Source organism: Vigna umbellata, chromosome 10, assembly GCF_029865625.1.
Source record: "Vigna umbellata cultivar VRB3 chromosome 10, Vumbellata_1.0, whole genome shotgun sequence".
Lineage (NCBI taxonomy): Eukaryota > Viridiplantae > Streptophyta > Magnoliopsida > Fabales > Fabaceae > Vigna > Vigna umbellata.
Window position 1 is genome coordinate 17,343,560 of NC_142174.1, and position 53,902 is coordinate 17,397,461.

Sequence of the window (53,902 nt, forward strand, 5' to 3'; positions counted from 1 at the left end):
CCGCTATATCAATGTACCTCCAGTTTACTTCTTCACTTGAATGAAATTCCTCTAAACAAATTAAAAATAAAATTATTTTGATTATAGTTACGTAACAAATTAAAAAAAACACTAAATTTAAATACTATCTATATATTAATTTAAAATACAATACATTAATAAACTAAAAACTACTAAAAAGACACTCAAACCTCAACGAATGTCCCATATCCATTTGGCCTTGAACGGATGTGGATATCTATTGACGAATATCAACATCCGTTCAAGATCGAACAGATGTGTCACATCCGTTGAGGCTTGGGCGGTTATCTTCTTCCTTTGAAGACACAGAAAACATAGCTATCAGAGACCAAACAAAATCAAACATGCAGCACACAAAATATATTCAAATCCATTCAAATAAAATAATACTACCAAATTTAATTTGAATCAACTTCTCGTAGACCAAACTGTACAATAGACACACCACAAATGAAGCATCACCAAAGCACCACTACCGACCACCACACCACCACCTCACCAACACTGCACTACGAACACACAATCAATGGACCAAAATGGAGAAGATGAAATTAAAGAAGTGGAAACGGATATGAAGAATGAGTTGGAAAAATCGGATCTGGAAAGAAAGAGAGAAAGTGAGAGTTTGAGTTGGGGGGTGGGGTTAAACAGATTTGGAAAGAAAGAGAAAAAGTGAGAGTTGGAAGGGTGGACGACTGAGAGTGAAAATAAGAGGTAAAGATTTAGGATTTTCATAAAAAGAATAAAAATGTTAAAGTAAAAAAAAAAGGTAGTTTTGTAATTAAAAAATTTTAGGTAGGTGTAGAAAATTACTGGAGGTGGTAGAGGGAGCAACACTCCGTTGAGCTTCGTCTCATCCTAAGACCCATGTTCATTCGCCAACCTAACCCAATATATTTCCTTCAGCTCAGTTTCAAGCGTGTCAATTCAAAAAGTTGTTCTCGCAGCAATTTTGCAATACATATCATAACCTTTCTTTTCTCCACTTCCCTCAATTGTATCACGCATGACAAATTTATCATCCATTTTCTTTTTCTTTAATACAAAACATCCTATGAAATTGCTAAATATCTAACATTTCTCAACTGTTAATATGCTGGCGAAATCTGCTCTATATAAACACGTTTGAAACAATGCAAAATTCAATTAATGCATATAGACATACACATTAATCAGTTCTTCATGACTTTACCCATAATTTATGAGTATACTTCTTAACACCTCATCCTCTTCATCGCTTTCTCCAGTTCCTCTACTTGGCCAGCAACTGTTTTCTCTAAAGTATGAAAATTGGAGTCGAATATATTGGAATGTAGATTTTTTTAACCACATCGACGTGTCAATTGCTCAATGAAGAGGGGGAAAATGAAGAGGCGGCGTGACGGTAATGATCAAATAAAGTTCGAAATCCATGCAAGTTCATATCATAAATCTAAACAGGAATATATTATACAGCTGTAACCTGTATAATTAAAGTCTTAAATGACCCCACAGGGACCACTTGCGGGTTCGGAATTTTCGCGAGTTTTAACAGACAAAAAATATAAATACCAATGTCATAGCAGATATGATGTAATGGTAGATATTATGGCAAGTGACATGAAGCAATCACACTTTAAAGTGGTGGTAGTAGCAGCTCCAGCGGCAGAAAGCTATATTTGCTCTTCCATCAGCGGCGGCAGGTAGCTATCAAAAACATTCAACACCCGTGTCATGAGTGAACTTGATAAAACACATGCTCCCAAAACTGGTGGTGGTGGCAAAGCTGACCCCAGAGATTTTAAAAAGCAGCTGAGGGGGCAGTCGGGAACACAGACAAAAATTCCCCATATTGAAGCAAATATTTCCCCCGTAAGAGTGACAACATTATACCCATAAAGAAATTTAGTATTCACAAGAGTCGTGCAACTAGCTCTCCACAAACAAAAATAAACATTAAATAAAATGAAAAAGTCTTTTCTGTACTTTTGCTGAGAGGGGAGAGGGAGCTGTTACCGTTTTGTGTTTTATACGATGTATTTTTCTTCCGTTTCTCAATCATATTTATCCTAAATATGTCTCGAGCAATCATTTCCCATTGTGCCATAAGTAAAGACTTAGACCATTCTTAGAATCCTGCTTCACGTGTCCCTCTTAACAAGAGCTCTTCAAAAACACACAAAGTGCGAATGCACATCTAAAACTCTAATTTCTTGCTGGAATGGAGTGATGTGAACCTTGAATTCCAACTTGACCAGTACCCTCACCAATGGAGAGCTTCAATGGACTACTCAAATCCCCAAATGTAGATCTATGTTGTGAAGTATCAGGTAGAACCTCTACTCCTCCTGGACCATCATAGTTACTAGTCTCCAAAGCAATATTGTGTACTTGTTCTGCCAGCATGTCCGGATTCGACTCTTCAGGGGTTGGAACATTAGAAAACTGAACAGGAGGCATGAGCCATCTCCTCCAATCATTTCGTCTCCTTATTTTGTCACCCTATAATAAAATGACAGTGAGAAATTTTAAAACAGCTTTAATAAAGGATAGAATAAAGCAAAAAAATAAAAATAACTTTTTACTAAATACTACCAATGAAATCATGTCTACACTCAAACTCAAATCTCGAGACGATATTCAAAGAAATACCTGCACCTCAACAGCAGATGAATTTCGAACAGCCTCTAATATAATCTGGATATTGTCAGTCAAATACATAACCTGACAGATAAAAATATTCATCACTGGGTAAACAATATGCCACAACTTAATGCTACAAATAACTCAGCGTTATGGGAAAATATTCATCATTGAGTGGTGACTATCAAATTAATTCCGTAATTGGATAAAGAAATAATGCTACAACTCAAGTAGGAGAAACAATTAAATCAATGCATCACTAGAACTACAATATTACAAATTTTGTATGATAATTGAAGAACTGCAACACTAAAACAGTGACCATTACAAAGTACTAAAATTGGAGTTCAAACAGCATCTAACATAATCTGCATATTGTAAGTCAAATGCATAAACCAGAGAGGAAAAACAAATTCATCATTGGTAACAAATAAGGCCACAACGCACATCCAAATAGAAGAGATTTAAATAAATGCATAACTTGAACTGAAGCATTACGAAATTAATTTGATATTCAACACTAAACTAGTCACCGATACAAACTTCGAAAACTATACAATAAAAGTCATTATACTCTAAACAATCACGCATTCACTACCCATTGCCATTTCACCTGTCAGTCATAATTAAGATTCTAGATGTTTAGTGAGATCAACATCTGCATACACCAAAGAATAAAATGTTTCAAGTTTTGGCCAAACGGGAAAAAATTCTAGACCAAATATACATTGAAAGTAATTATATCGATTAAAATACAACCATTGTAAGGTAACAGTGTCTCCAAGTCAACATACATTTCCCACCACTAGACATATATCATTAAAGATGAAAAATAATGATGAACAAAAGTTTGAATATTTTAATTTTCACCTCTTTTCTGTTCTATTGGATTTAAAAATCAATACTCTTTCGATGTATTATGCATAACTTCAATTTGACTATCATACTCACGCTTTCATTTCCACTATCCTTTTTATTTGAGAATCAACACAGGCAAACAATTTATGTGTCAACACATGATATAAATGGCTGTTAAAAAAATGATATAAAGGGTTAAGAAAAAAGACTTGGATTACGGAGAGAATAAGGCTTTAGTAAACTAATTGAGCAACAATAAGCTTTTATTTATTTAACCAGAACCTAGCTTAACCTTTAAAACAGATCCTATCCATATGTTTAAAAATTTCCGTAAAGTGACTTCTTTTTTTCCAAGTTAATTTTTTAATACACAACATAATTGATTAAAACATGATACATATCCCTTAAACAGAACATCATTACTACATAAGGGAAAAAATTAGTGTAGGACTGGCCTTGAAAAAAAAATAAAAGACCAAAACTTGAATCCCCAAAACTATAAGAATTACCAGAAAAATCAAACTAGTACAGTGTAGGGTGCTAAAATCGTAGCACTTACAATGTACACATTGTTACTTCAATAATTTTAATGCAAAAACTTGATTTAGAGTCATGTTTTTCCTTAGTCGTTGAACATACTTTCTACAGAAATGGTGCAAACTGTGAAACCATGTACATGCTACCAATATTTGTCATCCCATGAATGTATGGAATGGGCAACTAAGCTAAGACGTAACTTGATCAAATTGAGAGCACTCCAGCTATCTTTTACAGGATTGAAAGATCGTATAATAGCCAAGAAACATGCCAATCATTCAATCCAGTAGAAGACATGTGGTCATTAGATAGAATTTAATCCATCTACACTAAAGTAGGTTAATCATTATACGTTTTCCAAAAGCATATATTTTATGAGTCAGTGAAACAACAAAGCAATCTATCTATTTCTCCTTCATAACTCACTTTGTTGAAGCCTGCAATTAATTTAATGGGAACCCAGCCCTGGTCATCCATGTTCTGCCGCAAGAACGTATCTTTAATTAAATTCTCATTACTGCGATAGACAAGTTGTGGTACAACTACAGTCAGCTTTCGGAATCCGATTAAAGACAACAAACTAACAAAAGCAAAACACCGAAAGACCAAAGTAAAAACAGTACCTAAAATAGTAGTCAATCTGGGTGACTATCTTATTCTGCAACTGAGGGTCAGGACCTGTAAAGAACATGGGATGATGTGGCATGGGAGGCACAAAGGGAACACTTCTCAGTGAATCTGGGGGTGGAGGTGGAGCTGCAACAAACACCACCGGAGGTGACAGTTCTGGAAATGAATACAGTCATCAGAGCATGTTCTGTGTTGAAAGAAATCACCATTAGATTAATACACCATACCATGGAATCCAATATGGCCACCAAAAGGCCGCATTGGTGATGGATGAAAAAACTGAGTAGAGTTAGGAGGCGGAGGTGGCCGTATAAATCTTGGAACAACTCTTGGAGGCACATTGGTATCTCTACTGCCGAAACTTCTATTATTATTCCATTCTTGGCGCCTGTTCCCATAGTTATGATGGTGAGAACCATCTCCGCGCTGATGTGGGCCACCATTACGATTTCTAAAGGAATTACGCTGCTGCTGATGATCATTGGACACAAATCCACTTCTCTGTGTGTGGTCCTTTGGAGAGGAGTTATGGGACCCAGTTGCAGCTACCGAAGCCTGGGGCACAGACAGTTGTGGGTGGCCACCATTAGAAGAAGCATTTGAACTGTGATTTTTCACTGATTTCTGCCGAGTTGACGCCACGCTGTTGGTACTCTCGGTGCTTGTATTATCACTGACTTCCCTCTGTAGAGAGGAGGAAGAAGACGCACTTCCCAAAACCTGCAATCAGCACTTAACAATAGCAATGTCGATGCACATACACACTAACGATATAAGCCAACAAAATTCACAGTACATCTAGTTGTTAATACACATAAACTAATCCAGTACCGGTTTCCACACACTTCAAGCAGGCACACACATACATGCATTTTCCAAATTGTACCACAAAACTACCTCTGTATATTAGTGTAATCAAACAACTTAACACCATCAGAACACACGAAAAATCAACTCAATAACGCTACAGAAAAACTAGCTCCAACTGTATGGAACACTAAAAATAGCAGCAATTTTTTAATCATTAAAATGATTATTAAAATAACAGAAACAATAGATTGAATGGCGTAAGAACAAAACCTGCAACTGTGGCACAGAAGATCCATCCAACAAACCCTTCGCCGATTCCGATTTCATTGCAGCTCTTGTTGACACCGACAACGACGGCCACGAAAGCGCGTCAATCACCGGCTGAGCCTCGGAAGCCGCCGCGCCATTAGTAGAAGGCTTGTTCCAAACAGGCCTCTTTGCTGCGCCGCCATTGTCTGAACTCTCCGCGGCGGAGCTAAAATCGTCCGCCTCCGAGACAGTGGAATGGAAAGCCTCCGTCACCTGATACGGCGCGGCGGGAGATGACGACGGAGGCACCGCAACAGGCTCCGATTCACCGCGCACAACTTGGCTCCACGGCGAAGAAGCACTCAGGCGCCCGGTGCGGCGCGATTGGTGGTTATCGGAGGAATGGCTAGGGGAATGGTTACCGGTCATAGCCATAAAAAAACGTTTAGGGTTAATATCTCAGTGGAGAAGTTGATCGACGTGACGAAGAGGATTCGATTGACGGAGAGTGTTGGCTGCGATTTACACGAACGTCCAGAACGAAATGCAGTAGATTAGGGTTCCAAAAATCGTGCGATCTGATCGCAAGGTAGAAGAACTTTGGTTCGTTTTGTGTGCGTGGAAGAAAAGAATGCGTTTCAGACGAAAGATTGTTGCGCAACGCTTAGGATGCCAGGTTTTCTTCTTCTGCAGCGCGCGAGATTACGGAAATGCCCCCGCGTTATTTCCATTCTCTTTCCGTTACGACTTTCGCTTTTGGCGTCCTAGCTCAGTTACTGTGACTGCCGTTAAATTTCCCACTCTCTCTGCGTCTTTTTCTGTCACAAACCCAATTAGAGCTGCGCGCCTTAATTAAAAAAAATTAGTATCACAGCTACCACTTGCTTGCATAACCATTAAATCAATTAATTAATCACACAGCTAATATTGTTACTTTTTTTCAACTATGGGTTTTCCTTGGGCCAGAAAAAGGTGTTCGCATTTTCCACGTAGCTTTAGTCCGAAGAAAAAGCTAAGCCTAATAACATGGTACTGCACTCATAATTTCCCAGTAACGTGCAACTAAATTAAATAATTCATTTTTTTTATTTTAATTCATTCTACGAACATAATTAACTGGTAACTTGTCATCATTCTTTGTCATGTTATGCAAGTATAATTAACTTTTTTTTTTTGTTTTTCGTGGTCATTGGTCATTGTATAAAAAGTGAATGATTTTTTTTAAGGAGATCGTAGTAAATTTACACGTGTTTTCAACGTGACTTTTGTGTTTTATTTTACTTTGCTATGACTTTTGAAGTATTTATGACACAACGTGGTCCTATGAAAACACCAAAAAAACTGTTAACTTTATAGACTGAAATATGGGCACACTAACCTAACAAAACCACCTTGCGAATGTGTCACTAAAAGAAAAAAATAATAATTTGACATTATTTGATAAGTTTTTCATACTGTAAAGGTGAAATGATGATAAAAAATAATTGGTTGTATTTGTAAAAAAAAAAAGAGAAAGTGAAAAATAATGAAGAATAATATTAAATGTAAAAAAATTTGAATGTCAAAATAACAACATTATCCGTCGCTAAAATCTTCATGTGTCAATGATTTTTAGGAAATTGCTTCAAACGAAATTGCCGATCTTTAAAATACTCAACATCCGCTTTCCATAAGGCTACTTCAATAGCAAGGAGAATGAGTAAAGTACGTGTGAGACACGAGTATTTATTTTTATGAAGTGTTAAAATGGTTCAAAATTATTTTAAAGTCCACGTCATTTAATTGTATTTAAAAAGACATAAAATTTAACAAATAGATTCCGTATTTTATTTTACTATGAATAAATCGTGTGTATATTTTCTTAATAAATCAGAAATCATAGGTAATCTTTATTTAAGAATTATTTCTATCTACAATTTGGTTGATCTCTCCTGTAATTTCTAATTTTATTTTTCATGTATAAATCTTGAATCCAAAACTTCATGACAAAAACGAGTTCAGTCAAATTTGAATCTAAAATCAATGTTAGAAACACTCTCACAGAATGATGGACCAGAATTTAATAAAACATATAAAACAAACCACTTAATTAACAAGCGACAGTGTTAGATAGATGAAAACTTCTTCTAGCACCCCATATTTTCTTCCTACACTCTCCTATTTTTAAAAATCCAATTATACTCCTGTTGTAATTATCCTTTCAAAAATAATATTTTTACAAGAAGTTCCCTTGATGCATTTTTTTTCTTCTCAACTTTGTTTTTGGGGTGTTGCTCCCTACACCACCCCACTTTGCTCTCTGTACCACCACATTTTTCTAAAATTCCAAAACTATCCTTTATATTTTAAAATATCCTACACCCCACTTCTTTTCTTCAACGGATGTCAACATCCGTTAAAGAAAAAATTCTTCAACGGATGTGCCACATCCGTTGAGTTTTTTTTTTTTTTAATTTTTACTTTTTCAATTTATTGTATTTTAAATTAATATATAAATATTATTTAATTCTTTTTAAATTATTACTTAATTATTTATAAATTAATTTTATTTTATTTAATAAAATAATTATTATTAATTTTAATTTATGTATTATTATTTAAATAATAATTAAAAAATTTGTTATAAATATATTAAAACGGATGTGTGTGACATCCGTTACATTTTTTTTTTGGTTTTTAGTTTTTTTTATTTTTTTATTTTAAATTAATGTATAAATATTATTTAATTATTTTAAAATTATTACTTAATTATTTATAAATTAATTTTATTTTATTTTAATAAAATAATTATTATTAAATTTAATTTATGTATTATTATTTAAATAATAATTAAAAAATTTGTTATAAATATATTAAAACGGATGTTGCCACATCCGTCCGTTGTCTTTTTTTTGTTTTTTTTTTTAATTTTTTATATTTTAAATTAATATATAAATATTATTTAATTTTTTAAAAATTATTATTTAATTATTTATAAATTAATTTTATTTTATTTAATAAAATAATTATTATTAATATAATGTATATATTATTATTTAAATAATAAATAAAATAATTTTTAAAAATTTATTAAACGGATGTGGCACATCCGTTGAAGGTGAAACGGATATTGACATCCGTTTATAGAAGGACAAATTAGGTATGGAGAGGTGCAGAGAGTGGTTGGTGGTGGTGGAGAGAGCAACTCCCTTGTTTTTGTTCTTTTAAAAGGAATTCGATCTGGCCAGTGCAAAATAGAGGTAAGTTTTTTTTTTTTTTTCTATTGTCCAATTGCTTCAGGCAGCCCAATGGACTGGCGCAAAAATAAATTATACTTTTTTAGAAAAAATATTTAAGCCTAATAGCCTCCAATATTATGATTTATTTTTTATTACGTTAAATATGTTTTCCTCGTTTAGTGAAAATTAAAACTAATTCATTTTCAAAATTTTAATCTAATTTAGCCAACAATTTAATAAGTAAATATAATCGTTTTAATCAAAATTTTATTAAATTAGGCTAAAGTTTAGAAAAAAATAATTCTAATTTTCACTAAAAATTAAAAAACTCAAAAACATATTTAACTTATTTTTTATATAATCTTATCAGAATATTAATAAATTCAATTTTTCCTCTAATTTTATCTGATCCCTTAATTTTTTAAGTAAATTATTTTTTTTTCTTTTAGTTTGAATTAACTGTTTGGAGAAACTTCTCCAGAAACATATGAAAAAATAAAATTATTTTCTTATCAGTTAATTTATACATAAATTTTAAAAATTTAAAATAATGTATATAGGAATTTCTAGGATTATTATATTAAAAGATAATAAAATTTAAGTTTAATCTAACTCCATAAATTTGATTCAATAGTTAATATTTACTTATCAACTACTTTTTTTGTTTATGATATATTTTTACTAAGAATCTATCAACTTCTAAAAATATGGATTCACATCCAACAAACCTTATTTGACAAGTTCCATTATATGTAATTACATACTCTCTATTTTTACTATGATTAGAGAAAATAATTATTTTACTCATGTGTTTATATGTTTAGTTCTTATGATAAAAATATCACATTTTAGTAATGTTAAAAAATAAAGAAAATACAAGAGAAAAATGTCACATTTTACTTCAATTAGGTTATTGAGTTCATCTCTCATCTACCTACAGTGTATTTTTGTAGTTGTAATAAACCATTAGCACTGTTTTTTTAGGCTTAACAATTCTTTATAAATTTAAGTATTTTAAATTGAGTTTCTATTGTTTTTTCTTATTTATTTATTTACTGAGTACTTCTTAAAACTTTTATGATTTTCAATTGAATACTTGGAACTTTAATTTTTTTAATTGAGTGATGTAATTATTATCATCTATCACTTATTTTGTTTCTTTTATATAAGATGTGAAATTTTATAATTAAAACGACAAAAATCACTATAATGTTTTTCTTTACATTAATCATTGTTTTATCATAAATCTCATATGTAATATGTCAACCCATTTAAAATCCACTAAAAATCCCATTTGAGTGGAAGCCAAATGTCAAGGAAGAGAACTGGAAATCAGAGGGTGGAAAACAGGTGGCAGCAGGAGGTTGGCCGTTCGCTAATGACGGTAGGAGTAAAATTCTGGGTTTTCAAAAGTTCACACCACTTCTGCATGGACCCTTCTTTCCCAAAGTTCTGAACTTTCATTTTCTCCTCCTTCTCTCTAAGATTTCTTCATCCTCCCTCTACAAAATCTTATTTTTTTCTTCCTCCGATCATCAAACAAACCACACTTGAGTACTCCCGGTGTCGAGGGCGTTCGTTTGAACCGATCAGTTTTTGATTCCAAGTTGGTAAGTTCATATCTCCCTCAGCCGTGTGTTTTTTGTCCCATGCAAACCCAAATTTTTGGTTGCATGAGTTGATCCACTCATTCTGAGTATTTCTGGTCTTGTGTTTGATTTAGTTTCTTAAGGCGTGACTGTAGAACGCTAAGGTCTCTAGTAGATGCGAACCATATGCTGCATTTGTGAACGTTCGGTTACGCTTAGAGGTAAGGGAATCTTATATAATTTGATTTAGTTTCTTGCTTTGAATGGATGCATGTTCGTTGATTGCTGAATGAATATGAAAAATGGTTGTTAATGCATTGTTGACTGTATGAGTATATGAATATAAGAGATGAGAAACTGGAATGAGATTGTGTTTGATGATTTGGTTGATGATGAAATATGGCATGTTGTTTAAAAGTATTGATGATTAATGAAAAACATGAAATGGGTAGGGATGTTGTCGAGAGTCAGTATTGACCATTCAATTATACAAGCGTTCATTTCAGTAGCGTTCGTTCTTCACAAGTGTTTGGTATTAGACCAACGCTCGTTTGATATAGTGTTCGGTTTTCTTGTGGACTCGGTTGGAACTGTATTCTTTCATTTGGAGAGAATTCTAGTTGAGGACGAGCGTCTTCGTTTTGTAATATTCGTACATGAGTGTTCGACCAAGGGTAGTCGTTCCTTGGTATTTGGTTATAAACTTCAGTATATCTATATGCATTTGTATATTTCGTTCGATCTTGAACACTAGTTAAATGATATCTTATATGTATTAAGCATTTATTCTATAAGTTTAGTAGTGCTCGGTCTTACTCCAAGTGCTCGTACTAAGTAGTGCTCGGTCTTACACTAAGCGCTCGTACTAAGTAGTGCTCGGTCTTATACCAAGCGCTCGTACTAAGTAGTGTTTGGTCTTACACCAAGTACTCGCACTAAGTGGTGTTTGATCTTAAACCAAGCGCTCGACCTTAATTCAGTAATATGATTTTTAAAATAAGAGCATTCGGCCAAACTCAATAGCGTTCGGTCTCTACAGTGCTCGGTCTTCAACTAGCACTCTTCTCCTTGATGTTAAACTCATTAATAAAGCTAAGTATTTATATCGTTCGGTTTCTTCATATAATTACGTCCGTTATTATTATTTGATGTCCTACAATATCAGTTTCTAATGGTGTTCGGCCTAGAGTGTTAGTACTCGGCCTAGGCTTTACGGTGTTCGGTTTGAACTATCAAGAGTCAGTTCATTAAATTAGCTCACTTGGTAAATAACGTTCGATTGTATTAGCCTCCGAGAACTATTATTGTATTCGGTCCCTTTCACAATAAGTGAGTAACTCTCTCGATTTGATCTGTTTTGAGTTGGAGACATCTCGGTCTCACTTCAAGTGTTCGATCTTGTTCTGGATTAAAAAACTAACGTTCGGTATTTGGTATCCTACGGGATCTTTATTCAAATTGGTTCAGTTGAGGTTTTAATAATGAAAGATGATGGAATATGATATGGATGAAATGACTTTGGTTATGAAAGAGTGTTCCGGGGAGGAATATCTCATGATTTGATATTGGAATGGTAAAGTATGAATGTGGTCAGACTAAGCTGTCGTTCATCCTAACATTCTAATGGTCACCGAGTCTCAAGTAGAGAATGGTGGCGCATGCGGTGAGAATAGCAGGAGGCCTGGTTGCGTATAGCTTGGGGTTCCAGCTATCAGACTAAACTTACGTGTAGACTTGGGTTTCCATCTATGGTAATTCTGATGGTTTTCCAGATTACCTTTCCACGAGTGCACGAACGTAGTAGCTACACAGAATTCATACAGTCAGGACAATCAGAGTAAAAAGAACATTCTTTGCATGCATTGTTATATGATTATGGTTGGGAAAAGTATGATTTTTGTAAATGATGGTTGTTATTAGACTTGTGTGAAATATATATTGATGTTTGAATTAAATTACATAAGCTTACCCTATTTCCTGTCATGTCATGTATTCCCGTTCGTTCGTCCTTGTCATTGCGATGATCACCCTGTGGGTGGGAGCAGAAGGAGAAGAGATTGCTGGAAAAAGCATTGGAAGAGACGGACGTGAAGGTCGAAACTTAGGACGCTTGGTCAGTTATTGGCCTACTCTTTTGTAGGAGCGTTCGATCATTCATTTACTTTATCTTTTGATTTGACTGTTCAGCATAGGAAGGATTATAAGTCGTTCGTTCTATATTTGTAGTTATTTGTACAGTTTAACTCTCTGCTATTTTTGTAAGACTGTTCGGTCATAACCGTACGTCCTATCTTTTGTATAAACTGAGCTGTAATATTATTATATGTGATCTTTCTATTATATGATTTTACATTGTATTTTTGAAATGTTACATTGATAACTAAATAAAAGGAAGTAATGTAACAAAATATCATTCACATCACTAAATTAATTAAAAAATTTAAACTACATATGCTCATTTAAAATATATAAAGCTTTTGAATAAATTATTTAAATGATACATACCTCATTTAAAAAAATATTAAACTTTCGAGTAAATAAAAAAGAGAGTAAAGAGTCCATTAATACTTTCGAAATATTTAAAATTTAATTAAAGATTTTTGTTGTTTATTTATAATCTATGCTTTCGATTTTCTTTTACTTTTGTGAATATTTGACCTAAATAAACATCACATTTACGTAAGACAGGTTTGGAAGCCCCAAATTCCCCCCTGAAATTTGGAGGTTTCAAGCTAACTCCTTTTCGGACATGGAAGAGAAAGATTGGGACGATGAAGAGTGCGACGACACTCCGACCATGACCACCGTTTCGCGCCACTGTTTCGGCGACGATTCTGAAACTCCAAGCTTCTCCATCTCCATCATCGAGGTTCTTCACTTCCCAACATCTCTAGGCAGACCCGAATTTCCCAACCAACTAACGATTACTCTTCTTCTGTTATTTCCGTGGCTTCAACGCAGAACATGAAGGAAGATTATGGCCTATTCGTCTGGCCCTGCAGTGTAGTTCTTGCCGAGTACGTGTGGCAGCAGAAGCATCGGTTTTCAGGAGCCACCGTTGTTGAGGTACGTCTTATTATAACAAAAATTCGTGATAATTTGTCCTTTATCATCGTTTTTTCTTATTATATTCATGCAGCTGGGTGCTGGAACTTCCTTGCCTGGCTTGGTTGCTGCAAAACTCGGTGCTCGTGTCACTCTTACCGATAACTCCACCAGATTAGAGGTGTTACATCAATGCTGTCCAGTTATTGTTCTCGAAAAAGAAACGTATTTTTGTTCCCTTTACTTCTGGTAAATATTGATTTTGAATCCTAGAGTTTCAAATCAATGAATTTAATCTCTTTAACTTGGGAAAATATGGGAATTTGGTCATTTTTTTAACTTTTTAATGATAAAAAAAATGCCACTGAATGTTTAAGTTTAGTTTAAGCATGCAAATGAATGAACTAAAGTCTCGTATTTCTAATGTAAGGATTAAATTTTTCAAGTTGAAAGTACGGGTCTAAAGCCCAGTCGATTAAAAGTGTTTGACTTTGAGTCTGGTTGGATATGCAGATGCGATGTTGATAAAACTTGGAAGAAGAACTTTGTTGTTCGTTGGATTCTTATCCAGTTTGAATAAATTGTCCTTCATTTGAGGATATATGTGATCTTTAAAATAAATAAAGTAATTGCCAACATGACTCTGTTCTTCATCAACAGTATTGTTATATGATTATTATAAGCAAATGGTTAAACTGTTGGCCGGATCCCGAAATTTAGTAGATAAACTATTCGTTGACTGCATCATGTTATGTTTTGGACTTGCAGGTGCTTGACAACATGAGAAGAGTTTGTGAGTTGAACAAGCTTGAGTGCAATGTAAGCTATCATTACAGTGATTGTTTCAACATATTCCAAATAACGAAGCCTGTGGTGAAAATGTGCGTTGTTGAATGTGTTAATGTTTCAGTAAAATATTATGGAAGTCTGTGTGTGACATGGAATTTCCAAAAGTTGGTGAACGAGTGGAAGCTTAATGCTTATTTGTGGATGTTCATGAAGTAGAAATTTTATTATATTGTTAATTATTTATGTTTTCTGAATGTTTTGGCTTCTATTTGTAGGTGTTAGGATTGACATGGGGTGTTTGGGATGCACCCTTATTCAGTTTACAACCCACACTTATTCTAGGGGCCGATGTGTTGTACGATTCAAATGGTGAGATGAAAAAGGAGTGCATTACTTATTACCTTATGGGTCACCTTCCTCTGTGAATTGGACTAATGTCTGTTTTTTGCTCATTATTTAGCCTTTGATGACCTCTTTGCTACTGTGACATTCTTTCTCCGAAATTCTCCGGGGTCGATTTTTATAACGTCATACCATAATCGAAGGTACCTTTCAGTCTATATGATCCTCTGAGCTAGTGAGGAAATTTCGTTGTTACTTCACAAGCAGAATATTTAATTTAGCTAATTAATTATTTGCAGTGGGCATCACCTTATTGAGTTTTTGATGGGAAAATGGGGCTTAAAGTGTTTGAAACTTCTTGACGGGTTTTCCTTTCTTCCATCTGATAAAGCATCACTACTAAGTGGTAACATTCAATTGGCAGAGATAGCTCCTATCTCAAAAGATAATGCTTGAGGTAGCTCAAAACTGTGAAAAAATTTAGCAGTTTTTTTGGTCGGGCGGCTGTTGTTATACAAATTCTTGTTGCTTTCTTGCATCTCATATCTATAGGATCAAGAAACTGTTTAGGACATGATCACGCTACAGAAATGCCTCCTAAAATGGAAATCATACTTCTCTGCTATACATTAGGTGAAGAAAAAACTATTTCTTTTTATTTTGTGGTTCCTTAATCTTGAGAAATGGTATAAGGCAACAATCTTTGTGGATGGGGAACTGGGATGGCAATTGTTGATGAAAACTTTAGTGTTATTTAGTTCAACATGTTTTTGAGGTATATTTAGTTTAATTTTCCTCTAAGATCACTTGGTGTTTTGTTACTCATTTGTAAAAGGATGTTTACAGGTTGGTATTTGCAGTGCTGTTAAGTGGCTAGAGCCTGAAAACCACATATAATTGTTGAGTTGATAATTTAAGAAAAATTTCTTTTGCAATGAAGGTAGTCACATTCTTCGCAACATTTCATCCTATATATCAGAAACAACATCTTCGAACCGATAACAGTTTTGGGAGGAAAATGGGAAAGTGAACGCTCAGACATGAACTATGCCTAAAATTACCATATGCGCCAATAATGTTCTTTGAGGCTGCATTGGATATATTAATGATAAGACTTCGTAGCATTATTATTATAGAAGAAAATCATATCTGCCAATTTCCAAATCATAGTCGTTTGTGAGTTAAGTTTGTTTGGCTCGATTCTCACAAAAGTTGAGTTCTTAATCGTTACCTTGACTCTCATCCTTTGATTAAGCTGGGATACTTTCATTTGTCCGAGCTGAACCTTGCTTGACTCATTACTCAAGACTACCAAACTGATATTTATAACTACTAAATTAATTTCCCAAGACATGCTTAATATTTTATTAACTTGAGATAAACATACCAATTTCTTTTTTGTGGAGGAAAAAGATGCAATATTCTTGCCCTTCTGGGAACTTTTTTCCACCAACTTCGTACTGAATAACTTGTATGGAACATCAACTATCAAATTGATTTAATTTTTTAATTGATCACTCTGCAGTCCTTCCTAACCTCTTGGCCCCCGTTGATGTTACTCATTTTGATCATGGACTTTGCGAAAGCCTGATAAAATGCCTTTTGTGAGGTGGCAAACTTCGTAACCAGATTCTTGGTATCTGGGTTATCGAGCAAAGCTTGATCAGAAGAAAACAAGCCTTTATGTTGGAGGATCAACCTGTAATATGTATTGTCGAAAGTTACTGAAGAAGGATCCATAGTGGTGCCTGCATTTTTTGCCTGATTTTTTAGTGGACAAATTGATTTCAGTTTTTCTACAAATGACGGATTTAATGAAGGATCAACATCATGTGTAGCATTAAAGCTGTGAAGTCTGCTCTTGAAAGATGAGCAATGAGAGAAACCCAAAGTATGCCCCCCTACACGAGTTAAAAGATATTTTAATCTAAACTCTATTTAGATATAAATTGGAATAAATGAAAAATGTTAAGTTTTGGTAGTTTTGACTTTAGGGATGACTTGCCTGACAGAGCTACCAAGTCTTCCCCAGACAGTCCTCTTCGAGAGAAGCTCTGCCGCAATTGTGATAAGTTGAAGGTTGGAGCTGGTAACTGTATGGTTTCACTGGCCTTAGATGTTCTTCCATCCTTTCTTCCTTTAGGAACATCCCATGTAGGTCCTCCAGACTGTAGAATATATTTATATCATTAGTCAAGACTTGCAAATACAAGTTACCATAGCTGCATTTATCAATTCTCAAAGACATAACAGTTGTTTAGAATTTAAATGATGAGAAATTTGGTACTTTAAGTAGATTACTTACCAGAAAAACTGCGTCCCTTGCTGCTAGAGATAGGATATCAGCACAAGAGACGACACCAGGGCATGCAGCTTCTAGTGCTTTCTTTGCTGCATCAATGACATAGAATGCATGCAAAGAAACGTTTGGTGGCCCATCTTTTTCTGCTTTGCTGTTTCCTTTTGAATTTAGCAGCACGGAGGCATCACACCCCTTCAAGAAAACAGGGGAACAAATAAGAAAAAATGATTTGCTTAATGACACATCAAATGAAGCCGAAACAGACAGTCAAGAGGAAAGGAGAGAGTCAAAATTCTGTTACCCTAATGAAACAATCATGGAAGTGCATTCGAAGAAGTGCTGCTGGAACAGTTTTGTCCTTAGCAGTGGCATCCTTCACTGCCTTGGCAACAATGCACTCCACTTTAGGGCATGTATTTTCATAGTAGTTTAAGCTCAGTGACTTTCCGGTAGAGACTACTGAAAGTATGATGATCAAGTTCAAGAAAGCAACCATGGTAGCCATGCCAATTTGAGTACTTTGATGATTTTTAGCTGTTAGCTGTGGAAATTAACGATGGGGGAAATGGTTTTTTATAGAGATAACAAGAGGTTAATCATTGTATAAGATATCGTGGCCCAAGAAATCAATTCGTTAAGAAGTACTGTCAATGAAGAGTAGTAATGTTGAAGCATTCTCGTTACAAAAAGACAATCCACTTTATGCTCCGTGGACTAAATGAAGGTTATTAAACTTTTCTAGTTGCTTTCTGTGGCGTATGATATGTGATGGTCCTCTTTTATTACTTTTTTCACGTTACTCTGAATCAGAATAATGTAATTACATATTCATGCTAAATCCAGGCTTAAGCTATAGTTTCATGGTCTCCTCTCATCAAGGGTACGGTTGGTAAGATCACAATTTCACCCCCTACTCCATAATACACCATTATGATTCATCGATTATGACAATTACACTTGGTCTTCTCATATTGCCCTAGTGTCGAATGTGAACTATTTGATTTTCCCCCAGCAACTTTTTGTGATAGAGCACTTGAGATATCAAGTTCGGACTTTTTAACGGAAATTGAGGACAACAGCCACATGCCCCAATTGTCCCTGTGCTATTCTATTTCACTGTAATGTTTGCATTTTCATTTTTTTTTGTGAAACCCATTTATGATTATCTAAAACTATTATTCATAATTTGTGAGAAAAGCACTTAATGTTTCTTTCTTCTGGGTTTTAACTTTTTCTTTAGAAATTAATTATCTGAATTCTTTATAGAGAATTAATTGAAAATAAATCTATGTTTTTCTTTAAATGGCAGGACCCAGGAATAATAAGCAAAGGAAACTGCGCCTCAGATATAGGAATGTATGCGGTAGTTAAGGTTGAGCCATCGCAATTTTTGTTTTTTTTTTTCTGTGCCAAAGCTTGCATTGCAAGTCTTTGTTAGTTACAATGGTAGCCAGGTCTTATCAAAACTACAATTATTATTGTAGGAGCTTTCCTGCTTATGTGAATCATAGTTCAGAGGAATCTAATTATTAACAGTACTAATTTGAGTCCAGAGAGTCCGGTAGCATTTGTAAAAAGCAAATAGTAAAATGAGATTTTTTATATATTTAAGATGAAAAAAAGTAGCTTATTCAATCAGTGGTGCTATATTTACGTAATGAAGTGTCTGTAGTGCACTCTTGGCCTAAAAAAGTGCAAGTAAATCAGCTAATTGTTTGTCCAAAGATGAATAGATGATACATAGAGTTGAGTTGCTGTGGTGTTGCTGGTAATGCGTGTTGTGCAGTTCCTATGTCTACTGAAACTGTGTAAAAATCTAAGAAATTGTACTCTTAATCTTTTACTAGAATACCATTATACTCAAATCACTATTAACACTAAATATGAAAATTTATTTAAAGATTTAATTAGTAATTTGGTCTTATATATATATATATATATATATATATATATATATATATATATATATATATAAGTCTTTGATTTTTTTTTTCTGTTTCTATATTTTTACACTTGAGTCTTTATTTTTTTAAAAAAATAATTGAGTATAAGTTTTTGTAAAAAAATTCTATGTAATCATCTATCATCTTTGGACAAACAATCAGCTGATTTACTTGCAGTTTTTTTAGGCCAAGAGTGCACTACAGACACTTCATTACGTAAATATGTAATCACTTTCGTTAAATTGATATTAATATAGTTTGAAATAATGATAAATTTGAATTCTTTTCGTATTATGTGTCAAAATAAGAGATACTAAGATAAAGGATAACTTAATTGCTGGTATGTGATATAGCTTTATATTTTGATATGTAACATTTTTAAACTGTGTTAACATCAATTTTGACAAAAAAAAAAATACCTTAAGTTGTTTTACCAAAATAAAAATTCAATTAAAAAATAAAAATATAAAAACCGAAAATAATCAAACATTTGAATTAGAATTCAAATTATTAATAGTTAAAATATATTTTTACTATTTTATTGAAACTAATTCTTTTGGTTAGATTAAACTTCTAAAAATGATGAATGTCTTTAATTTTATATATTGTTTCTAAATTATATTGGCATTTGTTTATTCCGAACCAAGAACAATGATTACATAGGAACCCTAACTATTGTGTTATTACTTTATTTGAATTGTTTGTAAGAAAAAGATGACAACTAATAGGATAAAGAATGTAGTAAGACTTTTCATAAAGGTAAAGTTGTAAAGCTTTATTTTCCAAAGATATAAAGAGGATAGTAAAATTTAAGATGATTATTTTGTGATCTTGGCTTATATTGGTGATTAGTCCTAAACAACTGTCCCTAATTGACGTGCTGCTTATGTCAAATCATATTTTTGGTCAAGGGATTTTGCTTAATTTAAATCATACTGAGATTGTTATTATTTCAATATTACTACTTTGCACATCTTCACTCAGAATAAATTTTTTTACTAATCTAAATAGAACTTTTTCTTTTACTTATTTTTATCCATTTAAATAACACATTTTTTATATATTTTTTTTATTTCTTCTTTTTCACAAAAAAAAAAAAACACAAATGTAATTGACAAGTAACCAATAGTTGAGACCAAACAAGTTTTCATTAAGTTTAAAATGACTAAAAACATATTAAACAAAAACCATTTTATCTTAATTACAAGAAGTCAAAACTAAAATTTTGTATGTTTAATTATTCTAATCCAAAGTAGTTAGAATGAAGAGTAATATTTAAGGAAAACTAGACTGGTAGAGTTATATTCCCTATTATATGTTTCCTCCACCTTTAGTTTTTGTCAGTATGCAATTAAATAATTTTCTTATTTTGAACAAAACTGAAATACAGCTTCTATTGGCATGATGATAGAAATGATAAGCAAATGCTATCAAAATAAAATTTTTATTTTAATTTTCTATTTCTTTATGTAAAAACCTTGCATTCACGATTTTTTTTTACATGAATAAGAGAAAATGCTCCATATTTGTTACCTCGCTTTTTTGCATTAAAATTAAGTAACTCATAATTCTTAATATTTTCAATTTAATTTTCATTAAAAAATATTTGATATATTGAACATTTAAAATGTTTTGTATCTTTATCTAAATATTCTTATATGAGATTTATGCCGCTGTTAATAAAATATTGTGATTGTTAGTTTTATTTTATCGTCTTTAATTTATATATCAACTTACTTTTTTTTTACTAACACTTCTTTTGCTGAGTTGATCGAAAAAATACAAAAAATTAAAGAGAAAAATATATTTATAAATTACTTGAAGTTTAATTAAACCGTATAATTAAATAAAGTTATCATATGATTGTTAGGTATTTTGTATTCTTTTTTCATACAGACAATACAGTACGTATTTATAATTTTTTTATCATTTGGTGATGAACCCACACTGACACATTATGATAATTTTTAATAATGTATGTACAGATAAGGATGAAAAATGTGATACTGATGAGGGTGCAACTCAAGAAGAAAATGACATATTCCTTCAAAAGATGATGCAAACTGACAAATAACACAAGATTCAAGCAATAGGTGGAGGATTTGAACTTAAACAGAAGATGTTTATACTTAATTTGTTTGAAATTATTATATTTTTTAATGTATTATTGACTAATTAATGTATGAAGAAAATAGTAGTAAGTTTTAATTTTCAAAATTAAATTCTTCCATGGTGTTAGGGAGAAAATTATTTATAATGTTTATGTTTTTAATTCTTACAAGCATGACTCATCTGCATTTAGTTCCAGCAAAAAAGAAAATTGGCAGTTTAAATTCCTCACATTCTTATATCACCCCTTGTTCTTAATTATGGTTATTTTAACACTATCAGTAAAAACTATTAATATAATTAAGGTAAAATGGTATTTTAAATTAACATAATTATATTTCTAGGTATGTAATTTAATTAATTAGTATATTTCATACTTTAACGTAAATAAAAGATGTTTTTTTTCTTTAGAGATATAATTCATGTTTATGATATATTGAAACATTATATGAGATTCAATATTATAACATCAAAATGAAGTAAAATGTAATATTAGAGGAAAATAAATTACAATATAATAAATAATAACTATATTACTCAAATAAATTATATGTCTAATAGACCTATCTTAAATTAAAATATTTTTTCATACAATATAAACATTAGTATGATTATCCTTCTAAACCCACCCATCTTCTTTGTTCATATCCACATCACACTCAGACAACTAATGTAGGAAATTAGCAACGTGTGGTTTTTCTCACTCAAACTAATCTCATTATTCCAATTTACAATGTCTTTTACTTTAGCTTCTTATGTAATAGAGTTATCATACATCTTTGGATATCTTTCTAACAAAAGAGAAATTGTCTAACTAACTATCTTTCCAAAAAAGAAAACCTTATTTAATATTTTCATCTTTAAATATTAATTTAATGTTTTCTTCACGATTTTTTCTAATGGTTTCTTTTTATTAATGATTTTTTCTATCTTTCTTTCTTAATTATTTTAATCTACTATAATAAATATTATATTTAAATATATTTTAATTTCCTGCAAATTTATATGTTTCAATTCTTAGTAAAAATGCTTTTTGTGTCATTTTTAGTCGTTGAATGAAAAATATTAATCAATATAATTAAAATATCAAAAAATATTTTAAAGCCTTGTCAACAACCTTACATTTTGCATGGAAAGTAATCTTAAACAAAGTCGTAATGTGTAATAATCTGATCACAAAAGGGGTGAGCATGTGAAATCTTTTTGTAGTACACAAAGTGTGTACTTATGGACATGCACTTCAACATTTCGTCTCTTGTCTTTAGAAATCTTGTTCTGTTTTGCTTATAGAATAACTACGATAAAGGGTATTGGGTGATACCTTCTGGTTTAATTTTTCGTGATTTTGACCTTTGCTTGTTGATGTATAAAAGGATTGAAACACCCCAACTGCTTCTTTATTTTATATATTTTTTATCGCATATAAAAAAATGTAGAATTGGGATATACATTATCTAGAATGTCAAGAGGCAAGGGCAAAAAGGGAAGGTGCTCTTGGTGAGAGATAAAATATTCAAATAATAGCTGCTAGTGGTCCACATCTGGCATCAAATTTTGAACCTGTGTAATTCATTTCGACCACTAACAATTTATGAATGTCTGCTGCAACACTTATTTTTCTTACAAACATTTATTGTAAATGAAAATTAGGACCTAGTTTTCCTTTGTCAAAAACTCAACAGGCTTATAAAAAAATAGCTTCCAATATTTATGTAAGATGTTGAAAGAAAAACTTGGCACAAGTTTTCAACTTTTGAATCTATGGCAGCTGGTAAGAGTCAGAAATCTTTATAGTCAATATCTGTTCATAACGTGTTGACCTGGTTTAAGTACTTCCAGGTGGCATGATTTTCTTTCAGAATTACCACTGTTGAATGACTGCATTCCATAGAGAACTCCTGTTTATATCAGTTGTTCTTCATTTATGCACTTTTGAAAGTGGAGGGTCAATAACTTGACGATGATTTGATTCAAAATTTACAATATGGTGTCCCTATGTGCTGATTATTCATTTCAAATTGATTTTTATAAGATTTCAAAAGAAAAGACCTAACTATTGTTAAAAATTAAATGTATAGTCCATTTTCAACTATATGTGAGGATGTGTAACTAATCTGTCAGTTTTTCTTGCACAATCTGCACAATTTGATTGAGTCTTCACCAAGTCATGAGTCACAAAGTGAAGTCACAAAATGTAAGAATGGAAATATATATTTTCTTCATAACTATACTGACATGTTTATACATTATTTACAGACTCATTATCAAATCAATGATACCAAGAATCCAAAAAATGCATAGAAATAATATAACTCTAGCGTTGCTAAAAAAAAAATTCTAATATTAGTGATATAACACTAAATAGCCTAAGGTATGCTCAAAATATGGCCAAAAGCAAAAAAAGGGCCACCATCAAGACAGAAGTGGGTTTTATCTTAAATGAGAGATTAGGTGAAAGCTCATTAGGCTGATTTGATGTTGCTTGAGGATTCACAGCTATGGCAGGAGGAATAGCAGAGGAATGTGATCGGTTAACAGGTAAAGTAGAGAGTTCATCATCATAACCTGTGAATAACATGTTTAATTAACAATACTAATGGAGAAAGGATGCAGTGCACTGAAGCAGTATAGAGTGAGCTTCACTTACAATTAGATTCTTTCCAACCAAGAATCATGTTGTCGCGATCAAACACTATATGGTAACCAGTCATGAAGTTCTCTGTGTCAAGATAAATACTATGAATATTCAAGTCATAGCAATAACAGTGGAAGAAGATATAGATGTTTTTGTCATACATGGTATTGATGCAAGATTTATCAAACAAAAACAGATAAAGAAGACAGGCATTTGTGAATGTTACACAATTCCAGAAGAAACACAAAAAGATTTGATAAGAATGTAGCAGTTGTGGTTTTTTTTAAAAAGAAGCATGAATAGACCAAAATAATTGAAAGCTTTCAGAACATATTTTAGTTTCTTCAATTAAAATACTCACGTCCAATGATATTGACGTTGTTGCTTTTCACCACACCCAAACATAGTAAGCTAATACCCTGGTTCATTACAATAAGCATTTATCATGTTACAGGCTAAATAATCATAGGATATTAATATGAATGAAAACAAATGTTGGATTTCATGTTCTCACCTCCCCTGTGACAGTTACTATAGGATCTGTGACAGTAAAAGTATCTCCTCCTTTCATGGTAAAATTGATGGGAACTTCAACAACCTGGTTTGAACTGCAGGTAAAGTCAAAATCAATGCCTGTGGTTTTAAAATGAAAAGGGACTAGAGGCTTTTGCGAAGCTACAAATCACCTTAAGTCATAGCAGTACTCGAAGGGGAGCTCATCAGAACTACTAGAAGATGAATGCCGTTGTAGTTTAACTACTGAATTAAACTGCAAAAATAATGGGAAAAAAAATTAAAAAGTCATGTAACATGAAGGCCTAGTTACCTTCTTAACCAGCTATACTTAACATTACTTACACTGTTAGTAATCTGCGTATAAGCTGGGTCATTTAGGTATGTGAACGAGGTACCAGAGTCAAATATTGCATGAAACTCAATATCAGCAACATTTCCACCCAAATTAATTTGGGATACAGTAATGTTGTAAGTAGGACTGCAAAGATGAACGAATGTTAAAAAAAGCACTAGTTAAGTTAGGCTCAAATACTCAACATTTTTTTCTTCTATAGTTTCTGTTGTATGTTTCTTTTGCTTTTACCAAAAACTCAACCAGAATAAAACCAAAGACTACCTCAGCCAACATTTATTCAACTTTTTTGGGTAGGTTTCGGTGTGCATTCAAGGGAAAGAAGAAAAAAGGATTGTAACTACTTACTGCGATGCCCTTAGGTTGAATGGTGTTTTTCCCTGAACAAAGCTACTATTATCCCCAAATGTGATTCTTCCAAGACCATCAGGTCCAAAACACATTGAAAAAGAATTTGAAGTGAGCCCTTCTTTGGCTAAGATACTTGGCACAGATACATCACCCATTCCTAGTCCAAGGAGACCATTTGGGGCTGCCCCATCCAAAAAAGCACCAGTCTGAACTTGGCCACAACTGCAACATATTCAATGACAAACACCAATGAGCAGATTGTCAAAAACAAGTAAGCCCATAAGAAGATGATTATAACTAAGACCGATAGTCAAACAGTTTAACTTCAAGGATTAGATTGGAAACTAATATCCTCTACTGCTCAAAAAGGATAAGAGTTTATTGGATATGATTATTACTGAGCATATCATCATCAGCCTTCCTAGAACTGAACTTTTTGGTACTTCAACTACTCTAATGCTTCATATGTACATGTATTACAATAAAATATCACAGTAAGATGTTGACAAGTTTACCCAAAAGTAACTCGTGTATCAGCATCTTTTGCTTGGTCATCGTCTGTAATTAAGTGCAGCACATCGTCCACTAGGAACCCCGAAGTTGAAGTGCCATTTGATAGATAGTTTACTTCATAAGGACAAACGCTACCAGATGAAGAGCATTGTTTCTGTAGCTCACATAAGCTGCTGTTGCACAAAACCTTTTCACTTGTGGATGATCTTTTAAGATCATAGATATTAAAATCAATTCTCTGGCAAATGAAAGTATTAAGAGAGTGTCATTGATTCAAACTTCTACATCAGTTTTGTACCCTTGTTCACAACTGATCAAGAACCCACAAAAAACCCTAGAATAACTATCAAGAAATCCTTCAGAAACTAATAATGATGCAGACGAAGTTTCACACCAGCACTAAAAAATTGCAAGCATTCAGATAAAGTATAAATTAAAAGAAAAAACGGTTAAAATGATAAATGAGATTGCATACCTGGTTTGATATACCTATAGCACGCACACATTTGGTACAATTGCAAGGTAACCAGAACAAGTCACTACCAGTATCCAATGCCACCAGAAACGATAAAGGTGGAGTCCCAACAGAAACATTGGCAAAATGCAAGCTGAAATTCAAATAATAGAAATTACTACATGAATATACTACTACACACAAACCACTCAAAGCATGCCACACAAAATTCATTCCAAAATTTCCTTTTTTTCTTAAAAAGAAAGGACAAAAGCTGCAAACGAAAGATTTTCACACAACCCAAAAAAAGGAATTCTTTTGGAAACCTCATAATGTATGGTCTCTGAAAAAAAGAAAAAAAAAAGCATATCCCCTTTAGATTCTCTTCCTGCATCTTTTAAAGCAGCAAAATCAAAACCATATTCTATTCCTCCTTATTCTTTGCACAGATCTGTATTCTCAAAATTCTAGTAAAATACTATAACCCAGAAAACATAAAAAGTAACTAAAACTTTGCAAGTGGCTAAAGAACCCGTACAATCCGAATGTTCCAATCTGATAAGTCTCGTTGCTGGGGACAAAAGTAAGAGGAGTGTGATGACCGCCGGCGAGACGCCGGCCCCGGAACATTCGGTCTCTGTGGGCCATGACAACATAGTACTCGCGAGTTCCCTTGACGGGTAAGTCACCAACGCCGAAAACCTCCTTAACCGGATCCGAAAAGCGGTGGTGTATGTCGAAGCCGAAGGAATGAAGCGCGTGGGAAGTCTGTGAAGCTAAAGTCGTCAACGCCAGCATCAGCAGTGACACAGAAAGAAAATTGTGTCCGTGATTATGGCTGAAACTGAAAGAAGGAGCCATGAGAGTTGTCGAAGGTGATTTGTGAAAGAATGTGATATGAGAGGTTTTGCTTAGTTGAGAGACCGAACAGAAGCAAATAATAAGTTTCCGTGTTTTTGTTTGTCGACTTTGGTCGTGGACACGAAATAGAAAGAATTAAAATAAAGAAAATATAGAAAGGGAAGAAGGGAGAAGAAAGAAACGTCAAAAGTCGGTTGAGTTTGGTTAAGCATCCTCGTTGCCATCGGGGGAATTCACATTGCCACACTTTTGCTCCCAAACTCATCTCTTCCTTTTCTTAATCAATGTTTCATTTTCTACCTTCTCTCTTCATTTTTCACATCTCATATTCTTGCATCAACTTTATCTTTACTTCATAAATTATAACTAATTATTACAACATGAATAATTGATAGAGTCCATGTAACATGATTATTTACATTCATTGTTAAAATCCAAAAAGTAAGTTAAGGAATGTGTTACCATATATCTAATAATCTTACAAGTTAAGATCAATAAAGGTCTAAATATATATATTTTAATATTCTTAATTATTTTAAAGATAAAATCATCACAAATTTTTACTTTCAGAACAAGTAAATTTAGCCATATTATCTAAAAAAAAATTAAAATAATTGTTATATGGTTTAGATATGTTATACTTTCTGAATTTGAACTTTAATTTAAAATTAAAATTTATTCATATCTAAAACTTTGATATATTTTAATTTTCAAATATTAAATATAAATTGATATAATATTTTTAACTTTAATTTAATATTAATTATTTATATCTGTTTGATACGCTTCTCCTATTTCTATATTAACTAAAAAACGTATTTTACATAAAAAGTTTTGTTAAAAAATTATATTTATTTTTTTTAAGTTAAAAAATCAAAATTTATCAAAGTTTTACATAAATACAAATTTTAATTTTATGCTATAATTTTAAAACTAAAAACATATTTAATATTTTTATATTATAATATTCACTTATAAATATAAGATATGTATGGTTAAATAAGTGTTGGACGTATAGATATAATATTAAGAAAAATGTCAAAAATTCATAATTTACCATCTGTACTTAATTTAGTACATAATTTTGAACCTTAAAACAACTAGAATTCGCATTTTCTGATTAATTAAAAATAGTTTCATGGGTTTGAAAATTTTTCTTGTAAACATTAAATGTTATCACACACCTTGTTTCAAAAGAAATCTTATGAAAAGCCAACTGCACCTGTTGAACAGTTCCCAAAGTTGTTTATCATTTGTGCCAGCACCATCTGTTTTCATGAATCTGAAGGAATGTTATTATATGGTCCAATATTATCTTATTTTACTGTTTATGTTTATGTGTAAACGCTTTGAGGTCACCAAATGGACCATCCGAACATGGTACAATATAATAGAACAAATCGTGCAACTGCAAGCATAAGTTTGAAAACGAAAAATAATATATAGAAAAATAATGGTAGGATATCATATATTTACGTTAATTTAATATATATTATAAGGATAAAATATTATAAAAAAATGTATTTGAAAAAAATAATATCAAATAAATGTAAAAAGTTGTTTTATTCGGAAAATTGAGGTGAGTTGGTAGCTTTCAATGGCCACATTTTGATGAAAAATTCAGATACTTATAGGATGCTTGGTTTTGCATCTTCTGGATCTAATTAAGGTTCTTTCTACAATTTTTTTTCCGATGAAACAGGACATAAAATAATGTGATGGATGACAGATTTTAATTTTTTTTAAGTATTAAAATTATTTCCAAAATACTCATAAAATAAGTAAGAGTAATTAAAGTTTATTTATGTTTAAGAAAAATAAAAGATGAATTTTTTTCCTAATAAAAAATGGAACTAATTAAATGTTTTATGTTTTGGACAAAAGAGTAAGTAATCACTTGAAGTAAGATAATTAACTTACTATTTGTACTATGGCAGATCGGTCCAGGACTATGCTACCAGTTACATGGTTTTACATTTTGAAGACTAAAATAATATTTATCTATTTCGAAATAAATTAATATTTAAGACTGAAAAATCAATTTTTTTTTTTGAAACTGTAAGAAGAACATTTTCGCACTCTGAAATCATATTTAAATTTATATAAAAACTATATATAAAGATGTAACTCCTAACAAACAAGGAGATAAAAAAATGGCAAAAAAGGCTGCTATAGAAGTTGACATAAAAGTTGTATGATTGAATATAAGATATGAACACGAAGGAAGAAAAAATAGTATTGTAGCGTCCTTTCTAAGCACTTATTTGTCACTCTTTATTGTCAAATTTAATATTGAAATTCGTTAAAAAGTTTCATATATATTATAAATAAATTAATGTATAGTATATAAATAGAAAGATTTTTATTTTAAAAACTAATTTTATGAGAATGAAATATTTAAATTATTATCAAATTATTTATAAATATTAAATCTCATATATAAAATGCTTATTTATTGAATTAACTAAAACAAAATCAGTTCGTAATATAAACTAAAACAATCGTATTTATTATATATATATATATATATATATATATATATATATATATATATATATATATATATATATATATATATATATATATATAAAAGAGTTTCCTTATAAACATACGATTGATGTGATGTTCCAACTAGAGTAGCAAAGGTCTGATTATATATACAATCGTATTTTATTATATATATATATATATATATAAAAGAGTTTCCTTATACAATCCTATACAAGTCTGTGTATATAATACATGTTTATCATTTTAGTTTAGTTCAGATAACTTTAATCCTGCATGACATATAATATAGAATTAAATAGGTTTTTGTCCTTAGTTTTAAGTAAAAAGTAATTTTTTTAATATTGATTGAGAAACAATTTTAAAATATCAAATAAATTTAACAAAATTTAGTTAAAAAGATTATATTTAGATATATTTAAAATTGATAAATTAAATTGAATCAAAATTTAAAAATAAATTAATTTTAATTTTTAATAAAATTAAATAACCAAAAATATATTTAATTATTTAATAAATGATATGAAAGGTATGTTTAGCTGTGATTAATTGGATTATGACTTAACTATGAGTGTATTGATGAGTATAAGTTAATGTTTTTCATTATCCAGAAGGTGATTTTGATGAAGAAATAAAGAGATGTGTATTTATGGTTGAGGCAAGTGAGAGTTGAAGTCAAATTAAAAGAAAAGTGAAGTATATATAGAAAGGAAAAAGACATCTCAACCAAAGTTTTGAACCCAAACCATTGGATTCTGAATTCAAATTATTTTAAACAAAAAATTGGACCTTTTATTGTGGCTCACTTTCAATCTTTTTCCATTCACCAGATTCAACCCTCAAGCTTCCTTCCTTTCCAACTAAAAGTAAAATGGCTTATGGACCAGAAAATTTTATAATTAAACAAATATTATTCATACGTACTCGAGGTTTTTCTTTTCTTTATTATGTATCTCATAACCTAAAGTTAAATACTATTGTCTCAACGTACTATGATTTTTTTTTTAACTAATATTCTTTTATATACAATATATAAATATGTTATATTGAAAACATTTATCATTTACAGCAACATACTTCATAAATGTTTGTTTTTAAATTTAATTTTACACATGCTAAAACACTGATAACAATATGATATAAAATAAAATAAAAATTGAAACATATGCAGATAAACACGTTAGAAAGTAGGAAATATTATAACAATTGTATCTAATAATTCGTTTGAAAAAATTTGTGGTAAATTTTATTTGATTATTATTTAATCCAAATATAATATTAACTATAAGATCATGTTTTTATAGACAGAGAAAATATTTTAAAATAAATGAAGAATTAATATATATATATATATATATATATATATATATAAGTAAAAATAAAATAGATAAATGTCTATTCTTATTTTTTTATATTATCACTCTTAAATTATACTATTTATGACTTTTTCTAAAAAAATAACTTTTTTATAATATCTTTCTTTCTTTTCAGAATTTAACTACAGAGGTATGTTTAGGTTGATTAAGTTTATTAAGCTCAAGTATGATTCTAATAAATTTATAAGTGTTTTGATATGGTTGGTTGTTAACTTTTAGATAGCTTTGTCATGTATTGTTTATGTTTAACATTTTATGAATGATACTTATAGAAAATATACTATTATAGTCAGTAAGTGACCAGTCGAAAGGATATTAAGTGCAATGATGTATGTGTGTCAACAACCATACCTTAGATTTTTATTTATATTAGTCTTTATGGATTTTTATATTTTTGTTGACATAATCACAACCCAATCACACCATAATTAACATTAGATGGTTGATTCGTGGTTATTATATTAGCTGAGTGTTAATCTGACATTTATTTTGCAATCGATCAATCAAGGTTACCGACCCATAAATAATCAATTCAAGGTTGATCGGTTCAAGGGTGATAGATCCAAGAAGTGATTGACCCAAGAGATGATTAGACCAAGGATGATAGCCTTAAAAGGTATGTTTCGATATGAGTTGGTTGATCCAAGAGTGATCAACCCAAAATGTTATTAGTTTGGTTGTGACTAAAAAGATATATACATCATAAATTTTCTTGATTTTATATTTTCTCTTAATTTATATCTAGATCTAAGAAAATTAAAAATTCACAACTTTATAATTGCATAATAGAATATTTATAATTGCATAATAGAATAATGATTGAGGTTGTTTTGGATGTATGAATGCATGTTTTTTTAATTTTTTTTATTAATATTAAGGAAATTGAGTTCATAAAATGAATCGAAAACTATTACTAATAAATATTCATGTTTTACCTTTTTTTTGACACTAAAATTTAAAATAAGTGCATAACAATAATTTTAAAATTAACTATTTATCTATTTTTTCAAATATAAATAGCATATCAATAATTGATTTATTAGATTAGTATGTTGATTCCTTGTTTGGGTGAACGGATTATTTTTCCAAGAATTGTGAGAATATATAATATTTTAAAAGTTTGAAAACGTGTAATTTTTGTTTATGTAATTGTTAAATAAAATAATAATAATAAAGAGATTTTTGTAGAATCATCTAAATTTGTATCAATTAACCTTCTCAATTTTTTTTTCTTTTTTCAAAATGGTTAATATTTTTAAGGTTTAACGTTAAATTATAATTCGTCCTTTTTTTTCAAAATTTGATATATTTTTATCCTTAAATTTTAAAAAATGAATGATATAATTATCTTAATTCAATTGTGTTATTTTATTTACATATTAAACACGATTCAAGATTACGTTTGATTTATTTACATCATTTTGACATGTTTAGGCTCAAATGACAATCTAGAACATTGTTTAACAAATCCAAAAAAAAAACCAATATTATTATATTAAAATGACTATATTCATTCATTCTTAAATTTTAGAGACTATAATATATCAAAGTTTTAGGCATAAACGAATTCTAATTTCGTATCTAAATATAAAAACTAGAAACATATTTAACTTATATTTTGAATCTGACATCCCATTTTAATAGCATAATACTACTAAAATAAAATATTTCATTACAAATATTCAAAAAATAAGTTATCCAAGAAATGTCTTATATCAGTACAGTCATCTAACATATAAGACTATAGTAATATAAGACATGTACATCTTCAAGCTTCTATACTATGATTATATTACCAAATTATACTTAACATGATCTAATATCTTTATAACTGCATATTAATCTACTGATATTGATAAAGTAATTATTGCAAAAGAAAAAAGACAACACAACAACCAAAAAACACACAACAGGGTAAGCTAGCTGGAAAAAGACATAGCATACATCTATAATACAATGATTCATTCAATTATCACATAAAAACATACATAAAATTGAACTCTTCTTGAAATTAATTTATCTAGATACATGTCCTTGAGTCATACTAGTGAAGTAATGTACTTATGGTGATAAGAATACTGCTCTATCGAGTTGACACACACAAGGTTAGTGTTTGTCATAGTCATAAGAATCATGGGTCCATCCTTAAGACAAAACCTACTGCCACTCTCACCATCTAATAATTCTTTTTTATATTAGTATGAATGATTGATAGAGTTTAGGATAACTACACAAAATGAAGCAGTCTTTATCTCAAGCCACATCCTAGTGATACACATTCAATGGGATTTCCTCCCTAGAATTGTCCTATAACTCCTTCATCCATACCTTTGTTTCACTTTACAACCCAAATAAAGTATTGATATCACAACTGGTATAATAAAATCAAAGAACACAATTACTTAAAGATGTAGAACAAAGGGCGTCCAACAATATCATAGGCATGCTTAGTCTTGACGCTCCAAGAATACCTCTAGATAAGTTTTAAATATTGGCGCTCAATAGCACAAGGTAGTGCCCAACGGTACAAAGCTAGTAAGCTTACTATCTTTGGTTTTACTCAGCGAAGCATAAGCTCATCTAGTGAAAACCAAGTTAATGAGCCATTATCAAAGCACTTATGTCGCTCAAGCTCTGGAACAAAATGGCTTCAGACCTTGAAATTTTGAAGTTGGTGCCCAATGCCCCACTATTGTCGCTTAATACCATAACAAAAACCAGAAAATGAATGGGAAGGATCTAACTTGATAAATTGACTCTAATTGGTATATCTACTTCTTTCTTTGATCAAACAACTATAAATAAATCTTTAGTTGATACCAATAAGGATAATTGCTTAATTTAGAATCTTCTCATTCATATTCCATGTCAAACGTCAGAACCCATTAAAAACCCCAAGTAGTGGAAGCTAGGTGTTAATAAAAGGGTTCAGATTTTCAAAAAGTGGAAGACAGGTGTCTGCAGGAGAGTGGACCGATCGGTTTTAGCAGGAGGTATATAAGTTGAAATTTTGAAATTTGGTCCCACTTTCTGCATGCACCTTCTTCTCCAAACTGTTGAACCCCATTTTCTCCTCCTTCTCTCTAGATTTCCTCCACCTTCTCTCTAAGAATTATCATCTTTTTCTTATTCCGATCACCAATTAGGCACCGTTTGAACTCTCCCGGCGTCAAGGGCTTTCATTTAAACCGATCAAGTTGTGGTTTAAACGGGTGAGTACTTCTCTTCTTAGACCGTTCGTTTTTCTGTCACATGCAAACCCATATTCTGGTTGCATGAGTTTATCATCTCATTTTGAGTATTTTTGGTCTTTTGTTGGTTAGTTTCATAAAACGTGACTGTAGAATTCTAAGATCTCTGGTAGTGGTGAGCCACATACTGCATCGTTGAGCGTTCGACTACGTTTAGAGGTAAGGGAAGCTTATATAATTTGATTATGGTTATTTATTATGAATGGTTGTATGTTTGTTTGATCATTTGATGAATATGAAGTACGAGTGTTATTGCATGTTTGTTTATATGAGTGGATGATTTATGAATAATATGAATTGGGTTGGTGTAGGGTTTGATTTTGAGTTTACAATATTCTGTGTAATTTTGTGTTGTTATTGAGAGTCATTATTGACCGTTCGGTTTATCCTTGGTTATTCGATCTGGACTGGATTTCTTCTTATGTGGAGAATTTCAGTTAAAGACCGATCGGTTTTCTCTTAGTGTGTTAATAAGTAAGCGTTCGGTCTAAGTATAGTTTCTTTTTATGTTTCATAAACAGTTTAGATAATGTATTCTATAATACTTAAAGTCGTAGATGTTATCTTTATCCTTCATTAAAAATAAGTGTTGTGTAATTGTGTGTGTGTATATATATATATATATATATTCCTTCATTTTTAGTTAATCTCAGTAGTGTTCGGTCTTGAACCAAGCGCTCGGTCTCAGTAGTGCTCGGTCTTTATAGTGATTGGTCTTTAACCAAGCGCTTTGTATTTCTATTATACTCCATTGTTTACTATCTTTGAACTAAGAGTGTTCAGTCCAATTCAATAGTATTCGATTTAAGCCTATAGGGTTCGGTTTAAGTTCTTAGTTTTCACAAATATTTATCAACATTTTCAGTTAAGTCTAGAATACACTTATTCTTTAGTATTCAATACATTCTTAAAAGTTCTGTCTAGTAAAATCACGTTTTGTAGTAACTGATGAGTAACCAGTAAACGTCCAAATATTACCACAAGCGTTCGGCTTATAATGAGTGTTATCTAGAGTGAACCGTTCGGTTCTATTTTGTGTATAAGTGGAAGACCGCTCAGTCTTACACTAAGTGTTCAACTGTGTTAGTCTAGAAAGTATTCAAAACGTTCGGTCTTGTCTCTTGGGTGGATGTTATTGTTCAGTTTGGTTCGGTTTGATTGTATTATGGTATATGAATGGAATAATATGGAAATGAAAGAGTATTCTAGGAGGAATATCTCGTGAGTGATTATTGAATGGTAGAGTATGAATGTGGACAAAGCTTAGCTGGCGTTTATCTCGATATTCCGTGATTGCTCATTCTCACGTAGAGAAGAGTAACTCATATGTGGGAATGGCAGGAGGTCCTAGACCATAAGGTGAACTTGGGCGGAACGGACTAACCTTGGGTGATAGCTGTTGAGAGTATCCCAGCTATTACATCACCCGGGTGCAAAAACATCGTAGCTACACATAATTCATACAGTCCGGACAGTCAGAGTCAAGTGATCGGTCATTGCATGTTTTGGCGTATAATTTCGGATGGAAATGTATGATTGAATGGTTGTATGATTTCCTTATTGATGTATATCAGATTTATGTGAAATATATGTTTTATTGAATTAATTAAATTACGTAAGCTTACCCTATTTTCTGTCTTATCTGTAATGTTCGTTCGGTTGGATTTGTCCTGTTGCAATGATCATCTTGTGGATGTGAGCAGAAGGGGAAAAATTGGTGGAAGAGGCTCTGGAAGCTGTAGAAGTGAAAGCTGAGCCATAGGACCGTTCGGTCATTAGGATGGGTTCTATTTTGTATATCTGTTCGGTTTAAGATTGTTTTGTTAGAACCGTTCGCTCAAGTATTTAGCTTTGTAAAGTTTAATTTCTGTGGTATTTTGTAAGACCGTTCGGCCATAAGCGTCCCTTCCTTTCTGAACTGAATTGTAATATTGTTAATATGTGAGTATTCTATGATATGGTTTTATACTGTATTTTTGGGATGTTACATCAAACAACAATTCATTATATTCACAAACATATACCACAACACTTATTCAAAATAAATCATGATCTCTACAACAATTAACATAAATTCAACAATAATTTACACATAAGATTTGTCACACCATCCACATGCAATGTAAATATCCACATATTGGCACTATCCCAATAACATACTAGCTTTCCTTACCTAGTAAAATTGTGTAACAAGCTCTAAAACAATATTCACACTTCCAAGTTCACGAGATGCTCTGTCTACACATAAAAATATTACAAGAATGATTGCGACATATGTTAAGAAGTGAATTTTAAGCCTAACTCAACCCCACAAAACCAGCTTGTAAGATGAGGTTTACACTCACTTATATACTCTAAATTGACCTTATCTCTAGTTGATGTGAGACTTTCAACACCCCCCTCACATTGAGGTATATACATCTTGAGCGTGAGACTAGACATTAATGGATGGTCTGATATCGCCTAATAGCGGGTAGAACAACATAGACTAAGCAACATAGACTCATATTAATGCCTTAGACGACACTTGCAACATAAAGAGGATTGCATGCACAAACAAAATAGATTGGACTGAGAAAAAATGGGCGAAAACTAATTTATGTGAACAGAGAAATTGATCGATTCAAATTGAAGAATTTCTCGCGATGGTCATTCTAGCGGTCTTAAAATTTCAAACACATGAACAAGGAGTGTGAAAGAGAAAAGAGAAGTCAAATAACTTAAAAAAAGTAATTTATAGAAAGATAGTGTATTTTAAAATAATGAAACTCATTCATAACAAAATTATTTATGTTAAATCCTTTTAATATTAAAATGATTTTTTCTCACTATTTTTAAACTATTATCAATTCTAAATATCATTTTATATATTTTTATATTTAACATGCAATATATAAATTAAAATAAACGCTTAAACTATTTATTGGCCTTGTTAAAATTAGGTTTAATGTCTCGGTAGGTCCCTATTTTCGGCGTGAATCTCAAATAGGTCTCTTTTCTTTTCGGCGTCTCAATTGGGTTCTTTTTTGTGTAAAATTGTAGCAATTAGGGGTCTGCCGTCAAATTGAACAAACACCGTAAAGGACGGTGTTACGTGGCATGCTGACAGTGTAGTTTTAATTTATGTGGCATTAAAAACGTGTGTCAATTATATTTTTTTAATTTTTGAATTAAAGGGCAAAGTTTGAAAATCAAAGTGCCAAAAGCCCTATTCTCCTGTGCAATTGCAAAATCGAAATCAAATTGGGGAAGGTGAGTTTCAGGGTTCTGGACGTTTGTTTCTTTTGCTTGAATCAAGAATTTCAGCGTTGGAAGCGCTTTCTTTTTCTATTCCTTTGCTTTAACCACAACGTAGAGAGATTTCTTCCTTTCTCTTACTCCGGGGTATGGCTGGGTATATCAGGAACGAGAGATGACTCCGTCGTAAGGGAGGGAGTTTCTTCCGTTTTCTTTTTCTGGTTTAGTTCTGGTTGCAGGGAGGAGGATGCGAAACCGGCGGATCACACGCAACGTTCATCACTCGCGACGGCGATGCCTCTACGGTTACGAGGGTTTCTGCGTTTCGTGGCAAGGGTTTTCATTTGGGGTTTTTGAGTTCTCTGTTCTCGCGTGTGGCCCGCGAATTGGGGGTGGTGGTTTTTGATTCCCTTTCTGCAGATTGTAAAATGATTTGGAATTCAACTGTTGCAATTTTGGGGTTAGGTTATGAAATTGGATTTGGAAATTTCTTTGAAGGGTTTGAATTGGGGAATTATTGGGGTTTCTTTTTCTCTCCCACGAACCCTAATTTGGAGTCCAATTTTTTCCCCAATCTGATTTCGATTTCTCAGTTGCAGGGCTGCACATAATTTTTTTCCCAGTTTGTCCTTAAGTTACATGATTTAACATCTATTGAATCCATTTTTTAATAAAAAAATCAATTCATACTCGTTTTCAATGTCACGTGTGATTAATCAATACACTCATCATGCCACCAAACCCAAATTTAAACGACCGTTTGTTCAATTTGACGGCAGACCCCTAATTGCAACAATTTTACACAAAAAAGAACCCAATTGAGACGCCGAAAAGAAAAGGGACCTATTTGAGATTCACGCCGAAAAGAGGGACCTACTGATAACAGTTGAAAAACTGTTATTTTCATGCTTAAAATTGACACAAAAAGCAACCTTTACACTTAGAAACTAGCTTGAAATCATGCTTTTATCCATATTTTCAGAAATAAGAGAGCTGGACAGGTTTATGCTTGATTTCAGTGTTTTTGTGCAGGTTTTAAGGTGAATTTAGTGAAAGAAGTGAAGAAGGAGAGAGATGGAATCAGAAAAGTCAACCAGAAACCAGAAAAGTCAACCAGTCAACCAGAAAAGTCAACCAGTCAACCAAAAAGTCAACCAGTCAACCAGAATACGAAAAAAGTCAACCAGACGAGTTTTGGGCCAGTTTTATGCGATTTTATGATCTGTTTGGGCCTGGACCCATTTTCTATTATTTTTATGTCCTATTTAAAGACCTAGATGTCTTAGGGTTTGGTATCTTTGGCAGAAACAAAGCAAACACTCTCTCTTCCACCCCTTTGAAGGAGGATCTTGGATGCTCAGGCTACCTCTTCACCTTTCTAGGGTTTTATCTTTCATTCTTTCATTATTGTTCATCTAGGTTCACCATGTATGGTGAACTAAACCTTGTATGTTTGTTGGGGAATCAATGTAATCTTTTGAAGCTCTCATATATGGAATTTGTGCTTGCATCTTAATCTAAGATTTATGCTTTCTTTCATCATTAGTTAGGGTTTTTCCTCTTTGCTTAATGCTTGCTTTTTTTAACTCATTCAATGCATGATTATTGATTTTGTCGATGCGGGAACGTACGGGGAAGTCTAGATCTGGGGAATTTCTCCCAATAAGTATATTGGTTTCCTTAAGCTCCTGTGCTAAATAAACTAATTATTAGGAATGCTAGGAATCGTATGAACTCGTAATTAGGGAGAAGCCTTCTTGAAAGGTAATTTAGAGAGTGGCATTAACAATGATGAATTGAATGTTGAATTCCTAAAATATATGAGAGTGGATAAGATGAATTTGATAAACCCCAACAACATATTCATTCATATAATCCATTGAAAGTGTTTGTATTTTGTTTTAGCCATTGATCAACCTCATGCATACATGTTTATTTTCGTCTTTTGCATAGTAAAATCCAATTATTTTGTTCTTAAGTCTTAGCTAATCAACAAATCACATAACTAAACTAGGCCGTGAGTCCTTTGGGAGAACGATACTTGGTCTTACCGAGTTTATTACTTGAAACGATTCGGTCATACTTGTTGATTGTTCAACAAGTTTGTGACATCATATTTTGGTGATCAAAAATTTGTCCATCACCTATCGAGACATTAAACCTTAAAATTATTATAGGAGAATAACCTCTTAAAATATTATAAATATTATGAATTAGTCACTAATTTAATAATAAAAGTGTAAAGACTTGAAAAATAGAGTGTTATAGAGCAGATTGGTGTATTAGAATAATGAGATAGATTATTTTACTTTAAAATAATCTTATAATATAAATAGAATTCTTATAAACACTTCTCATTATTCTAAGAACATTTCATCTCTCTAGAACTCTATTCCTCAGAGTTCTCTGAGTTCTCTCTACGATTTCTTCTTGCTGAGTTATCTGTTCAACGATCAGGAAGTGCCCAGGCGATCCTGGCGTTGAGGGCTTGAGTTTGGACCGATCAATTTCTCGTTCTTCAGCTGGTAAGTTTTCTCCCTTTTCTGTCTGTTCTTCTCTAAGCTGTGAGCATGCAATGGTTTCTGGTTGCATGAGATCAGTAGTTATTTCTTCCTTTTCTAGCTCAATTTAGGTTCTAAGTGTGGTTTTCTATCACCAATTGATGAGTTGTAGGTTTCTGTTGAGATTCCTTGTTGTGCAAGGTACGGTTGGAACGTTTCTATGTTTGGGGCTGTGTAACTCTGAGGTAAGGGGAGCTAGCTACTGTATTGAATTGTTGTATGAACTGTGTAGGTGTTAAATTTGATAGTATTTGATTGCTTGAAACTAAATTGTTGGTTTTATAGTATTGTGAATTGAATGTGTTGAAAAGATGAAATTAGGAAACTGTGATATATTGTTGATGAACTGGTTTGGTGTAGTCTATGTGCTGTGATTGTGTAGATGGGAGGTTGTTGTTGTATGAGACTTGTTGTGGGGAGGAGGAAATAAGTGTAAAGTGAATTTGAGCTGGTTTAGTGTATTTTAAAGGAAGTGAGGTAGTCAATTTGAGAATTAGTGGTCAAGGACTGTTGGTGACTGCTGGAATAGTGTAAATAGGTTATATGGGACTGGTTTGAGTCATCACAATGGTCAAAAACAGGTTCCAAGTGGTAGAATTGGTTTTGGGTCTATAAGTTGATGAATTGGAGGTTTTAGAGTAGAGATTTGTGCATAAACACTTTAGATTGGTGTTAGGAATGTTTAGAATCATGTAGTCAAGTTTAATTTAGTATATACATCGAATTAGAAGTGTTAGAAGTTGGCCAAGTTGAGTAGAATTGGTAAAGAGTGGTTGAGTTGTGTAAATCTGCAGAATTTCGTTCTGCAGATTATGCAGACTCGCTGTGCGAATGGATTCGCATAGCGAGTTACCTTGGCGAGGTGCTCTCTGCCAATGTACCTGCATAGCGAATGGGTGCGCTGTACGAGTGAATTGAGAGGTTTGCTTTCTGTTTGTCAATCCGCAAAGCGAATTGGATCGCTATGCGACTGGTTGGGGTCTGGAACTATTATTCAGTTTATTCGATTAGCAAGTGGGTCTCGCTCTGCGAGTGTTTGGGGTGTCAAGTCTCTGGATGAGGTTCTTGCGTAGCGAGATTGGGTCGCTATGCGAGGGGTTGGGGTCTGATGCTTTTCATACTTTATTCGCATAGCCAGTTTAGTCGCTATGCGAGAGATCCAGAGTAGTTGGTTTCTGTCTAAGGCTTTTCGCAAGGCGAGTTAGGTCGCTGTGTGAGAAGCTTATAGTCTCGCTAGGCGAATGGGTGCGCTATGCGAGGGGTACGTTCTAGTTCAAGTATTGTGTACTCTTATATTGTTTGATATGAATCAATAAGTGTGATATGAAGTAAGTTGAAGTTGTATCATGTAATATCTGTGGTGATTGTGGTATGTTGTAATCAAAATGGTAAAGTTCAAGTGTGGTTTATGGACGTAATTTCATGATCCTCAAGGAGAGGAGACATGGTGGTGCCCTATGTTGTGATTCAAAGTGGAATCTCTAGTTGAGATTCCAGTAAGTTTAGAATGAATGCAGGGGCTCAGCCTTGGGGGTTATCCTGAAACTCCAATGGTCTTTCATTCTCAAGTAGAGAGGATTGATCCATGTCGTGAGGAGTAGCAGGAGGTCCTAGTCTTGGGTGCTTCCAGTATGGCCCAAGGTGAGTGATAACGGACTAACCTTGTGAGTGTGGTAGGGTGAAACCCATTGGCAATGGCTTTGCAAAGCAGCAGAAGCCACCACGAGTGCACAACCCGTCATAGCTCGGCAATCATTCTAAGTCCGGACAGTCAGAGTCAGTGTGTGTTGTGTGAAGAGTTTAAGTGATGTGAAGGTATAATATGCTTGTATGATGTTAAATAAAGTGTTGTATGATAGTTTTTGTTTAAACTAGCTTACCCTGTTGTATGCTTGTGTTTTGTATGTTTCGACTGTTCTTCTTCTGCGATGACCATCCTTTGGATGTGAGCAGCAGAAGAAGAGGTCTCTTTGGAGCAAGCATTGGATGGAGGTGATGCTGCTGCTGAGTAGTTGATTTTGGTTCTTTAGAGATTTGTAGATAGTTTTGGAATAGTCTTCGGTCTGTATATAAAGTTTTAAATTTATAGTTGTTTTTGGATGACGGTAAAGATATCACTTTATATTTTAGAGGGATAACTGTACTACTTTATCATGCATGTTGCTTCTCTCTATTATAGTTTACACTATATATATATATATATATATATATATATATATATATATATATATATATATATATATATATATATATTGTGATGTTACAAAAAGTATTCTTTTTCCTTCATAATTTTGAGGTCACAACAGTTTTAACGATGAATATGTTTAGAAAATAACACAAGTTATTTCATCTTTAATTATAATTTTCAAATATCAAACTATACTAAAATATATTTTTTATTTATCTTTTAAACAAAAAGAATATGTTTTTTAGAATAGAATAGAAAAATAAATATTAGAAAACATAATTTATTAAAGATTTTTTTTGTGAGGATATATTTATGAAAGAATGTAGGATTAACTTCACTTTAGAAAAAAAAAACAATGACTCTTTATATTTTATGTTAAGTTGATTTTAGTTTAGATAATTTAGAAGGATAATACGTTCATTTAAAAAGTTTAAAAAAATTTACACGAACATGACTTATTTAGACAAAATAATTAAAAAGATATTAAAATTTATTGTGTAATGTATTTTAAATGAGTAAAATAGAACAATTTCAAATATATGAAAAATACAATAAATTTGAATTTAACCTTTTTAACTTTACTCTCATTCACAAAGGTCAAGCTAAGTTGCTTCAGACTGAAGGCTTAGTCAAGTAAACTCGGATTGAAAGCTCAACATAGTCGGCCTGAGTTGAAAGTTGAATAGATTTGTCTTACACTCAAGTTTGAGATTAATTGATCTAAGTTGAAAGTGAAAACAAATTGGTCTGAGCCATAAGTAAAAACAGGTTTATTGGTCTAAAGGCCGAGATGTGCCAGTTTGGGTTGAAAGTTGAACAAATTGAACTTGGAGCGAAAGTCAAGTTGATTTAGCATAGGATGATGGATAAACTGAGTTAGTCAATAGCAAAGGTCAACATAGGTTAGTTGGGCCAAAAGTTTATCTAAGTTAAAGGTCAAGTTGAATAAGTTGGGTTGAAAGTCAAATTAAACTTACTCGAATTAAAGTCAAAGGACCCAAAATACTGAACAAGACAAATTAACTCAAATTAAAGATTGAGATGAGTCAAACCATAAATTGAATCGAACATATTAAGTATTTAAGTTTTTTTTAAAATAAAATATATGAATAATTTTCTAATTTATATTTAATTTTTATGGATAAAAAGTACAATTGGACTAAAAAGCACTTTTATGACTATAAGAAACTTTATGTTTAACATACTTTTAAGTAATTTACAAAAATATTGGAATTATATGGTTGTTAAATAAATAAATAAAATATGTATACTTTAGCAAAAAAAGTGTTGAGGTGTTGTTGAGATATTCTAAAACAAAAAAGTTTAAAACAAGATTTCCATCATTTTCGAAAAATGATTTATTTTTTATTTTTCTAGAAGGAATAGGAAAATAAAAACACTAAAATTAAAAATGAAAATTAAAATTGTGAAAAATAATTTAAAAGAATTAATCAAAAATATGAAATTTACATTTTAATTACATTAAAAGAAGAAATAAAATGAAAAATAATTTATGATGTTTTTAATATAATTTTGGAAAATGAATATTACAATAAAAATATCTCTAATTATTAATAATAACAATAATGTTCTAAAATTTTAAATTTATCTTTTATTTTTCATTCACCTTTTTATAAACCGTTATAATAATAAAAAAATGTATTCTAAATACATTATAATATTAATATCTTCAAATATTTTCTTAAATGATATTTAAGAAAAAATAATCATCAAATGGATCCTGTGCAACATTATTTTTCCAAACGAAAGAAGCGGAATTTTCCAACTGATTTTTGATATCCAATATCAAAATGTTTTTTGAAATTTAATTTTTCGAAGACCCAATTTTGGAAGGATTTTTTTAAAGAGGTAAAAAATTAAAAAAAAAACATTAAAAGTTAAAATAAGATAAAATAATTAAACTCACTGAGATTAATTTTTTTTTGAGACAGAAAAACTAAAAAATAATTTAAAGGTGAATAAATTTTATTTTTGTAATATACATTTTATTATATAATTTAAAATTTTACAATTATTATAATGATTTGTAAAAATAGATTAATTACAAATGAAAAATAAATTTAAAATTTAAAAACATTATTATTGACAATAAATATTTTTTATTATAATAATTTTATTTTTCAAAACATCAATATTAACAAATTTAATTTCAAATTACATTAAAAAGGTATATATTATTTTTTATATATTTTTCCTTTTAAAATAATTAAAATTTAAACTAAATATTTTTAGTTAATTATTTTAAATTTACTTTTCATAATTTTAATTTTAATATTTTATTTTTCATTCCCATTTTAGAAAAACAAAAAAAAAACAATTCTAAGCAGGTGTATTTGGAAGAATAATATTCCAATGGATCAATTTTAAAGAACTTTTCTTTAAAAATATATTATTTTAAAAATATATTATAATTTAAAAAAAAAGACTAAAATCAAACATTTTAAAAAACATATAAATTAATGTGAAAACATAAAAGAACAAACTCTGGATAGATTTATAAAATTGGACCCGAACACACCAAAATAACATTGTTAGGTTTTGGACCAATTGTAAGTCCTTTTCTTGTGCGTAACACTTATGTTAAACCTAACTTTCCCTTCCAATGGCTACCCCAAAAATTATGAACCTCAAATGAAAAACAAAGTTGTACCGACGAGATTTCTGATGCAAACTGAAACATTACCATTCATTTACATGTTTTTCACATTTGTAAATGTAATCTATCAAATGAATGCCAGCAAATCTTATTTTAAAAAATAAATAATTTAAAATATACTTAAATAACTTTTAAAATCTTTACATTTCAAGTGCTTTATTACAACAATACAATAATCATAGAAAAAAAAATACTTTATCAAGACATTAAATAAGTAAATCTTTTTCAGTGCACACGTATCTTCACTTTACACAATTAAATTCAAATCATAGTTTAATTGAGATTGAAAATATATTGGGCATTTTATTTTCAGCATGGGAAATTTCAGGGAAGCAATTGTTTGATCCATGTACGAATGCAGAACTTCAACACAAAAACTGTGTCTGGTTCTGTTTTCCAAAAACTGAAGATAAAATAAAACAGGAAAACAGTGGACAACGGCTTGGAAAAGGGTCAATAACTCATCCATATACAAGAAGTGGAAAGTGTTTTATCTCAAAATTTTCTTTACACTAATTTAGTACAATGAAACCACTCAAACTGCAATGGCTCCTACTAGATGTAAGTCCTAGAATGAAATGAGCGTATAAACAAAAACCAAAAAAAAAGGACTTTTTTAGCGGTCTGTGCTATGATATACAAAATTACAGATCCCTTCTGCATAATGGGCAAGAACCATGTCTAAAGAGCCACTTATCTATGCAAGGAAGGTGAAACATGTGATGGCAATGAGGTAAGCTTCTTACTGTTTCTCCAAGCTGAAAGTCCTGCATAGGCACAAATGTAGAAATGTTTATAACATAATACACAATCATACAAACATTAAGGTATAGACATCAACTGATACTGACAAGGGAAAGTGTAAAAACTAACCTGCAGGCAAACTGAACAAGAAACTCTATCACCAGATGCATCAATATTGTTGTCAGTTGTAATTTTTATTATTGGGATTTTTTCAACCAAATCTCCAGACAAACCTTTGGCACCACCGGTGTCAAAGATGTTCTGAACCTCATCAAAGCTGGTTTCAACAGCACCCATCTGATAAGAAAGAACAGAGGTGTCAGAAGGAAAATAAGTTCATAAGCAAATCTCAATCTCATTACTGCAATAAGTGCATGTTTGGATAGTTTACAAACTCGGGTTTGAAGGAATTTCATTTTGCTTGCTTAGTTTGCAAAAGCAACCTTGATATTGTTACTTTCAATTGAAAAACTTTGTTTCAGGCTAATTATAACCAAACCGAGTGTATGATTCAAAGGCAAAATGGTAAATCAATCATGGCCTAGTTCCTTTAGGCACAGCAAATTACCTGATTTTGAACAGCACTCAACATGGCTGGACCTATCCTCTCACGCACAAGTCTCCCACTCAGTAAGCTGGCGATAACATCAATCTGCATAGCTCAAAAAGATCAGGCTACGCCACATGCAATTCTAAATGATAAACAATTAAGCATAAAGGTTTTTGTGTTGTTCAACAATTAGTCCTGGAATTCCGTTTGGCTAATCCACATAACGAAGGCTTGCATTTAATGATTATGTAAACTTATGAAGGAAAACACTAATTCCATTTGAACAAAAGGCATCAAAGGTACCTAGGAAGTTAGTTGTATTTAAAATCTGTACATCAACAAAGCCCTGGAAGCCAAGGAAACTCACCAAATATAACACGCAGCCAATTCCAGATTCGTCAGATTGCCAAAGAACAAGAGACGATTCAAACACTTCAATGGAAAATACAGCTCCTGATATGGCTCCAACAGCAGCCCCTCGAATGAAGCCACTCTCAGTTTCTTGTCCTATCAAAGCTCCAGTCAAGGCCCCCAACAAAGTGCCCACTGCAGATAAAACAATCCATCAAAACTCGTTGTACCTTAAGCACAGCACATGGTGCCAATAGGATTGGAAAAACATTAACCACACAACACAAATTTGTCTGTCTTTGAAGATGAAAATAACAAAACAAAACAACACAAGCAAAACAATTCAACCAAGAAATGGCGCACCTCCACCCCATGTTTCAAGTTTCAATTTTTATAAAAAAAATACGCATTTCTGTCTCAATCGAAAGCCCCCAACATCACACAACAGAAGACAATGACAACAATCCACCAAAAAGATTAAAAACACGACAAGAAAAGGCAAAACCCATGACGATAGGAGGAAAACAGAAGCAGATCAAGAGTTCGGATTAGATTATAAAATGTAACGAAAGGAGAATGGAAATAAACAGAAGAGAAAGAAGAAGCGAACCTAATGCAAAGCAGAAGGTCAAGATCGCAGAGAAGATGTTCCCAATGACGGCGGAGACGGCGAGGGTACCAAGCTGCTTAACCCTCTCGACGAGATTCCCGAGCGAAGACGAACGTAAAGGACAGGGATTTGGCACAAACTCCATCTGGGTGTGTGAGAAAATAGAAGGGATTGGAGGCAAATTGAAAGGCAGAAAGGAAAAAATAAGCAAAAGGGTAGGGTCTGATGTCACCAGATTCGGGTTTAAGGAGAAGTTAAATTAATATATGTGTCAACATTTACAACATGAACAATAATAACGATAAGAATAAAAGACGCGCTCTTGTGCAATGCTTAGTCTACAAGCATGAAAGAAGATTGAAAGAAGCTGCAATCAACCAACTCGCATTTAAAACTTGGGTGCCTTTAACGCGACCCTTTCCCTCTCTTTATATCTTTATGGCTAATTTTTTTGGGCTAAATCTAAACTAATTTAAAAGAAAGGAAACAAAATCGCTTTCAGATGACACGGGACGGTGATAAAAGAGAAGAGCGTGGCAAACCAACCACGAAGAGTCACGAGAATTTAGTTTGGTTTTTTGATTTTTCGATCACTCGTTTATGTTTCGGGTCAGAGCGCGGTTTGAAGCTTAGACTTGGAGTTGGAGGCTTTGATTGGTTGGCTACGGTTTTCTCTGCAACTTGTACGACCGCACTGCTTATTTTTCACATTTTTCAATATCTCATTTAATAGTTAATAATGGGTGGCTATATTATACAAGGCTGTTACTTATTCTTATTTTATTTGTCTGGTCCCTCTCTTTTGAAAATATCTTCCTCCGTTGGGTCCAGTAGGTGTGTAGCACCAGACTTTGTTCAATGCCTTTGGGATAATGTAAGATATAGTCATCCCTCTCACACACTATTATTGCACTCCTCCATATAGTTTAAACCCACAATGGTAAATTATAATAAATAAATAAAAACATAAAATCACAGTGAAGATATTTTCTGAGAAATTTTAAATGTGGTAGGTGATCTCGAAATGACACATAAAAACCAATATTTTTAAATAAACTTTATTCAAATTTCACTTTTTACAAAACACTGGAATTAAACTAGCTTTAAAATTTATTAGTAAAAGGTGAATTGTTGATAATACTAATATATAATATAAAAGTAGGTGAAAATTTTATTTTACAGATTAATTTTGTATTGTTGAGTTATGTTTAAAATTTCCTTATTAATCTGATATCATATTAATCTCACATAAGAGTTTATCCTATTAAATTTGTTATTTATTTATGTTATTAACTTTGTGTATTACACGCAAAATATATAACGTTGTACTTATTAATAACTACTTTCAATAAATAAATATATATGTTAATGTAAGAAAATGAATTTCCATTAACTAAAACTAGTTTTCTAGAATTGAGTTAAACTTATTTTTTTTTAATATTTATCTCTTAAAAAAGTTTATTATTATTTATTTGTCTCACATTTTAAGTTTAATTCATTCTTAATTAACTTACAAGATAAAAATTGTCTCTATGTATGAATTAAAAATTGGTACTGAATTTAGTTATCTCGATTTGTTTTTCTCTTTTAAATAATCGATCGCCTGTAATCACTATTTTTTTTATGTGATTTGATTTTTTGTAATCGATAACAGAATGTTAATCGAGTTACAGGTCAGAAAAACTTACGTAGAGTTGTAGTGTATATTTAGATGTTGGTTTTGTTTGGGAATAAAAGTTCCAGGGCTAATTAGTCTGTCACATGAGTTTGGTGCTACCAGATTGACGATATATACAGTAGTAGTCTTAACAACCTAATAGACAGAATCTGTAAACCAATTTTCAAGTAATAATGGACTTCCTTAGGGTACAACTTAACTCATAATATCTTTTTTAATGACTCAAACAACATAAAATATGACCTAATAAATGCACCACTATTCCAACACTCTCTTAACTGTACATTACTCTTTTACAAAAAAATAACAAGATATATATAAATCTTAAAATTAGTACTAATATATATAATTATGTATTTTCTATTTAATTTTAATTTCGTCTAGTTCGTACGTACAAACAGTCATCCATTATTTTTGTTTTTATCCAATTAGTTTGACCTTGGTTTCAAAGCAAATGATACATCAATGTATTTTCTCAAAATATAACAAGTGATTAAATTCCTCATCAGTTGCAATGTGGGTGTTGTGTTTCATATCAAAATTTTACAAATTGTCGATACTTCAAATTTGAAGCAAAATCAGATATACATATAGACGAGCAAAAAGTTAGCATAAATAGTATATTTAGAATAGATAGATGTAAATTATGTTTAAATATATTATATTATTAAAAACATAAGTACGAAATTAAGTCTACTAGAAAATTGAATAACATATAATAAAAAAATCACAAACATTATATTAATTTTAAAGCGTTAAATTGAGGTGATCTTAATCTTTTGGATAATGGTAGAATAACGTACCTTTACATTTATTTAACACATATTATAAAGTAAAACTTATCATAAAATAGTAAATTTTTGGATTTTTTTAGAAAAAAGATAAATAAAAAGTAAGAAATAATAGCATCAAATCAAATGAATATAAAGTATATATGTGTTAAAGTATATTTTTTTAATATTTTATATAAATTTATGTTATATTTCTTTAAATAAATCTTTATTAGATTCCTCAGTTTATGTTTTACTCTTATGTATTATCTCTTACCACATGCATGATAATACAAAGTAAATAATATTATTTATTCCATTAAATCATACAAAAATTTAGTAGGAAAACAGAACTATCAATTTGAATGGTTAAAACAAGCTTTTCTTGTGCATGCAAGTGATTCCTATATATATGTATCTCCAATTTGCAAAATATAATGTTATTTATTACATGCTTGTTGCTTAAGGCATCATTAAAGTCTAAAACAAGTGCACCTAATGTTGGAGGCGAGGGTTTTCTATACACTAATATGTAATTTTCCCAAACGAACACGACTAGACAGTGGGAAGTTGTAACGTCAGTTTCTATATGTTTCCAATTCCCGTAAACTTAGGTTGCATCCTCTGGAGTGACCCAATTTTTAGATTTTGCAAATGATTTATGGATGAGATTCAATGCAGAAAACATCAAATAATACATTATTATTATGAATGTTCTTCCTGACTTTTCTTCGGGAGGCTCCCAGAAGATAAAATATATAAATTATAATTAATTTTGCATGCTGATATTGACCATGCATGCATGCATACTCCTACAACTTTCTAGATTTCTGGTGTCATCAAATCTAATGTTTTGTCTATGCTGCATCTTTTTTCCACTTTCCACTGCACAGTGACACAGTTATTAGAGTCCATACTGTATTAGGTCAAGTAAGAGCTTCGATAACAAAAACCAAGCTGTAAAAAGATGCCTTCTTTTGATAATTTCATATATATTTTTCTTTAATTTTCTTTGAGTAAAAGAAATACTTAATAGGTTTTTTTTTTCAAATTTGAATAATTTATTCAATGTGATTCATCAAAAAAAAATTTGTTCCACTTTATATAAAAAGTCAATGTAATTTTTTTTATTAAATTGATGCTGACACACTTTAAAAAGATAATTACATATTTCTGATTATTTGTTATTGATTTTGAGTTTCTCTAACTTTTAATTATTTGTGTTTCAACTCATTGCACCTGTTTTTATTTTTTCTGTAAGCGATCGTAGTAGAGGTGTGATAATAAAAAACAAAAAAAGGGAAAAGTTGAAGAAGTCTAGTGAAATTTAATCCCCTTCCAGACGATATCAACATAAATATAACGAAAAGGCTACATAGTTTTTTTTTTTAAAATAAAATGAAGACTTAATTGAAGTCAAAAATATCATATTGAATAAACAAACCAAATATTAGAAAAAAATATATTAAACTTTAAAAAAATACACAAGCATATAACAACAGATATGTTGGCTATGTATGCAATAACATATAAGATAAAAATATAAAGAAATTATAAACTCCATTTTTGGTTTATAGGCTTTTAGTAAAGAATTTAAATTCAATTTCCTTACATCTTATCTATTTATAAATTTTATCTATTTATAAATTTTAATTTAATTATTTATTCTAGTAAACGTAAATGCTTCAACATACATCTTATCTAAGAATTAAATATCCAAAGCATGAAACTAATTGATACGTGAAACCCAAGATAAGCTCTAAAAAACTAACATACCATCTTATTAACATAGTGAAAATATAACTAATAAAATTTACGCCAATTTATAATACTATAACTTAATCTTATTTGTAATCCACGCACAACTTATATTAATTTAATAATTTAACCTTATAATGGATTATAATACAAGTTGTCTTTTATATCATATTAAAGTGTATTATCCCAAGATAATTGAGGTGGTTATCTTGTACTATATATATACATATATATATATATATATATATATATATATATATATATATATATATTATCTTTTTATTATGATATGAAATATATATTACATTACTTTTGATTTGATATAAAATATTTTTCTATTTAAAAGAAGTCAAGGAAAAACAATTTTGCATTTATTTTAGGTTCCCCTTCCTCCATCTCACTCCAACACAGAGGCTATTTATTAGTATATAACTCAGATTTGATGAATGAATGTTCTAGAGCAGATATGGAAAAAGCTAATGGTCTGAAAGAAAAAGCTTAATCTAGAAGTGGGTAGTCGTTAAATTTGTGGTGAAAGTTTGGCCTACGTGTGTTATGAGTTGCAATGGTTGCCATCTTCAACTGGTGCATGTGTTGAAAATTAGTAACTTGTTTTTGGGGGCAATGGAGTCCTAAAATACGCACTGGTTGAAGCGAGAGGAGTTAACAATTAATTATTTTTAAATTATAATAAATATTTTCAACAATAGAAATCTCATCTTATGAATATGATTTGGAGGAGTAAATTAACCTTAAAATTCACTCGTTATAAACATAAAGTTGTAAAAGGCCTATCGTTACAAGAATTTCAAGGTTATCATCAAATGTAAAATTCCGAATGCAAATATCTACTTTCTTATTTGCATTTCAGAGCCTATTATATAGGCATTCAAAACAAGGTTTAGTTATCCATAACGAGATACCATTTATATATGATATTTCGTATTTTTAATTTACGCAAGAAATTTTATGATAGATACAGAGACATTTTATGATAGATAAAAATGATTTATTATGATGAAAATGAAAATATAAGTAATGTAGGAAAACATTTTTTTACATTAATTAAAAAGTCTTTTTATACTAATTTTTTAATAAGTATAGAAGCATAAGTATAAAAAGTATTGATTTTTTTATACTGACTTAAATATTAGTATAGAAAGTCTAATTTTTATACCAATTCAAGAAAATTTGGCATAAAAAGATTTAAATACAATATATAAAATGGGAAAAAAGCGATGTCTTCAAAGTGGTCATACATACCAAACAAAATATGGATTAAACGAACAAAAACTTTGTTTGAAACAGTTGAACACTTTTTCATTCAAACACACTAAACCAAATTCAAACAAATAGAGATCTAAATTCAACACTTTTTCATTCAAGCTAGTAACACCAACTCCACTTAACCGAATCAAAATTGCACTGGCAAAATATATCTGTTTTCTGTTGAATGAGACCGGGGAAAAACTCCTACTGCTTCCGCTCGAGAACACTCCTCCTCTACCGATCGGTCCTTCAACCTTCCGTCTTCCTTTCTGAATCTCGCTTGAAATGGGGTGACCTGCAGAAAAACACTCCGACGCTCAAGTCAGAATTTGTCTTTGCAAGCCTGTCGAATTGTAGAAAAAACAGAGGGTTTACCTTCTCCATCAATTGTTATTTATATGATTTCAGATAATATTACCCATTAATTTACCTCTTAATGGCGTACAATGCTGACCTTAACTACTCGACAATGACCATTACCTCATTAATCACGCATTCATGAGCATTCAAACGATGTCCAGCAAACCACTGGCAAAGCCCAATCGGACATACTAGACTTGTTCCCACATACTCGGTATTATCTAAACACTCTCGATCGGGCAATCCTACTCGGTAGGAACAATATCAAAAACCCCAAAATTTCCTTTAACCAACAAAATACACCACTATTCAAATCACAATTAAAGAAGTGAAAATAAAAAACAAAAAGAATGCTCAGTTTTCTCTTAAGCCAGTGAATATTATCAGAACTTAAACTAAACCAATTAAAATTGAAACAAAGAGGGAGAAGAAGGCCTCATAGGAGCTAGCATTGATATTCATTGATATGTATTCACTGGACATGAATAAAGATACATTTTTATTTGACTTGATTAACTTTTCTTCCTTGCACGCATGTGCTGCTGCATGTGTGCTTGTGTGTTTTTTTCTTTTATACAAATTTATCATATTAGGTGATTTATCAGTATCGTGATGTTGTATTTTAGTTGTTGTCGTTTCATATTTTGTATAATATTCCTTGTATGTATATTTGTTGCATTGTGGAGTCACCTCCTCGGATGCTTTATTTCTTTTTCCTAGTAGCCAATTTTTTAGCAATACTTAACAACTCTACTTCTAATAAAAAAACCGTTTAGAGTTTGAAAGCAACAGTAGAAAATGAATTGTGTATTTTCATGAAAATCTCAACTTAAATCTAACTTCATAATTAATTTTTGCTACTGATTAGCTTTTTAAATTCAATTGAATAATAATTTCAATTCTTTACATGTAGAAGGTAAGCAGTTTTAGTTATTATCTCGAGTTTTTTTTAATTTAATGGTATTATTTAAAATTTACATTCGTTATAATTTTGATTTTTGAAATTCTTTTTTGAGTTAACTAAGTATCCTTATTTTTAAATTAAACAATTTTGGTTCATATACATTATTTATAGATTATAGTTACTACGATTAACTATATTTACGAATTAAATCTATTTTTCATGCTATAGTTCTTTCAGTTAGTTAAGATTTTTTCAACATTTTAATCAAAATAGTAGTTTCCCATTCAGAAATTGATACATAAAACACTTATGATAACCAATATATGTTAATAACCATATTATTTTCATTGTGAAGAAGGAGTTC

At 31.3% G+C, this 53,902-nt stretch overlaps 5 protein-coding genes across 6 annotated transcripts; 1 reads left to right on the forward strand and 4 right to left on the reverse strand.

The window, feature by feature from the left end:
• Positions 1-1,417: 1,417 nt before the first annotated feature.
• Positions 1,418-6,431, reverse strand: LARP1C (winged-helix DNA-binding transcription factor family protein). Its single transcript, XM_047310716.2, has 6 exons — positions 5,749-6,431; positions 4,896-5,388; positions 4,662-4,824; positions 4,465-4,555; positions 2,653-2,724; positions 1,418-2,502 (listed from the first exon to the last, which is right to left on the reverse strand). The coding sequence occupies exons 1-6, from the start codon at positions 6,160-6,162 to the stop codon at positions 2,206-2,208; spliced, it is 1,530 nt and encodes a 509-aa protein (XP_047166672.1). The 5' UTR covers positions 6,163-6,431; the 3' UTR covers positions 1,418-2,205.
• A 6,760-nt stretch (positions 6,432-13,191) lies between these two features.
• LOC124835731 (Putative methyltransferase family protein) lies at positions 13,192-18,647 on the forward strand. 2 transcript variants are annotated; one of them, XM_088100651.1, is made up of 8 exons: positions 13,192-13,403; positions 13,496-13,600; positions 13,674-13,760; positions 14,348-14,398; positions 14,644-14,737; positions 14,829-14,913; positions 15,010-15,167; positions 18,322-18,647. In XM_088100651.1, exons 1-7 carry the CDS (start codon positions 13,284-13,286, stop codon positions 15,164-15,166), a joined length of 699 nt encoding a protein of 232 aa, XP_087956777.1. In that variant the 5' UTR covers positions 13,192-13,283; the 3' UTR covers position 15,167; positions 18,322-18,647. The 2 variants fall into 2 exon arrangements, with proteins under 2 accessions (XP_087956777.1, XP_047166665.1); XM_047310709.2 differs by lacking the exon at positions 18,322-18,647 and having other exon boundaries at positions 15,010-15,427.
• Positions 16,028-18,303, reverse strand: LOC124835730 (peroxidase 64-like). Its single transcript, XM_047310708.2, has 4 exons — positions 17,314-18,303; positions 17,016-17,204; positions 16,716-16,878; positions 16,028-16,611 (listed from the first exon to the last, which is right to left on the reverse strand). Exons 1-4 carry the CDS (start codon positions 17,515-17,517, stop codon positions 16,217-16,219), a joined length of 951 nt encoding a protein of 316 aa, XP_047166664.1. The 5' UTR covers positions 17,518-18,303; the 3' UTR covers positions 16,028-16,216.
• A 4,610-nt stretch (positions 18,648-23,257) lies between the features above and the next one.
• On the reverse strand, positions 23,258-26,999 carry LOC124835739 (aspartyl protease family protein 1-like). Its single transcript, XM_047310729.2, has 10 exons — positions 26,424-26,999; positions 25,907-26,039; positions 25,434-25,669; positions 24,916-25,140; positions 24,558-24,693; positions 24,386-24,468; positions 24,214-24,307; positions 24,061-24,118; positions 23,712-23,783; positions 23,258-23,629 (listed from the first exon to the last, which is right to left on the reverse strand). Exons 1-10 carry the CDS (start codon positions 26,744-26,746, stop codon positions 23,442-23,444), a joined length of 1,548 nt encoding a protein of 515 aa, XP_047166685.1. The 5' UTR covers positions 26,747-26,999; the 3' UTR covers positions 23,258-23,441.
• Positions 27,000-44,986: 17,987 nt separating this feature from the next.
• On the reverse strand, positions 44,987-47,459 carry LOC124835744 (RING/U-box superfamily protein). The gene is made up of 5 exons (XM_047310734.2): positions 46,800-47,459; positions 46,206-46,384; positions 45,857-45,940; positions 45,418-45,585; positions 44,987-45,311 (listed from the first exon to the last, which is right to left on the reverse strand). The coding sequence occupies exons 1-5, from the start codon at positions 46,942-46,944 to the stop codon at positions 45,189-45,191; spliced, it is 699 nt and encodes a 232-aa protein (XP_047166690.1). The 5' UTR covers positions 46,945-47,459; the 3' UTR covers positions 44,987-45,188.
• Between the last annotated feature and the right edge of the window lie 6,443 nt (positions 47,460-53,902).

What these genes read in the sequence shown, in the direction of transcription:
- LARP1C (XM_047310716.2), bottom strand. Translation starts at nt 6,162, where the DNA reads ATGGCTATGACCGGTAACCATTCCCCTAGCCATTCCTCCGATAACCAC. An exon ending in TAATTGCAGGCTTCAACAAA is followed by an intron (nt 2,725 to 4,464) that starts GTGAGTTATGAA and finishes TTTATCTGTCAG; the next exon opens with GTTATGTATTTGACTGACAA. An exon ending in CATCTGCTGTTGAGGTGCAG is followed by an intron (nt 2,503 to 2,652) that starts GTATTTCTTTGA and finishes ATTTTATTATAG; the next exon opens with GGTGACAAAATAAGGAGACG.
- LOC124835730 (XM_047310708.2), bottom strand. Translation starts at nt 17,517, where the DNA reads ATGGCTACCATGGTTGCTTTCTTGAACTTGATCATCATACTTTCAGTA. An exon ending in CAAGGGACGCAGTTTTTCTG is followed by an intron (nt 16,879 to 17,015) that starts GTAAGTAATCTA and finishes TATATTCTACAG; the next exon opens with TCTGGAGGACCTACATGGGA. An exon ending in AGACTTGGTAGCTCTGTCAG is followed by an intron (nt 16,612 to 16,715) that starts GCAAGTCATCCC and finishes TAACTCGTGTAG; the next exon opens with GGGGGCATACTTTGGGTTTC.
- LOC124835739 (XM_047310729.2), bottom strand. Translation starts at nt 26,746, where the DNA reads ATGGCTCCTTCTTTCAGTTTCAGCCATAATCACGGACACAATTTTCTT. An exon ending in TTCAACCTAAGGGCATCGCA is followed by an intron (nt 24,694 to 24,915) that starts GTAAGTAGTTAC and finishes TCATCTTTGCAG; the next exon opens with TCCTACTTACAACATTACTG. An exon ending in TGGTTGGAAAGAATCTAATT is followed by an intron (nt 23,630 to 23,711) that starts GTAAGTGAAGCT and finishes TGTTATTCACAG; the next exon opens with GTTATGATGATGAACTCTCT.
- LOC124835731 (XM_088100651.1), top strand. Translation starts at nt 13,284, where the DNA reads ATGGAAGAGAAAGATTGGGACGATGAAGAGTGCGACGACACTCCGACC. An exon ending in TCTCCATCTCCATCATCGAG is followed by an intron (nt 13,404 to 13,495) that starts GTTCTTCACTTC and finishes GCTTCAACGCAG; the next exon opens with AACATGAAGGAAGATTATGG. An exon ending in CAGGAGCCACCGTTGTTGAG is followed by an intron (nt 13,601 to 13,673) that starts GTACGTCTTATT and finishes ATATTCATGCAG; the next exon opens with CTGGGTGCTGGAACTTCCTT.
- LOC124835744 (XM_047310734.2), bottom strand. Translation starts at nt 46,944, where the DNA reads ATGGAGTTTGTGCCAAATCCCTGTCCTTTACGTTCGTCTTCGCTCGGG. An exon ending in GACCTTCTGCTTTGCATTAG is followed by an intron (nt 46,385 to 46,799) that starts GTTCGCTTCTTC and finishes TTTTATCTGCAG; the next exon opens with TGGGCACTTTGTTGGGGGCC. An exon ending in TTGGCTGCGTGTTATATTTG is followed by an intron (nt 45,941 to 46,205) that starts GTGAGTTTCCTT and finishes TGAGCTATGCAG; the next exon opens with ATTGATGTTATCGCCAGCTT.